Raw genomic sequence first — 72089 nt, 5'->3', positions numbered from 1 at the left:
ACATGCATGTGCACACACACAAAGAAAGCAATGGAAGATGAAGCAGAGAGAGATTTCAAGATGTTGGCCTTAGAGACTGAAGGGATGAGGCCACAAGCCAAAGAATGGAAAAAGCCACTGGAAGCTGGAAAAGGCAAGGAACAGATTCTCCCCCAGAGCCTCCAGAGGGAGGGCCGACCTCTAACACCTTGATTTTGTCCCAGTGATACTGATTTCAGACACTGGCTTCCAGAATTGTGAAATAATAAATTTTTGTTGTTTTAAGCCACCAAATCTGTAGTTATTTTTACAACAACTACAAGAAACTAATACAGATTTCTTAAAATGACTGAGTGGGCTAATCTGATAGTAATGTCTTAAGGAGATGGGGCAGAGAGTGGAAGAATAATAAATCTTCCTCAAGGTAAACTTTACCCATGAAGGCTGGAAGATTTCTATTTCGATTCATGCACATCTTTGTCTTCAACATAAACATCCCATTTAGAAATGACAAGGATGAACACAGGCCTTTCCCCTTTTGCCTGAACTTCCAATCAAGGCCAGACACAGACCCTTCTGCTTTCATCCCCAGCTACCTTCCCACTCTTTGTCTCATGAGCAATTACAATGAGAACTCTGTCCCCCTGGTTCTAGCTAACACGAAGATAAGCATGTCCTATTTAGCTAACTGAATGAGATGTCCTCTGATTGTAAAACAATCACAGCTTTAATCACTGCACCTGCAATTTGTTACCTGTCCCCATGAAAGTTTAAGGCAAACCACCCAACCACCCAACTGAGATACTCCCATCTTGGGTTAGCAATTTCTCCCTATTGCAACAGCCTGAATAAAATCAACTCAATTGCCTGGTGCATTTTGTCTTTAACAGAATTTTTTTAAACAAAATAACATTTGTAATTAGAAGGGCCTATGTCAAAGGGCCCTGTAACTGAATTAATAGTTTTTTAAAATAAAGTGGAGTGGTTTACAGTTATTCTTGGTACCACTTGAGGTTCGATTCTGTGCTTCCTGCTCGTTGCCCTAACCCCACTATTGGTATTAATCACTTTGTTACACATTGCAAAAGAGACCAGTTAGAAATACTATGACCTTGTCCTAGTAAATCTTTAAAACTCAGCATAATTAACTCAAATGCATAATTGGGCAATCAGAAATTCTAGCAGCAAGAACTATCTCTGATAAAAAACAAAACAAGACAAAAAATTCTCCAGATCTCTCTGTTCATTTGAGATGGAAAGGATCAGCAGTTGAAAACAAGCACAATTCATTTCAAAGGGAAAAACTGTAATTAATCCTTCTACTGCTTAGAGTACTTCTGTATATTAAAGCAGTATTTAACAATACCACCTTTTATACATGCATTAGAAACTACTGCTTTGGGCTTCCCTGGTGGCGCAGTGGTTGAGAATCCGCCTGCCGATGCAGGGGATACGGGTTCGTGCCCCGGTCTGGGAAGATCCCACATGCCGCGGAGCAGCTGGGCCCGTGAGTCGTGGCCACTGAGCCTGCACGTCCGGAGCCTGTGCTCCGCAGCAGGAGAGGCCACAACAGAGAGAGGCCCGCATACCGCAAAAAAAAAAAACACCAAAAACAAAAAAATACCCTACTGCTTTAATACTGTATAATTATTAACAAAAGTCAGAAATTGAAAGATAATAGTGAGGAGGAAGGAAGGTTCAAGATGGAGAATAAGATGCTAAATCATAGCAATGACTTTGAATCCAGCTGAGAGACAACTGTGTGTTAGACTTGGGGGTAGCAGTTCATGTGGGTTCTAATAAGGACTATTCACTGACTTTCCAGGTGATTCCAGAAAGGTCACACTCCTCTGAACTTTAATTTCCTCATTCGTAAAGTGAAAGTGCTCAATTTGTTGAAATCTCTGATCTCTCTAGGCTGAAAATGATGCAATTTCATTCAACAAATATTACTGAGTGTCTACAAGGGCAAGGACATTTATTGGTAGGTGTTGAAGTGAATACACAGGTTCCTATAGCTCATGTTTTCAAATTTCTTTAATCTACTTCAAGTAGAGAAACCTTGTATAGGTAGTTGAGCAAATAGACTTATACAAGTACATATAGTAGATGATGACATCAGCTATAATATTTGAATAAACTAAGTACCATTCGTGGCAGAGAGGAAGAAGCCAATGTGTATCTTGGTTGAATGAGTCAAAGAATAATGGATCAGATTAATCTATGAGTTTGTACATTTGCACTTTTCACAATTACCTTAGAATGTTGCCTACATTTCTCTTTGCTTTTATGCCCCCAAATGAATATGAGTACTATTTTTAAGATATCCATAAGATCATAAGAATGTAATCACATCATTGCATTCTCTGAACCATATGTTACAGGAGGGTAGATGTGAAGATTGATACTTGATGGAAAAAAGCAGCCAGTTGGTCCAGAGACCTCAAAACTATCCATCATGTCTGCAATATCTGGAGACAAGGCTTGAAAAATACCATGTAAGTAGAATGCTGTGTAAGAAGCCTGTCTTCCCAGATGGCTTGATGCATTGATGCATTTTAGCCAGAGCGACAGTGGTATGTGGTGTCTGTGATCAATAGAGCAGGAAATGAATGGCTAAGAGATTTTTAAAAAATCAAATATCTGCCAACAATTCATCTAAGCCTGAAAATGCCACACAACAAACATGGAGTAACAGAAGACAGGGATTTCACAAATTATTGCCAAATTCAGTTTTAATTTTAAAAAAAGCTGGCTGAAGTTTCTCTGCTCTGCTCTAGGACTTATTTTCTACACTCCCTCTCCTCCCATTGTTCCTAGATAATGCCATGCTTTTAAATAAACTCCCCGTGGTCAGAAATGTGTCAGCAAGTGTAACATAGGAAACTGTGCATGAGGGCCCAGGGCTAATTAAAAGCCATTGTTGCTTTTCATTTCCTCAGTACATTAAAAAAAAAAAAAAAAGAGAAAAGAGAAATGTTTTTACCTCTAAGAGTTGGAAACATTGCAAAACCCATTTAAATCAAGCATTAAAGCTCAATCCCTAAGTTAAAAAATTACTGCATAATTCTTGCTACACTATTAAATGAGTCACATTCACAAGCTGAAAGAGAACGGGTCAGAGCAGTTACATCCTTTTCTTTCTCTGTGCCACTTCAGTGCTGTCAGTTAAGCAATATTGCTGAGACTATCCATCCATTTTCAAGTAATTTCAACATATCCCAAACTGAAAATCTGACATTCCCTTAAGCCTTTGTTGATCCATTTCAAGTTTTCTCTAACTATTAAAGAGAACCACAGGTAAGACATTTTCTGAATGGCTCTGCTAGGCTTCCAGAAGTTATAGGAACCCATGAATATATCTAAGACTAAGCATGTCTTTAATAGCAACCTAGGAACTTTCACCATGGCTCAGGTATCTTAAATATTAATATTGCTAAGCAAGCTTTTTTGAGATGAAGTTAATAACTAATAACAGCCATAATGGATATTTTTCTTTTTTCTTTTTATTAGAGTAAAATTGCTTGACAATGTTGTTAGTTTCTGCTGTACAATGAAGTGAATCAGCTATATGTATACCTATATCCCCTCCTTCTTGGACCTCCCTCCCCGCCCCGACTCATCTAGGTCATCAAAGAGCACTGAGCTGAGCTCCCTGTGCTATACAATAGGTTCCCACTAGCTATCTATTTTACACATGGTAGTGTATTTATGTCAAACCTAATCTCCCAATTTGCCCCACACTCCCCTTCCCCCCCGGGTCCATATGTCCGTTCTCTATGTCTACGTCTCTATTCCTGCCCTGCAAATAGGTTCATCTGTACCATTTTTCTAGATTCCACATATATGCGTTAATACACAATATTTGTTTTTCTCTTTCTGGCTTACTTCACTCTGTTTGAAAGAAGCCAATACACTTGCCAGTGTTTATCACTAATCAGAGTATTCTGGATAAATTGAGACAAACCAAGAAGAAACAGTTTCCATAACTCCAAACAAGGTTTCCACTTTCTTCTTATGGGCTAGAAGAAGATGACGGAATTAGCTTAATTCTACTGGGAATTCATAGAAGGGAACAGCAGAGTTCTCTGGTTCAAGATTTACTTATACTCTGTGCTGCTTAGCTTGAGACTCTTACGATCCTCAGGCAGAAGGAGAAGATTTGTTAAAGCAGGACTCTGCCTCAAGAAAACAGTCAAGGGCCAGCACACTTCAAGGTACATGCAACTGGAAAGCTGTGTCCTATGTGTACCCCTCCTATACACCTTCCACAGAGCTCTCGGAGTGATTTCTATGAAATACAAATCTTATCATACTGCTCATCTGCTTAAAAGTTTCCAAAGCCCCTTCTCTATCCTACTCAATTGTTCAATATAATTTTTGTATTTAATGTGCAATATAAAAACATAAATAAAATTTGTATATCCAATTCAAAATGTTCTATTGTAAAGTAAACATATTGAGGTAAGATTTCAGACTGTTGTTTAAAATACTGCATAAATAATAGTACAGATAGTACAAAGACTTGGCAAAAATTGTGGTGGTGGGACATACCTTACTAAAATTGAAAACACTGGTCTAGAATAAAAGCCAAACTCCTCACTGGGAATCAAGGTATTCTATGCATTTCCCTAACTTCTGGTCTTATCTTTTTTTTTTTTTTTTTTTTTTTGCTGTACGCGGGCCTCTCACTGTTGTGGCCTCCCCCATTGCGGAGCACAGGCTCCGGACGCACAGGCCCAGCGGCCATGGCTCACAGGCCCAGCCTCTCCGCGGCATGTGGGATCTTCCCAGACCGGGGCACGAACCCGTATCCCCTGCATCGGCAGGCGGACTCTCAACCACTGCGCCACCAGGGAAGCCCCTGGTCTTATCTTTTTAAGGACCTCATTAACTGTGCCCTGCCATCTACAACCTTAACACACCTCGAGGAGTACCCTGGACCTGGCAAACCATTTTATTGATCCCCGATTCTCTGGGTTTTCTGCCCAAGCTGAATCCTCTCCCATGAAATCTATTCCCTTGTTTGGAAGCTTCTCCTTCTTTCTTGCGAGTGCGTTTGCACTAAAGTACATTCTGCATACAATTTCTCCTAATTTATTACTTCTTTTAAGGATTAGTTCCACTTGAATGACTTTCCTAGTCCCTCCCCCAATCCTCCCCATCCCATAATATTGGCCAGTTCTCCTGTGCCCCCACATGTGCTTTGATCTTTCCTGTCTTAACATTACTATTACCTACTTCACTTCATATTACATTAGTCTCCTCTACTACACTGTATCCCCAGAACTCAACACTCTTGATGATACAGCTCCAACCAATTATGTTGAACAAATGAATTGTGTCCACCTCCAATTAGTAACACATGAAATGCTTCTATTACCTAAATAGAACATTGTTAGATTTTTTTTATCATTCTGATGTTATTTTACAAGGAACAATGGGACTTTTTTTTGACAACCCACTCCCAATGCATAAAATGATATTAAGTTATGTTAGCTCTTTCTGTTAATAATTTAATATTTTTGACATACGTCCATACATTCTTTGATATTCTTCTCCTTAAGAGGTGAACCTTTAAATTCCCTCCTCTTGAATGTAGATAAAACTCTCTTCCATTGAATAGAATATGGAAGGAAAGATGTTATGTTCCTCCTAAGATTTGGTTATAAAAAACTGTGAATTTTATCTTGGGTTTGCTCTCTCTTCCTTGCATCTCACACCCCAGGAAAAGCCATTTCATCAGAACCACGTGCCAAGAAAATTAAATCTCCTGCCAACAGCCATGATGTGAGCTGGGAAGTGGATCCTTCAGACCCAGTCAAGCTTAAAATGACGGCAAATTAGTTGACACCTTGATTGCAGCTTTGGGAAAAACTCAGAGCCAGAACCATGCAAATAAGCTGCAGCTGTTCCCAGATTCCTGCCCCCCCCCCACCCAACCTCCACCCACAGAAGCCTAGAAATGATTTTTTAAGCTTCTATTTTTGAAGGAAAGTGTTATGTATGAATAGATAATTAACACCAAACAGATGACCTTGGGCACATTGCTCAATTTCTCTGAGCATGATTTTCCTTGCATCTAAAATTAAAATAATAAAAATTTTAAAGGTTATCATGACATAAAGGGACCTATGTAACTTGAGCAGCAAAATGCCCAGTAATATGCAGACACATGATAAATAAATAAGTCTTCCCCTGCCCCAAATGCCTTGTGACTTTTCTTTCTAAATGTGGTTATTATTAAATTAATGACCATATGACTATAGTGCTATGCTGGGCATTATATAAAACAAGAAGGACAACTGTGACTCCTGTGTTGAAAGTACCATCCTCACTCCAAACTGCATTTTGTTTCTGAAGTCACTAGTCTATTGATCAATGATTCTTATGGTAAAGGTATAAATGAATGGTATACCCTGTCAGCTTTCTGATGAATTTCACAACCACATTACACAACTGGCCATGTATATAGTAGTTATATAATGGATAAAGGTTGGTTACAGGGATAAATCCCACCCACCCATAAACAAAAACCATGACCAAATCTATAATCGTCACCAGAAAACCCACAGTTAAGAAGGAAGAAGGCTTCGCCCTCTTTAAGATGTAAAATATCTTGGTAGAAGAAGTAGAACACTTACTGATGCTTATTCTACTAGAAGAGATTTGTTTATCTATACGTCTCAAATTGTGGTCCACAAACCACCTACCTCTAAATCATTATGGGTGTGTGGGGGGGTGGCAGATAGGGAGTGTTTTTTACTAAACATAAAGGTTCCTGGGATCCACACAGCTCTTACTTTCATTTATTATTTCTTGCCAATGATTAGGAATATTCATGAACAAACAAACAAAAAACCCCACAAAACTCTCCAGGGATTCTTCTGTGCACATATTGATTTATAGTGGCTCTTAATCTTTTTACACATTAAAATCCCCTCAGGAACTTTTTAAAACTCCCCGGGTGACATGACATTGCAGTTAGCAATAAGGACTGCTGATCTAACATTGCAGATCCAATGAACCTGGTTCATTTTGCTCATTTGCATTATATTAATTTTGCACTTGAATATATTTACTTTACAACCTTTCAATTCAAAACACTACCTACACTAAAAAGTATAGCTTCTTGAAAGTAGATGGCACTGGTGTCATAACCCTTCAATTGGAAGGGGTGGTTAGGGAGAGAGCTTCTAATTAGTGCAGGTTACTAAAATGATCTGGGTGGCTTGTGGGAATCGGCGATGGGTGGCAAGTTACCAAAGAGAGGAATGTATGCTGGACAGAATAGAGTGAGAAACTTGAAAATTAAAACAAAACTCCATGATTTTAGCAAGTTCCATTTTGCATAAGAAAAGCAGAGACTTTAAATCATTTAAATAAATCAATAGCAGACCACATAGAGCTTTTCAAATATTTCCTCTCATAGGAAACATATTTGGTGATTTTTTTCCTATTATTTCCAGGAAAATAGGGCATACAGCAAACTTGAACAACTCCCATTGTCTCCCTAAGTATAAACTCCATAGTTCACTATTCAATGCCCTCTACAACTTACTTCCAAACTCTCTTTTTCCCAGGAATTACATGATGCATCTAACACTCTAAGGTATGTCGAATTCTTTTTCCCTAAGTCTTAAATTTCTTGACGCGCCATACTTGCTAACATGGTCATTAATGTATCTTTCAAAAGACAGATCAAATATTAACTCCTGCTTGACTACATGACTTCTATTTCTCTCCCTTAAAAAAATATACATAAAGTCTGTAAAAAATCAATCACTATCTCCTGGATAGTAAGATTTTACATTAAATTTTCTGCTCATCAAAAGGTAAGATCATGTATTTTTCAACTGTTGTAGCCCCAAGAATAAGACATAGTAAGGGTTCACTTAAATTCTTCATACACAGAGAGACTATTTTGTCCCTATCATTGTGATACACACTAAAGTTCACACTCATCCTGGTGCTTCAATATCTTTCCAAGCTGTGATTTACCACCTACAATGATAGTCTATAGAAAATACAAAATGTTATTTAAAAATGCATCTTTTAAGAATTGTTTGTCATCATCATAATCATCATCAAGAAACAATTCTTCAGCTCTGTCTAGATAAGAGTATGTCATCATTGTTGGAAGAACATATCCTTAGTCCCTTGACAGGTCCAGTCCTATGATAATTGTAACTTGGCACAAGCTATTGAAATTATCCAAAACTACTTGCACTAGTTCCATGTTCATGAAGATAAACATTTTAATATAATTTAGTTTCTGGTATAGGCTTTCCTTCAACAAAAGAATGCACTAGTCCCACTGACATTCTGCAAGTACAGTAATATTTCTATGTGTAGTATAATGATATAATATTCACCTTTAATTAATGTTTACATTTTGGTTTTGTTTTTACTTTGAGAGGCCATGGATAACTTTGTATATTGCATGCAATCAGCAGTGGACCAGATGACCAGCAAATATACATACGAGAAAATGCATACATAATTAGAGAAAACTCATGATTTCCCAGAAACCAATCCAATAATCCTAATTTTAAAATAGCCACAAAACAGGACTGCCTTGTTGGTCCAGTGGTTGAGACTTCACCTTCCAATGCAGAGGGTATGGGTTCAATTCCTGGTCAGGGAGCTACGATCCCACATACCTCAACACCAAAAAAACAACACATAAAACAAAAACAATATTGTAACAAATTCAATAAAGATTTTAAAAATGGTACAAGTCAAAAAAAAACTAAAAAAAAGAATAGCCACAAAACATTGGATATATTCCAAAGAAAAATCCCATAATTGTGTCTTTCTGGTATATGCTTTTATTTATTTATTTATCTTTATTTATTGAAAAGTGTATTGCAAATTTCCCAAGACCCTTCTAGCCATTATTAACCTCAAAATTGAAGACTTTAAAAAGTGGGAGGATGAAATAGAGGAGACAGAAAGAGGTCACTTCAGAAGCTTGTGATTCTAGTGGCTCACTTTCTTTATAGAGAGAGAAAGGAAAACTATTGATTCCATCACCGATTCATTTTCATTAAGGCAATGGCTGAGCAGTGAGCAGTCAGAAAGTCCAGCCAAGTTACTAATGTAGCACTGTTAGATTTTCTTCCATGGAACTCCCCCTTTTCTCATTGTCTCACAATGGCTAGGATTGGGAGAATCAGTACAGAGTGGCATGAGGGACAGGAGTAAAACAAATAATCAAATTTCAAATACTTAGACTATTAAAAGGCTTTTCTCCATGAAGCACTTGTTTTTCATGAGAAAGAAAGAAACAGGAGTACATAGCTGGACTCTGTTCAACTAATTGCTACCAAATTTCTTTTTTAGTTTGCACTTTGCTGGAGATTTATTCAGGAACAGCTCATGACAAAGTCCAGCAGGCACTGGTTTGGGGCTCAAAACCCCTGGGTTTTAAGATTGGTACTGTCAATAATCTACTGTGTGTCCTCAGTCAATCCACTAACCCTGCCAATTATCTGGATCTTTATTTATAAAACAGTCTAAGTTTCTCTTAAGCATTACAGAGGTTAAGTAGTCCTATTTTAGGTTTTCCCCTGATCTAAAAGTCTGTGACCACATAATGTACTGATGTGGCTTTTGCCTATAAGATCTCTCCTCCCCTTATGTAGAGTGAAACATCTCAAAGGCAAGTGGCAGTAGGGATGAGAACATGAAATTGAGGGGTCTAGAAAAATATAAATGTAGGTGATTCTTCCTTATTATTGGCACCTACGAAAATCTGGCTGCTGGAAAAGAGGATTTGTTTGTGCACAGTTTCCCTCTGGTGCCCCAGGAAGCTGTAGGGTTGTGGAGGCTGAAGATGGATGTAACACTGATTTAAGATTACAAAGTTGAAATACCAATTATTAACATCTGTAAAGTTTCAAAATATTTCCCCTGATGATCTTGTTTAATCTTAATAGAAAAAAGTGGGGGAGAAACATCCCTTTCATAGCTGAGAATTACAAATCTCATCCATCCTAAGTGTTAAAGGGACCGCACACCTTGCCAAGCCCACCCCGCTCATTCTGAGTGACTTAGAAATCCCAAACAAAATAGAATGCAAAAAGCTTGTGATGACTAAGAGCTCAGGTTTTACAATAGGCTTCTGGTATATGCATCCTGGTTCTGGGACTTATTGGCTTGGTCTCCTCAGGCAACTTTCTTAACCTCTCCCAATTTTCTCCTTCTTAAAGTTAGGATAGTACCTACCTTCTAGGTTAACTGAGAAGACACAACACAGGAATAGTAAAATATGCCAGAATCTGGCATGTATTAGATGCTTAGCCAATCTTAGCTTTTAATATTATTAAAAATGAATTTTAACTGCTATGCAAAAAAGTCATCTGATCTTTTTTTTTTTTTTTTGCACCCAGCAGTAAGTAGGAGAAACATGTCCAAGAATCAGGGGGAGATAATCCGTATTAGGCTGTAAAAACATAAAAATGAAATGGCAAGTGAATAGAAGGGAGCCTGCAATTGATTCTGCAGAAAGGACAGGTATATTACAGTCTAGAATTAAAATACTTTGAAAGAAATATTTTGTTGTCTAGGTTAAGATAAAAAGAGATGACTGTACTGAACATAGGAAGGATTTGACCTTGGGTGAAGATCAACCCTGGAGTTATAAGGAGAAAAAACTTTGCATTGGTGAGAGAAAGAGTTTAGAGCTAATGAGAAAGAATGGCTACTCAGTTTAGTGCTTCTGCTCCTTAAGCACAGCTGGTTTAATTATAACTTCACTCTCATCAGTGAGTAAAGTTACTGAAGCCTAAAGAAAAATCAATTCAGTGAATGCTAATATGTTTGTGTCTAAAATTTTGTTTGGAGTGGACATTAGAGGGTAGAATCAGAATGTGAATCAGGCCCACTGACATGAAAATCTACCCAGGCTTGTTCAACCATGCTACTTTCCATGCAAAACTGACATTTTTTACAAGCAACTACATACTTTAGCAGGGGTACTGGCTATAAAATTGATGTCTGTAATAAAATAAAAAATAAGGTCTCTTAAGAAAATCATTAAAAATGAATTGGTCAAGGGGCTTCTCTGGTGGTGCAGTGGTTGGGAGTCCGCCTGCTGATGCAGGGGACACGGGTTCGTGCCCTGGTCCAGGAGGATCCCACCTGCTGCAGAGCGGCTGGGCCCGTGAGCCATAGCTGCTGGGCCTGCGTGTCCGGAGCCTGTGCTCCACAATGGGAGAGGCCATGACAGTGAGAGGCCCACGTACTGCAAAAAAAAAAAAAAAAAAAAAAAAGAATTGGTCAAAATATTCAGAGACAGAAGAGAAAATAAAGCACCATACTTCACTAATATATTTCTTCAGTTGACATATCCAGGCTGCTTGGTTTAGAGCATGCGCGCAAGTGCACACACACAGGGAAAGCTATGACTCTTTTTCTAAACTTATTAAAGTTTAACTTACATTTTAGAAGGATATACCCTCTCTCATTCATCTTTCTTTTCTTTTCTTCCTTATGTATGACCCATTGGTATCTTTTCTGTGAAACAAACAAAAAAAAAGTAGTTAAACTGGAAATAAAAATTTATATCTTCTAGGGCTTCCCTGGTGGCGCAGTGGTTGAGAGTCCGCCTGCCGATGCAGGGGACATGGGTTCGTGCCCCGGTCTGGGAAGATCCCACATGCCGTGGAGCGGCTGGGCCCGTGAGCCATGGCCGTTGAGCCTGCGCGTCCGGAGCCTGTTCTCTGCAACGGGAGAGGCCACAACAGTGAGAGGCCCACAAACCGCAAAAAAAAAAAAAAAAAAAAAAATTATATCTTCTAATCCTATGAATTATTGTCAACAATTTTGGTGTCCTCCTCTAATTCAAGATAAAAACCAAGCCATGGCTCTGTGCTAGTTGTTGCAGATGGACACAAGAATGAAAAAGGTGCTGTATTTGTGCTCAGAGTGTGCACAGTCTAATCACTATTTAGATTATAGTAAAGCAGGTTAAGTACTATAAAACGTGACACAGCAGAGTTCAATTTGGACTGAAAGAAAGGAGATCACATTTACCTGAAATAGTAACAAAAATTATAAAATGGGTAATTGTTAATGTTTTTTTTTTTAATGATAAGTAGTAATTGGATAAGGGCCAGTATGGGAGGGCATTCCAAGTAAAGGGGGAAAAAAAACAAACACAAACAAAGATACGGAGATAGTGGAGTCAGTTATGGGATCCAGGAATAGGAAGTCAGCTACTTTGATTAGTTTATAGGGTCGGAGAAGGATAGTCATGAAAGATAATGCTACAAAAGTGGGCAGGAGTTTGAGCTATAGAATTTGTACTTTTATAAGTAAGGCATGGGAAGCCTTTCAGAGGTTTTAAAGCAGAGATGTGATTTTATTTGGTCCCTTTCAGAAGGACGTAGCAGTGGTGTGTAAGCAGAATTAGAACAGAAAAAATAGGTTGAGCAAAACAGGCACTGTTAAAAAGACAAGGTAGCTGTTAATAAAGGGCTGAACTAATATGCCTACAGTGGCGATGTCAAAATCTACAGAAACTGGTCACTGATCTTACGTTTGGAGCAAATGTTAGAACCTGTACACTTTGGAGAATTCTACACAAATAGAGTACCCAGGGGAAGGAGAAGATATTGAGTGAGAATGAGGTTTTCAGTTAAAGAGAGTTTAAAACACCTGGGACTCCTACGTAGAGATGTGCTATTGGAGAGTAATAAAAATAATAATTAAAAAAACATATTAGCAAGGGTCAAAAGCAGCCATTTATTCTAACTAAAATCTACTGAGTCACTGACATATTTCTTTCCATAGCCCCTAAAGCACAGTTGCTCCCAGGAAGCGAAGCCAACAAAAATTCATGAAGAATAAATAAAGACTAACACAGAATGATAGTCTCCCCAAGCATTCAGAGCAGAAATCACAGCTATAGTTAGAGAATAGAATTAAATCCCATTATCAGGTAAGGGAGCAATTTTAGAGTATTTTGCTGTTGTTGAATAGTGAGAAAACTGAATAAATAGTCCTAACTTTTCCCTATGTAACCATATTTATTTATTATATAACTATATTATAACAGCCTAAAGGAAACTGAAAAAATAAAACTCATCTATTTTTCTAGCAATAACAGTTTTCATTTCTCTGTGTCTCCAATTTTTTTATACAGTCATATACATTCATATTTTCACAGTCACAATTATATATCACCCATACTACTTTATATTTGGTTGTTAATGTTTCCAGGTTGCCATATAAGCTTCATATTTATACTTAGTGTCTGAATAATACTCCATTGAGTACACTTAAGAAAATATGTAAAATCATTTCTCTGTGATGGGAAATCTGGGCTGTTTTCAGTTTGGGTTTGTTTTAGCTAATGTTGTGATGAGTATCAGTCTTCTTGGCACCAGCGTCTATGATAATGAGTGTCACAGGTCATTGGTCTACATGACTCACTCTCTAGATAAGCCGGTAGGCCCTATGGTGAAGACGTTTTGTCTTTTTTTTGCTTATTTTTACTATTATATGTGCTGAATCTAGTGCATATTTTGAGCTTAATAATTTTTCGATAAATTGCTTTTCTTCTTCAGTCATATTTTAAGATACACTATTATGATAAAGAGGAGAATGGAAACTAGTTGCTTAGGAAAGTGGATTTTTAATGTTTATAATTGTGTTATCAAAATGTGTCAATTTTACTTACTTGGGCACTAGGAGTCAGAAAATATTTATTAAGCCTCCAGTCTGTGACAGCATTATGTTAGGAACCTAGAAACAAAGACAAGAACAAACATGATTACTGAGCTCAAGGAACTCACGAAAACAATAAACAGACATCTCTTCTCATTGTTCCTTCTCCCTTCCAACCAGCAACTAATTTCCTTCTGGAGGGTATCCTCTTCCCCAGGATACTTAAAGTGGAGCATCCCACACAGTTTGGTGCATCACATGCCAAGCCCTACTCAAAAGGTGGACTCAAGATATAGGAGTCTCCCTCCCTATAATTTGAATCTTGAACTGAGGATTAAGTGATTAAAAATGGCTGGGTATGTTCACTAAAGTAGGGTTCTCTGTTACAAAACTACTCTTACCCACAGGCTCCCTGGCCTTGTGGGGTTGCTCTTTCTAGTCCATTCTCAGACCTTTTTTCTCTCACTGTCTCTTTGGTACCATGAACTCCCAAAATTCTGGCAATATGCCACCTGTGTTTAATTGGTCCAAGTCAGTGTTTGTTGTTTCTAACCAGAGAGTCATACCTGAAACCTGAGAAATTAATACAAATGGGTGAATAAAGAGTTATCCCACCTAGTGGGGAGAGAGAAGGGGGGAGGGACAAGACAGGGGTAGAAGATTAAGAGGTACAAACTTCTATGTATAAAACAGGTAAACTACAAGGATACATTGTAGATATATTTATTGTACAGCACAGAATATATAGCCAATATTTTATAATAACTATAAATGGAATATAATCTATAAAAATTTTGAATCTTTATGTTGTACACGTGAAATTAATACAATATTGTAAATCAACTATATCTCAATAAAAAATTAATTAATTTATAAAAGAATTATACAGGAAACCAACAAGAAGGATAACTCACCCAACTGAGAAACTCACCAACATGAATGAATGTTGACCTATATAAAAATATTTGCTAATCATATAGATACCATACACACACACACATGCATACTCATATCTATATATACACACACACATACATTTAAAACTATGTGTATGTTTTAGGTATATGCATGTATGTACATAGACATATGTATATTTAAAAATACACATGTGGGGCTTCCCTGGTGGCGCAGTGGTTGAGAGTCCACCTGCCGATGCAGGGGACACGGGTTCGTGCCCTGGTCCAGGAAGATCCCACATGCCGTGGAGTGGCTGGGGCTGTGAGCCATGGCTGCTGAGCCTGCACGTCTGGAGCCTGTTCTCCACAATGGGAGAGGCCACAACAGTGAGAGGCCCGTGTACTGCAAAAAAAAAAAAAAAAATATATATATATATATATATATATATATATATACACACACACACGTGTATACTTTTAATCAGCATGTTTATGATTACTAGATATTTCTCCATTTATATATTTATTCTATTTTTTCATAAAAACTGCATTTCAGAAATAGCCCCCATTTTCAAAGTAAAGTCAGAGGCAGTGGACACACCCATAATATAAAGAGCTATATTTCAAGAATTTTGTGTGAGGGATGTTGAAATGAGTCCTATCTACTTAGAATCAAGGATAATAGGTGGGCCTTAATTAATTATTTAGGTGCAAAAATTTGGAAAGAAAGAAATGACAAATGTCCCTCCTCCAGGAGCTTGTTGAAAACTTTGCTAGTGCTTATCTGTCAAAAAGCTGGAGCCTCGGGCCTCCCTGGTGGCGTAAGTGGTTAAGAGTCCACCTGCCGATGCAGGGGATGCGGGTTCGTGCCCCGGTCTGGGAGGATCCCATATGCCGCGGAGCGGCTGGGCCCGTGAGCCATGGCCGCTGGGCCTGCGCATCCGGAGCCTGTGCTCCGCAACGGGAGAGGCCACAGCAGTGAGAGGCCCACATACCGCAAAAAGAAAAAAAAAAAAAAAAAAAAAAAAAAAGCTGGAGCCTCTAACTTGCCAGTTTATCTGTTAACTCTCTAGTTATCTCAATTCATTCCATTTTAGGAGAAATATATGAATTAATTCTAACAATAAGAAGGAATTATATATCACTACACTAATGTACTGATCACAGCTTAACACTCTTCCTTAGGGAAAAAAAACAGTGCCATCTGGAACAAAGTGTTTCTGTCCTTTGAGTAGAGTGGTAGAAGGAGAACCATATAAGCCTAGACTGATTAACCATTTTAGACATTTTGCTAACTAGGCAATGGTACAAATAAATAAATCTCATATCTTGACTTATTTTCTCACAGTCTCCCTGGCTATGGCTAACCAATTCTCTCTGAAAAATCTCAAGTCCTAACTAATCAGCACAATGGAATCACATAACCAAGATTTCTATTTACAGGATTTTAGGTTGGAGACTATTGCAGCAGCCATTCATGTGCCACAACATACTGATCAAATGATAGCCCCTCCCTACACACAAAAATTCTTTCATGCATGTAATAACAGATATTAATTAAGAACAACTCTTTTGCAGAAGGGCAGAGGCAACACATGGAAAGGAGGGCTTCTGGAGTGTGGAGTTCCAGAGTCTGGAGCCATGTGGCTGACAGGGTCTTGGTGCTCCAGCCTTCTGTCAGGCCTGTGCCTCTGAGGTGGGAGAGCCGAGTTCAGGACTTTGTTCCACCAGAGACCGCCCAGCTCCACGTAAGAGCAAACAGTGAAAGCTATCCCAGAGAACTCCGCCTCAATGCTAAGACCCAGCTCCACTCAACAACCAGCAAGCTACAGTGCTAGACACCCTATGACAAACAACTAGCAAGATGGGAAAACAACCACACCCATTAGAAGAGAGGCTGCTGAAAATCATAATAAAGTCATAGACACCCCAAAACATACCACCGGACGTGGTCCTATGCAACAGAAAGACAAGATCCAGCCTCATCCACCAGAACACAGGCACCAGTCCCCTCCACCAGGAAGCCTACACAACCCACTGAACCAACCTTAGCCACTGGGGGCAGACACCAAAAAGGACGGGAACTATGAACCTGCAGCCTGCAAAGAGGAGACCCCAAACACAGTAAGTTAAGCAAAATGAGAAGACAGAGAAACACACAGCAGATGAAGGAGAAAGGTAAAACCCCACCAGACCAAACAAATGAAAAGGAAATAGGAAGTCTATCTGAAAAAGAATTCAGAGTAATGATAGTAAAGATGATCCAATATCTTGGAAATAGAATGGAGAAAATACAGAAAACTTTTAACAAGGACCTAGAAGAACTAAAGAGCAAACAAACAATGATGAATAACAAAATAAATGAAATTAAAAATTCTTTAGAAGGGGGCTTCCCTGGTGGTGCAGTGGTTGACAGTCCGCCAGCCGATGCAGGGCACACGGGTTTGTGCCCTGGTCTGGGAAGATCCCACATGCTGCAGAGCAGGCCCGTGAGCCATGGCCACTGAGCCTGCACGTCCGGAGCCTGTGCTCTGCAACGGGAGAGGCCACAGCAGTGAGAGGCCTGCGTACCACAAAAAAAGAAAAAAAAATTCTCTAGAAGGAATCAATAGCAGAATGACTAAGGCAGAAGAATGGATAAGTGACCTGGAAGATAAAATAGTGGAAATAACTACTGCAGAGTAGAATAAAGAAAAAGAATGAAAAGAATTGAGGACAGTCTCAGAGACCACTGGGACAAAATTAAATGCACGAACATTCGAATTATGGGGGTCCCAGAAGAAGAAGAGAAAAAGGAAGGGACTGAGAAAATATTTGAAGAGATTATAGTTGAAAACTTCCCTAATATGGGAAAGGAAATAGTCAATCTAGCCCAGGAAGCACAGAGAGTCCCATACAGGATAAATCAAAGGAGAAACATGCCAAGACACATATACTTCAAATGACCAAAAATTAAATACCAAGAAAAAATATTAAAAGGAGAAAGGGAAAAACAACAAATAACATACAAGGGAATCCCCATAAGGTTAACAGCTAATCTTTCAGCAGAAACTCTGCAAGCCAGAAGGGAGGGGCAGGATAATTTAAAGTGATGAAAGGGAAAAACCTACAACCAAGATTACTCTACCCAGCAAGGATCTCATTGAGATTCGATGGAGAAATTAAACCTTTACAGACAAGCAAAAGCTAAGAGAATTCAGCACCACCAAACCATCTTTACAACAAATGTTAAAGGACTTCTCTAGGCAGGAAACACAAGAGAAGGAAAAGATCTACAATAACAAACCCAAAACAATTAAGAAAATGGGAATAGGAACATACATATTGATAACTAACTTAAATGTAAATGGATTAAATTCTCCAACCAAAAGACACAGACTAGCTGATTGGATACAAAAACAAGACCTGTATATACGCTGTCTACAAAAGTCCCATTTCAGACCTAGGGACACATACACACTGAAAGTTAGGGGATGGAAAAAGATATTGCATGCAAATAGAAATCAAAAGAAAGCTGGAGTAGCAATTCTCATATCAGACAAAATAGACTTTAAAACAAAGACTATTACAAGAGACAAAGAAGAACACTACATAATGATCAAGGGATCGATCCAAGAAGAACATATAACAATTGTAAATATTTATGCACCTAACATGGGAGCACGGCAATACATAAGGCAAATGCTAACAGCCATAAAAGGGGAAATCAACAGTAACACAATCATAGTAGGGGACTTTTAACACCACACTTTCACCAATGGACAGATCTTCCAAAATGAAAATAAATAAGGAAACACAAGCTTTAAATGACACATTAAACAAGATGGACTTAATTGATATTTATAGGACATTCCACCCAAAACAACAGAATACACTTTCTTCTCAAGTGCTCAAGGAATATTCTCCAGGATACATCATATCTTGGGTCACAAATCAAGCCTTGGTAAATTTATGAAAATTGAAATCGTATCAAGTGTCTTTTCCAGCCACAACTCTATGAGACTAGATATCAATTACAGGAAAATATCTGTAAAAAATACAGACACATGGAGGCTAAACAATACATTACTAAATAACCAAGAGATCACTGAAGAAATAAAAGTGGCAATCAAAAAATACCTAGAAACAAATGACAATTAAAACACAACAACCCAAAATCTATGGGATACATCAAAAACAGTTCTAAGAGGGAATTTTATAGCAATACAATCCTACCTCAAGAAACAAGAAACATCTCAAGCAACTTAACCATACACCTAAAGCAATTAGAGAAAGAAGAACAAAAAAACCCCAAAGTTAGCAGAAGGAAAGAAATCATAAAAAATGAAAAAGAAATGAAGGAGACAATAGCTAAGATCAATAAAACTAAAAGGTGGTTCTTTGAGAAGATAAAAAAAATTAATAAACCTTTAGCCAGACTCATCAAGAAAAAATGGGAGAAGACTTAAGTCAACAAATTAGAAATGAAAAAGGAGAAGTAACAACTGACACTGCAGAAATACAAAGGATCTTGAGAGATTACTACAAGGAACTATATGCCAATAAAATGGAGAAGCTAGGACAAATTCTTAGAAAAGCACAACCTTCTAAGACTGAACCAGGAAGAAATAGAAAATATAAACAGACCAATCACAAGCACTGAAATTGAGACTATGATTAAAAATCTTCCAACAAACAAAAGCCCAGGACCATATGGCTTCACAGGTGAATTCTATCAAACATTTAGAGAAGAGCCAACACCTATCTTTCTGAAACTTGTCCAAAATATAGCAGAGAGAGGAACACTCCCAAACTCGTTCTACAAGGCCACCATTACCCTGATACCAAAACCAGACAAAGATGTCACAAAGAAAGAATATCTATGGTGAACATAGATGCAAAAATCCTCAACAAAATACTAGAGAACAGAATCTAACAGCACATTAACAGGATCATACACCATGATTAAGTGGGGTTTATCCCAGGAATTCAAGGATTCTTAAATGTATGCAAATCAATCAATGTGATAAACCATATTAACAAATTGAAGGATAGAAACCATATGATCATCTCAACAGATGCAGAAAAGCCTTTGACAAAATTCAACACCCATTTATGATAAAAACCCTCCAGAATGTAGGCATAGAGGGAACTTACCTCAACATCATAAAGGTCATATATGACAAACCCACAGCCAATATCATTCTCAAGGGTGAAAAACTGAAACCATTTTCTCTAAGATCAGGAAGACAAGGTTTTCCACTCTCACCACTATTATTCAACATAGTTTTAGAAGTTTTAGCCACAGCAATTAGAGAAGAAAAAGAAATAAAAGGAATCTGAATTGGAAAAGAAGTAAAGCCATCACTGTTTGCAGATGACACGATACTATACATAGAGGATCCTAAAGGTGCTACCAGAAAACTACTAGAGCTAATCAATGAATTTGGTAAAGTAGCAGGATACAAAATTAATGCACAGAAATCTCTTGCATTCCTATACACTAATAATGAAACATCTGAAAAAGAAATTAAGGAAATGCTCCCATTTACCATTACAACAAAAAGAAAAAAAATACCTAGGAATAAACCTACCTAAAGAGACAAAAGACCTTTATGCAGAAAACTGTAAGACACTGATGAAAGAAATTAAAGATGATGCAAGCAGATGGAGAGATATACCATGTTCTTGGATTGGAGGAGTCAACATTGTGGAAATGACTCTACTACCCAAAGCAATCTACAGATTCAATGCAATCCCTATCAAACTACAAAGGGCATTTTTTCACAGAACTAGAAGAAAAAAATTTCACAATTTGTATGGAAACACCAAAGACCCCGAATAGCCAAGGCAATGTTGAGAAAGAAAAACAGAGCTGGAGGAATCAGGTTCCAAGATTTCAGTCTATACTACAAAGCAACAGTAATCAAGACAGTATGGTACTGGCACATAAACAGAAATATAGATCAGTGGAACAGGATAGAAAGCCCAGAGATAAACCCACACACATATGGTCACCTTATATTTGATAAAGAAAGCAAGAATATACAATGGAGAAAGACAGCCTCTTCAGTAAGTGGTGCTGGAAAAACTGGACAGCTACACATAAAGGAATGAAATTAGAACACTCCCTAACACCATACACAAAAATAAACTCAAAATGGACTAAAGACCTAAATGTAAGGCCAGACACTATAAAACTCTTAGAGGAAAACATGGGCAGAACACTGTATGACATAAATCACAGAAAGATCCTTTTTGACCCAGCTCCTAGAGAAACCAAAAATAAACAAATGGGACGGAATGAAGCTTAAAATCTTTTGCACAGCAAAGGAAATCATAAAGAAGATGGTTTAGTTTATAGAATGTGGTTGTGGCATGAGGACTCAGTAGTTGTGGCACACGGGTTTAGTTGCTCCACAGCATGTAGGATCTTCCCAGACCAGGGCTCAAACTCGTGTCCCCTTCATTGGCAGGCAGATTGTAAACCATTGCACCATCAGGTAAGTCCCAGAAGATAGCTTTCTGAAGCAAGCTTGTGAATCAGTCACTTACACAGCAATTACAAGGGATCTATTTACATTTTTTTAAAAAAGATAAATACATAGCAAATAACTAAACATGCAGACTAACAATATAAAAATGCTTTTGTAAAAGGCATTAAATGTCAAGTCTTTAAGTGTTGGTTGCAAACATTAAAAAATAAATACAGACTCTATAATCTAAAATTTAAGGACACTCTTCCTCAACCAAGATGGGAGAGTAACACTTCCTAAACAACTCAACTTGGTGGTTAAAGAAAACATTTTCTACCTAAACAGAATTTTAACTAGCTGCTTCAGAAACAATTTCTTCTGGAAAAATAATTCACTGTTTATTGGACATTTGAAACTGAGAGAACAAAATGAATTTAGAACATTAGGCCTGTAAGTCATAAATTAAGAGGAGTATGAATGGGGTACAAAGTAAATGGACTGAACATAAGATATTAAAGTTTATTTTAGGAGGGTTGTTTGGGACCAAATTATAAAGGACTTGGTACTACAGTTACTGAGGAGTTAGCCATAGGTTCCAAGTTGAGAGATTACAGTGTAGTTAGTACATAAATTATATCAGAGGTCAGTAAACTAATGACCTGTGGATAAATCTGGTCTGCTCTTACTTCTATAAATAAAGTTTTATTGGAACATAGTCATATCTATTTGTTTAAGATACTGTATATGGCTGCTTTCAACAGCAGAGTGGAATAGTTGTATGAGAGATATTATCACCTGCAAAGCCTAAAATATTTACTATTTGGCTCTTTACAAGAAGTTTGCGGATAGCTGAATTACATGGTGTGATGTTAATTTTATATGTCAACTTGACTGGGCCACGGAGTGTCCAGATATTTGACCTAACATTATTCTAGGTGTTGCTGCAAGGGTATTTTGGGATGAGCTTAACATTTAAATCAGTAGGCTGAGAGAAGTACATTGCTTGCTATAAAATGGGTAGGCCTCATTCAATCTCTTAAAGGCCTCAACAGAACAAAAGAACCCTCTCCTGAGTAAGAGAAAATTCTCCTGCCTAATGGCCTTTGAACCACCACATCAGTTCTTCCTGGTTCTACAGCAGCCTGCTGTCCTTTGGATCTGACATGATACATCAGCTCTGCAGAGTTTGAACTTGCCAGACTCCATAATTGTGTGAGTCAATTCCTTATAATAAATCTCTTTATATGAAATTGTATTTTTATTTTATATATTGCATATGTAATATATATGATATATAATCATATATATAGAGAGAGATTATAAGGAATCGTTATAAGAAAATAAATGTGCTTATTTTCTACATTATGTATGCAACATATAATCATACATATATCCTATCGATTCTATTTCTCTGGAAAACCCCGAGTAATACACATGGTTACTTTTAAAAGGACACAAACAGTATGGCAGTGAGATGGAAGTAAGACAAGCAATCAGAAGCAAAGGGGATGGGTGGGAGTCAGGAAAATAAACCATGTGATTGATGATCTGAACCAGAACAGAGCTGAAGTGATTATAATGGAAGGCAAGAATAAACACAAAAAACCTTGCATCATGTCCTTGGATTATAAAGGCATTTTTATTTTAATGTAAGAAGAAAGCTTCTTAAATCTGTTCATGACAGTGGGAAATTGACAATGTTCTCATTCCTGGATTATGGGTGCTCATTATTTTTAATCTCAGGGTAGTTTTAATCTTTCAGGAAATTATGAATTCAGTAGGAAAAAAAGTGAAATTCTTAGAATTCTTTAATAATGAATTCTAGAGCTTCAAAATGAGAGTGCTTTGGAAGTTGCTTTTAATCAAAGCTGAGAAGACATTTTTCTAAAGTATGGCTGGATGGACATAAATTTAAATATGTTTATTGTTTATTTCTCCCTCTCTCCCTATTCTAAAAACTGTCCTGGTAGCCGAGGCTGATAGAGAAATCCCCTTCCCTGGGCTTAAGTATTGTGGAAGAGACCTCACTTTGGAATGGAAAACTCAGCTGACGAGCTGGTGACTTTGGGTTTGAGGATCGTTTTCCCCAGGAAAACAGAAAAAAAAATATTTTTGGAGATACTGTCTCTTTAACCCAGAGCTTCCTTCTTTATCGTGTGAATAAATAATGATAAATAACTAGCAGGAGTCAGTTTCTCATCACACTTTGCACAATTTGTCACCTAGGAGGAATTTGACATTGCATTTCTAAAAGTTTACAGAGATGTTGCTTCTGGTTTTTGAACAGGAAAGACCAGCTCTTCTTTTACCTGCTTTCGCTGCACTGCCTACATCTACCTGTGTCTTCCTGTGTCTACCGTGGAGTTAGTGGGCAACACATCACTGCCTTCTCAAAAGCCTAATTGAAGGTTTATAGATAAAGGAGGGAGAGATGGGTAAAAAGAATTGTAAGGAAAGAGGCATTCTCCATTTTCCCAATACTCTTGAGTATTATTAATTGTACCAAAGAAGGTACATCCAGAATTATTTTTAAACATCTTTTGGGAAATAAACTGTATTTTCCAAATCAGGCTAGGAATGGTAAAAATATATTGTCTAGAAATAACCTGGGGAATACAATGGCAGTAACTAAAAGCATAATGAAATCTCATTTTCCTTAGAAGAAGAATGAATATTAAAAATGTTACAGCTGGGGGCCTCCCTGGTGGCGCAGTGGTTAAGAGTCCGCCTGCCGATGCAGGGGATACGGGTTCGTGCCCCGGTCTGGGAGGATCCCATATGCCGCGGAGCGGCTGGGCCCGTGAGCCATGGCCGCTGGGCCTGCGCATCCGGAGCCTGTGCTCCGCAACGGGAGAGGCCACAACAGTGAGAGGCCCGCATACCGCAAAAAAAAAGAAAAAAAAAAAATGTTACAGCTGGATATTTTTATATTGAATCTTTTCCAGAATGGTCGATATAAAGAACTGAAATAAAAAGATAAAAGGATGCTAAAGAAACATTATTCACACCTCTCTACTTCTATTGAGGACTGCATGGCAACCATTTAAGCCAAATACTGCTATACACATTTCTAAAACTGGGAGGCAGAAAAGGAAAAAATGAAGACTAAGAATTATAGCCCACAAGACTCACTGATGACTTATAATAGGCTGAGAAGGTTTAGTCTGTGATGCATCTAAGCCTGTTTAGGAAGAGCAACCCTGTAGGACACAGGAGGATTAGTGGGCAATGACAAAAAGAATCCTAAAAGGATTTAAACAGAGATATCTCTCTAGTCAGACTTTTCCTTACCCCTCCCTCTAGAGAGTCACCACTTTTTCACATGGATACAAATACTCTATCTGCAAATGTTTCTTTTTTTGTTTTAAATCACACTATATATAAAACATTTTCTGCTGGATTTGACTGTAATTAGGCAAGGAATCACACCTGTACATTTCACAGGAACTGACGTCTAGCAGGTACAAAATAAAGTTTGTTGGAGATAAGCTATGATATGGGTTTTATCTATTCAGAATGAGGAAGTATTGGGCACAAAGGAAAGATGACATATTATTTGTTGTTAAATTCTTTCCTAAGGATGCTTATGTAATGGGGCTCTATGACATGTTGAGGAAGTAAGAATATACACTCTCTTCAATATTATATTTCCTTACTTATTTACCTTTCTCATCAAAATACTTGACTCTCTGTTTAACCTGGACCATTATTTCTGCAACTTAAGCCCATTTCCTTCTATTTTATTCTTCTGGAACATAAAAGATTTAATACCAAGCATGAATAGAAGGAGGAGGAGGTGGAGGAGAAGTGGGGGTCGGGAGAATAAAAATAGAAGGAGGAAGAGGAGGAGGAGGAAGACACTGGGGTATGGAGAAAAGAACTTGCATTTTGTAGACATAGACAACCAAGTTCAAATCTCAATTGTGCCATTTACTATTTGTATAATTTCTGTCAAGAAAGGTAATATCTCAGACTCTTTATTGATACAATGTAAAATTTAGCCCCTAAGATTGTTTGAAAAATTAAATGAAATATTTGTTTGAAACCTAGTTGGCACTCATAAATATTAAGATAAATTTCAAATGTGAGTTATAAAAAGCTGTCCAAAGCAAGGGAAGATTAGCCCAAATAGGCATAATTATGCAAAAAATTTACTGAAAGTATAATTTATAAAAACACATTTTTGCTTTAGGAAAAAGAAATTGACACAAAATGTAGAAATTTCAAGAGTAGTCTTCAGATAAATTGATCTAGTTAGACACCTCAATGCTAGAAGCAATGACATAGTTTAAATCAAATATAGTGAATGTGTATCCAGAAAAAGAAGTGCACAGTAACAGAAAAAGTTTCAGGTACTATAAATGACAAGATACAGAGGCATTCCTCAGATTCCCTTATAATTTATCCCTTCAACTAATATTTATTAAGTGCCTTCTGTGTGTCCAATGGATCTTGTTCCAGATGTTTGGAAATCATCAATGAAATGAAGGAGATAAAGATCCTGACCTTGTGGAATTTCAGTTTGGTTATAAGTAAATTAATACAGTTAATCACAATATGATTTCTGACATCATGTTTAAACTTCAAGAAAACATGTTGAGATAGTCAATCATGACTTTTAAAAACATACTAAGGTAAATATTTCAGAATTAATAAACAAAAAAATATTTCTTTCTGGGCACTGGGCAGGATCGATGGCATTAGCAGTAAGCTTAAGTAAGTCAAGTCTATCCGTGAATTAGCTATATGCTAGCTATAATGTGGATAGGTGAAACAAAGGCAAACACTCCAAGACTCCTGCCCTTGATATGCTCCCAGTTCAATCAAAAAGGTCATACACATAAGGAAGAATTACAGTGTGCACTATAGGCAGTCCCAGAATGAACTTGTTCATTAGGGGCAGAATAAATTCTTAATTGTATTAGAGACTCAAAAATGTAGCCAAAGAAAAGGTGAAATATGTAGCGAATCATAAAGCTTGACTAGAAATTCATTAATTATATGGAAACAGAAGTCAAAATATTGTAGCTACTTGGAAAAGTCTAGAATCATGAAAGGATTAGAGGGACTCTTGCTGGCCCCCATTTAGCTTCTTTTCCCTTATTATTTGCCTTCTTAAACTTGAGCTCTAAAGTTGTCTCATAAATCACTAAGCCTCTCAATTCTATCTACTAAATACAATAGGGATCTATCCCTTGCTCTCCATTCCCACAGCTGTCATTCTCTTTCGAGCTCTAATATCCCTCCTCTGCGTCATTCCATCATGTTCCCAAGTGGTGCCTACCTCTGGTCTTACCCTCACCTTCCAATCCAACATTGACAAGACTGCCAGTTTGGTCTCTCTCTACAACACATTTCTTACATATTTTATATGCCACAGTAAGTCTCCACAGTAAACCTAAAACAATAATTCTTAACTCACTGAGGACATAGTTTTTCCAGTTTTAAATGATCCCTTCATCATATTTCTATTCTACTGTAACAAATTTCTACAAAGGTAGTGGCTTAAAATAATACAAATTTATTATTTTCAAGTTCTGGAGATTAGAAGTCCAAAACTAGTCACACTGAGCTAAAGTACTGACAAGGCTGATTCCTTGTGGAGGCTCTGATGGGAGAATCCATCCCAGTGCCTTTTCCAGTTTCTTGGAGTCACCTGCATTCTTTGGCTCATGGTCCCTTCCTCACATCACTCCAACTTCACATTCGTATTGTTAAATCTCCTAATAGTGGCTGATCCTCCTGCCTCCCTATTATAAGGACCCCTGTGATTTCACTGGGCAAACCCAGATAATCTAAAATAATATTCCAATTTTAAGACCCTTAACAATTAAACTTGCAAAGTCCCTTTTGCCATGTAAGATAACATAGTCACAAGTTCTGTGTTTAGTACTTGAATATTTTGGGAAGGCCATTATTCAGCTTAACACAGCTATTGTGAAATAAATTTAATATAAAATAAAATTTATTTTTGCTCATAATTTTTAAATATATAAAATTTCCTAACTGCAGTATATAAGAGAGATAAAAGGAACATGAGTTATGATAAAATAACACGCATTTGAGTACACAGATGTTTGGGCACAATTGCACGAAAAACGTAACGATGCAGTCAGATATCTTTACTGAAATGTATACGTACCATGAATTTCACAGAAATAATACTGTAACATAGTAACGTGTTGATATTGTCACATTGATATTGACATATTGTACTAGCAATTCAAAACAAGATTTTCTAAAATGAAGGACAACTCTTAGTAAAGTTACAAACAAATATAATAACTTCTGCTGACTTACATGACAGTCTCATTCCTAAAAAATTTAGTGTATATTAAAATGTGCAAAGTGTTTTGTGTTCACATGTAAAAGAGTCTTGGCTCAGATAATTAAACATTGTTTTTTCACCTACCTGTATATCCAGTAGAGCACCAGAAACACTAAAACTTGCTGTCAGTGATATTAAATGGTGCAACCACTTTGGAAAATATCTTGGCAATTTCTTAAGAAAATTAAATGTATACCTAACAAATGACTCGCCACTCCACACCTAAATATTTACTCAAAATAAATGAAAGCAATGTTTACATAAATACTTGTACATGAATATCTATAGCTTAAATTGCAACATCAACAGCTGAACAGATACACACAAATTTGTGGTATATCCATATAATGGAACACTATTCAGCAATACAAATAAGTGAACTATTGATACCAGTATGAACTTGAGTATAATACTGTGTAAGAAAAGAGAGAACAACAAAAAAAAAGAGAGAGGGAGAATGCATTGCTCTATCATTCCACTTATACACAATTCTAGCAAATTATAAACTAATCCTTAGTGATAAAAAGAGATCAGCTCTGTGGGAAGCAATAGGGTTGGAGGGAACATAGAGAAAATTATGGAGATGGTAAATATGTTCTTTACCTTCTTATGTGAAAATTTCATGTATACACATGTTAAAAGTCTAAAATTATACTATATGTGTATTATATGCAGTTTATGCTGAAGCTGAAAAATAAACTTGAAGTTGTTTTGCCTGGAATAGTTGTAATATTCTATACAAACACTTGATCAGAAAAAAAAATCTGTGTATGTTTCCCTATTCCATCTTTAAGCTTCCCTCTAGAATTGAAAAGAAGATCTGTATCTCTGATCAAGCCATACCCCTCTCCACTTTAAATTAATAATACATTCAAGGGAATAACAAGTCAGCCCTTTCATTCCTAAAATATTTAGATCATCTTCTATGTAGATTCTTTGATCCTATATGTATGTTTGTGCAGGAACTCCCAAAATCCCTCTTTGAAAAAGTCTCTTGAGTAGGTAAATTGGGGCATCCCAATTACTACCCAGATTCCATGTCTTGAGAAGGTCATATTTGCAACGTGAGTCAAGTTTACTACAGACTTACTTTTTAGGGGCCCATAGGAAATGGGTTTTCAGGTAAAATATAGGGTGCCTAGTTAAATCTGAATATCAGATAAAGAATAATATTTTAGTTTAAGTATGACCCCAAATTATTTATTGTTCATCTGAAATTCAAACTTAACTGGGTTTTCTGTACTTCTATTTGCTAAATCAGGCAACTATCCCTGAGGTTACTACAATTGATTTTCATAGAAAAAAACAGAGAAACACTAGACATATGAATAAGCTGTGGGTGGTTGGCATGTCAGAGAGCCCTTAAAATTTATATATATTACCAGAGATTCTTGATGAATTAAGATATAGAAATATAATTAAATTTATATATTAGACTTGTTTTCAGTACAATTATACACGATGTAGAAGTTTTAGGGCATATTAGCCCTAAATGTTTAATATTTGCAAGACGGAAGTTTTATGAGAGAAAGAATGTTTGGCTACAAGATTTTGACTAATTGGTTCATCTTTTATTTCCCTTAGTTTGAATAAGTGTAAATTGAAACTAGTTAAGGATGTCTAAGAAAGTGAATTAGGACATAAAGTGATGATATGGACAAAGTTGAAAATGTAAGATCATGTAAGGCAAGCAACTCATTTTCTCAATATAAAAGATCTCACTTTCTCAGTGTATGGTATGGTAAGCCAAACCATTCATTTGTGTTTTCATCTCAACTTCAGTGTGTAAGGGGATAGGAGGTGGCTGTAATTTTAGAATGTGTTTATAATTTGGATTTTGAATCTTGAAAGAGATCTTATTCCTCCTGATGTAGAGATAAACCAACCTTCCAAGCGAGAATGAACTAGAAGTAAATAAATTTATTCTCAACCTCAGCCACAAAGTGACAGTGTAACCATGGGCAATTGCATTGACCCATAGACACCTTATAGGTCAAGTGAAGGTATAGGACTAGATAATTCATAAAATGTTTCTTTAGCCTTATGGTTTTGGAAGGACTCTAGCAGAGCTCCATATAATCTATTAAATATGTGAGGGAGGGAGGGAGGGAGGGAGGGAAGGAAGGAAGGAAGGAAGGAAGGAAGGAAAGCAAGCAGGAAGGAATTATCCTCAAAATTCTAAGCACTAAGACAACCATTTAGAAATTAACCACTGAAATGTTATTTACTGCATTTTAAATGTCACCATTTCTGTCATGCAAATGCATGTATTTTCTAACCTGGATGATCAACTATGAGAAAAAAAAAATTGTTGCCTGAAGGTGGAGGAGTAACAGAGTCTCTGCACACTAGATTTTCCAGTTGATCTTGTGATGGGGTTTGGTTCCTTGAGACTTCACGTGTTCTATTTCTGCATTTACTTTTATTATTTTTATTTAATGTTCATAATAACACCATGAAAACATGACTAAGAAAACTGAAGAACAGAGAGATTAAGGATGTGACTTTGTCACAGACCTCAGTCAATTAAGCACACTATATCACTGTTATAATTATCCAACTCTGAGGACTTCCCAGCTAGAACTTCTTATTTAAAGCAGTTACCTTTTTGTGTGTAAAGAAAAATTAATCTGTCTGGTGGCTCTATACTCATTCATTTATACTATTCAGGTTATTTCTAATATTATGTGTGAGATGACTACATAGAGATTAAGGCCAAAATTTATAAATATTTTTGCTAGTATTGAAAGAGTTAAAAATAAGCACACAACATAAATCCAAGCAAGTTTTTGATGCAAATATATAAAGAGAATTTTCTAGAACATATTAACTAACATTTATTGGACTTTTATCTGAAACAATTGTATTTTTCTGATATCATTTTTGAGAAATGAGTAATCCGATAAGCAAACCCATCTGAACACTTCCTACAATTTTCTGTGATATGTCAAGTGAAATAATAAACACTAATTTTCATTTCAACAAATGGTATACTTATAGTAAATCACTCAAGCCTAGAAATCAGAAAATTCCCACACATTCAGGTTCGTTAAAATTATATATATATATGTTAATGTAATGATAGACTTCAGCAAATAAATTTTGAGTTGGAGACAAATGTAACATACCCATAAGATTATAAAGCTGTAACAGGAAAGAGCCAATTTTGACTCCATGTTGGATCTGTTTCTTTGACTTTAACCTTTGCTTCTCATTGTTTTTGTTATTATAATCATATAAAGTGGCCTGCCTCAGGGAACCCTGCCCCTGTGCCTGAATGCTAAACTAAAGTGCCCTTGTTCAGCTCACAGGGAGATAGTCTGACCCTACCCACCTGTGAATGGCTGCAGAAAAGAAGAAATTAACACATTCCCTCCCCAGTGAAGGCCATGCCAGGAGACGTTTAACAAGATAAATGGTCTTTTTACTTCAGTTCCTCACTGCCTCTCACTCTCCGATTCTATAAAAGAAACGGACATCCAGACCCAGATGAGATGGTTTTTTGGGGACTCTAGTCCGTCATCTTCTCAGTCTGCCAGATTTCCAAATAAAGTCATATTCCTTGCCTCAATACCTCGTCTCCTGATTTATTGGCCTGTCGTGTGGCGAGCAGAGCAAGCTTGGACTCAGTACCAAAGCTGCTTCACTCAAAATTATCAGATCAAATTAAGTCAAAACTTTGTTCCTCCTTTTAAGTCAACTAACTACTTGGAGTCAGGATGTACCTCCTCTCCATCTGTGAGGAGTTGGGTAGGTGGCTTTGATCATAGCACCAAACCATTATTTTTACAAACTGAAAATGAGGTTATTATGCCACACTTCTGTTTGAGTTTCATTAAGCCAAAACACTCCAGATTTAGTGTTTTACAGAGAAGAGGCAGGTTTTTTTTTAAAAAAGAAAATATGGAGAAATATTAAAAATAGAGGTACTTTCTCTTTTCCCATTTTTCTGCCATTTCCAATGGTAGAATTACAATGATATTCAACGCTTGGAGTATATTTCTTACATTACATTATAAAGTCTTTCCACAGCTAATATTGAGACAGGAAAGAGGGGGGCAAGGCACAACCATTAAAAGAATGACACAACCATTAAGAATAGGATACAACAAAAACTGGTTAGAACCAACTAGGCCCAAGAAGGAGGAAGATTCGACTTCCCGTGGCCCTTGAGCATCATTGCACATTCACTGTAATACGTCAGCACGTTATATGACACACCACAGGCACCATGACAGTTCTGAGGATGACCAAAAAGGCCAAAAAGTGGGTGGTGCCCCAATTCCTAGAAATCCCCGACCCTTCTTGAAGATAATTATAATATTCCTTCCACTCATTAGCCTATGAAATTACCCAGCCTATAAAACTAACCACCCTATATTTTGGCACTGCCTCTCACCTTCTGAGATGGCCCACATTCAATATATGGAGTGTGTATCTCTCTTAACAAACCTGCTTGCACTTTACTATGGCTCAGTATATGGAGTGTGTATCTCTCTAAACAAACCTATTTGCACTTTACTATGGCTCACTCTGAATTCTTTCCTGCATGAAGCCAAGGACCCTTACTTGATGGCCAGTCCCAGGGACTCATTTGAGACCTGCGACATGACTGTCTTCCTGCACCCATTTTTCTGGCAACAGTATTATCTCCATTACTATTTGTATTACATGTTAGTGCATGGCACGAACCCTGTAAATGGATGGTGAGTCTCCACAAGATGCTGGTGGTGAGACTGGTCGTGTGTGAAGTTGGAATTCATGCACACCAGCAAGTGGACTTCCTGTAGCCTTTGCAGGATGGTCAAGGGTATACTTGCCCTCCATAAGCTTGATGGCTGCTTTTTGTGATTTTAAGTGAGCATTTTACATGATTCCATTTTCTATCTTTTCATATCAGTTAAAACTTTTTTTCTTTTTTACTTTTTTTAAATGGTTGCCATAGAGTTTGCACATTTACAGTTGACCCAAGTGCACTTTCAAATAACACTATACTGCTTCATAGGTAGTGTGAACACCTTAAAATAACAAAATAATCCTAACTCCCATTCCTTGTACCATTGCTATCATTCATTTCATTTATATATAAGCATATATGAAATTGAATACATTGTTAGTATTATTATTTTAGACAAAGTGCTATCTATTAGATCAACCATGGATAAGAAAAATAAGATGTTTTCATTTTACCTTTGCTTATTCTTTCTTTGATGCTCTTCTTTACGTAGATCAGACTTTCTGAGCTATGATATTTTCCTCCCTCTAAAGAACTTCTGTTAACATTTTTGTGAGGCAGGTCTACTGGCAACAAATTCCTCAAATTTTGTTTTTCTGAGAATGTCTATTTTTCCTTCAATTTTGAAGGATCAATTTCATGGTACAGGATTTTAGGTTAATTTTTTTTTTCTCTCAACACTTTAAATATGTCACTACACTCTCTTCCTGCTTGCATGGCTTCTGAGAAGTTGGATGTAATTCTTATTTCTGTTCTTCACAGGTAAGGTGTTTTTTTCCCCTCTGGATTCTTTCAAGATTTTTCCCTTACTTTTAATTTTCTGTAGTTTGAAAATAATATGCCTTGGTGTAGCTTTTGGCATGCATCATGCTTCGTGTTCTCTGAGCTTCCTAGATCTGTGGTTTTGTGTCTGACATTAATTTGGGAAAATTCTCAGTTGTTTTTGTTTCAAATACTTAGTGTTCCTTTCTTTCTTCTTTATCTGGTATTCCCATTACATGTATGTTGTGCCCTTGTAGCTGAACCACAGTCCTTTGATGTTCCTTTTTTTTTTTCCAGACTTTGTTCTCTTTTCTTTTTAGTTTCAAGGATTCTATTAACATACCCTCTAGCTTGGAGATTCTTTCCTCAGCCATGTTCAGTCTATTCATAAGCCCAACAAAGGCATTCTTAATTTTGGTTACAGTGATTTTCATGTCTAACATCTCTTTTTGGTTATTTCTTAGAATTTCTATCTCTCTGCTGACACTGCCTATCTATCCTTGAGTGCTTCTACTTATCCATTAAAGTCCTTAACATGTTAATTGTTTTAAGTTCACAGTCTGATAATTCCAACATCATTGCCATGTGGTTCTGGTGCTTGCTCTATTCCTTTTTTTGCGTGTGTGTGTGTCTTTTAGTGTGCCTAGCATGTTTTTCTTCATAACCAGGCATGATGTAACAGGTTAAAGGAACTGCTGTAAATAGGCCTTTAGTAACCTGGTGGCAAGGTGTTGGGGGAGGGGAAGTGTTTTGTTGTCCTATGATTAACTCTCAGTCTTTTAGTGAGCTTATGCCTCTGGACTCTGAACTTTCCAAGTGTTTCTCAGAGTTGTTTTTTTTTTTTTTTCCTTAGGTGGAACAGGATTGTTAGAGAGAGCTGGAGTTGAATATTCCCCTTCTCCCAGTCAGTCTCTGGTAATACTCCAGCAGTTTAGGCTCCAGTTAACTCCTGGATGCGGGCCTTGTTAAGAAGAGTAGAGTGCTATGGCATGTTTCAAAATTGTTCATTTCCCTTTCTCCTTGCTAGAAGCATGAGGGAATTTTTCTCTGACATTTATTGTGAAAACCTGGTCAAGCTCCTGCAGGTAAAACTCACAAAAGTGTGGTGTACCCCTATGATTAAGTCCTCTGGGGTTTTTAACTCTCAGACTTGTCCACACTGAGCTTCCAGCAATTAATTTCATTTCAGGTTTTTCCACCCTGGTACTGGTTCCCACAGTGTTTTCACTTGTGAGTCTGCTCTAGTATGCTGTGATTCCCTGTGTTCACCTGTCTCTCCAATTTTGGGGGCAATGGTTTGACCTGTATCTTCCCCTCTTATGCATCCAAGAAGAGTTGATTTTTTTCAGTCTGTTCAGCTTTGTACTTGTCATTTAGACAGAACAGCAATTTCCAAACTTCTCGATGGGAATCAGAAACCTGAAGTCAGAAATACATTTTTTTAAATAATTCTTCATTTTTTTTCCTGTTTATAAAGCTTTCCAGTAAATGATCAGAATTTTGAGGGTAAGGACTATAACTAGGTCCTTCAGAGTACCTTGTAGTATGCTTTCTGCTCATGTGTGACAGAGCTAATACTTATCATTAAGACAAAATTATATATTGCTATAATGGCTGTTTAAGCAATCTCACATTTTGTGATATTTATAAGAAGTAAAAACATCTGTAATGGAAACAGCTACTATGGTCTCTAGGGATGTTAGAAATAAGACAAACTTGCAATTTCTTTGCATTGACCTCATCTTGTCAAGTTGTCTAACACGGGATAAAAATCTAAAAGAACTAGGATAAAGGGGTGGTGGAATATGGGGAGAAGGGTACTGAATACATAAAACATAGGAAATATGTACACACACACAATTTTTTTTTCATATTTGTCACTCTGAATTTGCTTGCCAGGGTCCTTGTTTCCCTCACCTTCATCACCCCATTATTCCCTATCATCACCACGTTGATAGTTTTCTTCATATAATCTATTAGTGATTTTAATTTTAATATATTCATATATCAATGCATACTTTATACACAGTGCTTAGCATAGTTACCAACACAGAGATGACATTCAAGTGATAATTTTTAATATATGAACTTAACTAATACAATAGGAAAACTTTCCTAGGATGACAGTGAAAAAAGTTATAAGTAATTTGATTTTAAAACAAGACTATAGACAAAATGGCTCTTTCTATGGGTTATTTGCAATCATCTTGGCTGACTCTTTACTTCTCTGTCACTATAGAATAGGAAGTCATGGCATTGAATGTTGTGTCAGGAGTGGAATCAGCCAGTTGGCATTGAAAAATTTAAGCATGATCCTCTTTTGTATATGACAGTGTGACAATGAGAAGAGAGCCAATGTGACAGGGTTTGGAGTGTCTTGGCCCAGAAGCAAAGCCTATCTCACTTTGAAACACAGACCTGAAATGCTCAGATTGGGCAGGAAGCAAGGATGGTTATTATCTCTTGAGCCAAAGACCACATCTCTGTATTCATATGCTGGCTCCTCTTACTATAATGCATATCAAAACAAAACATTGTGTCTATAGAAATTAAAGGTACATCCTGACTTGACTGCCCTAACCTAATAAAGCACATTTCTTAAAAATAGATCTTAGATGCTAAAAAATGGATCTCTGCACTTATATTAATGGTTTTAAGCTTTTTGTTTAGCAGATGCTACATAGACAAGGCAAAATTTCTAATTTTTAATGGTCTGAACATTGACAGAACTGTCTGATCCCACAAGGCAGCAGATATTGCCAATTTACCCAAAGCCATGAAGTCAGCAAGACACTGTGTCCTCTCACCTTTCATGACCACTTTCATTCCTCTATTTCAACCTGCTCTTAGTCTTTGGCTCTGAGTTAGTTGCCCATTTCACCACAGACCTGAGCTTTAGCACCTCTGTTTTTGACTTTGGCTCCATTCCTGGATTACACTGTAGATCTCCAAGCTCCTCATTCCCACACACTCCCTACCAATCCTCCACTCTCCCTCCCATCCTCCATCTCAAGCAGCCTCAGGTTATCATTATTATACTTTGTCCTGGCCCAGCCAGCTCTCCTCCCAATTAAACCCATACCATGTCCCTGTAATTTAATAGAAACAGTTATGAACACTATTTAGTCTTGGCTTTACCTCAGTCCTATGAACAGGCCCTCCTTGAACAATCTTTACACAATACAACACAGTTGTGTTTCCATTTTTACAGCTTGATACATTCTATTTTGAACCAACTGAACACCATCCACTCTGAAGTTCACTGGACCAGATTTCAGCTAAAATTTTTATGTAAATCCTACAAGTATTGATTTTCTCTGGATCTTACAATAAAAAAAGATAGATAAGCAGGTAAGTAAATAAATTTACTCATTCATTCACACACATGTTCTTTAATCCCTCTATTCAATAAATATTTATTATGTTCCTACTATAGGGTAGTCACAGGGCTGGATATTTCACTGTGGCAGAAATAGATCTAATTATTTAATTTTATACCCCTTAGAGTCTGTGTGTATCACCTCAGTTCTTTATATCTTCAACACTTCATTTTTGAAATGGATGTAATAACCCACACCTTTTCTGACAAATGTTGAGGTTGAGGTATGATGCGATTTTTTTAATGTAAAAAGTTCCAAACAAATATAATGGATAATTATTCCTTTGGTGATCTCTGGGTTAATTGAAGTTTTTATGGCATATGTTTTTATGTTGCTACAGTGACAATTAACTGTAATTTATAAGATGTCACCTACTTAATAATTGATTGTGCTGTAAACTCAAGGTTGTTTCTTAGATTTTGTAATTGTTTTTATTAGAACTGTTAACTGAAGCTTTCTGCATAACGTACATGTAAAGAAACAAGCTGGTAAATGAAGATGCAGCTTTTGTATTATTTATGAGGTATTTAAGAATATTTGAGCCTGGACATATCATTCTTAGATGACAAATAACCTAAGAGAGTAAAAACCTCATATAAGGAAGATGGAAAAACATGAATAGTTATTGCATTGAACTATAGTTCCCATCCATTTTGAAGTGAGCCCAGCATTTCACCCTAAATTTAAGGCTGAAGTTTACGGGCATCAGATTTATCATATTGAGCTCTGTTGGAATTAGCCAGTGGCTAAATGAAATGCTTTTACATTTCACGGTACCAAACGGAGCAACAAGCTCCAAATGTAAAGGAGGGAATTGCTATCACATACAGGCAGCCTCTGTGATCTTTTTCTCTAATAACTACTAAGTATGCTGAGTGTTTTCCGTGTTTCAGGCACTGTTCTAAGTGCTTTTCATTTATTAAGTCATCTAACTCTTCAATGAACTCTTTGAAGTAGGTTCTATTATTATCTACAGTTATAGTGAATCATGAAGAGGTTATGGGATTTGCATAACAGCATTCATGAGAGAGCTGTGATTTCAAAGCAGGCACTATGGCTCTGGGGTCTTTTATCTTAGCCACTGTCCTACACGGCCTCTCATCTAACACACAGGAAAAACAGAAATTTGGGAGAAGAAATGAATAGATATGACCAAGGAAAGTAGAACAACTCTACATTAACCTGGCATTTTGTGACCCAGACTTTTATTCTTCTTTCATGAAATGGTCATTCCCTTGCAACACTAAATATAACTAACTCTTTAAGGACCAGACCAAATTCTACTTCTTTGATGAAGTAGAACCATGTATCAAGTATACAAAGAATAAGGTGAGATATCTGATCTTGAGCATCTCACTTCAAATATGAAAAAGATAGTATTGATCTCACATATAAAATTCATATATAATGTTGTGGTTAACATAAAAAAAATCAGAATTATAATCAGTTATAATTAAGCCACTTTTATTTGCATAGCTTCTTAAGCAGCAAGACGTAGGTCTCTGAAAATTCTCAAAGAAATGGATTAATGAAGAATTTTTGAAGAAATGGGTTGTGGAAATGTTAGTTTACTAAAATAAACATAATAAAACTAGTACACTGAAACACTGAATAAAGAGAATGTTAGTGACTTTTTATACATCTACTCAACTTCAGTAAGTACAAATTATACAATGGATTGTATTTACCCTACTTGGTCTCTAAAAATTTGACATAAACTCCTGCATATATATATATATATATATATATATATATATATATATATAGAGAGAGAGAGAGAGAGAGAGAGAGAGATTATATGTCAATTAAACATGCTATATTCTTTCAAAATCCATTCATTGAATGCCTACTATAAGTTAGGGACTATAATAGGCACTTAACATTTGTAGGTAAATTAAATACAATTCCTACCACCTTAGACTTTATAGTCTGATGAGGAGTGGATACATAGACATTAAACAATACACACATGCACATACAATTACACATCAAGCTAATGCCAATAAACAAACAATGCACTGTAAAGAAGTCATTCTCTCTGATCATTTTCTCTCTCTATGCTAGTTTAGGCTGCCTTTTTCAAATGGCTATGTCAGTGGTGTGCTGGTAAGCCAGTTCTGGGAAGGGAGGAAGCCTTTGTAGTTTTTGCCAATTTTCTTGGTGTAAACATTCCCACCATGGCTGATTTCAAGCTCCCAATATGATTCTACTGAATGCATAATTGATAAAAGAGGTGGATAATCTACTCTTACTAGCAGTATGAAACCAGCTCCAGCTAACTCAGGCTGTGTCCCAGCTGATCAATGATCTTGGATAAGGGCTCCATCTATTTGAGTCACAATTCCCTTAGCTGTTAATAAAAAGTTACAATGATTTGAACCATAAAATAATGTAATTCATATCCCCTTCACAAGGTGGTAGGAAAACACTTTGTACAAGACCTGTACAGTAATGGAGTTATCATTGCCATTAATAATAATAGCAAAAACACATTTATTGGATCAAACAGTCTTGCATTTGTCTTGGCTCTACTATATATTGATGATATAATCTTGAAAAAATAATGTACATTTTTTTCTAAGTATAAGTTTGCAAGTTAAGTGAGAAAAATAAGAGCATATAACATATAGCATTATGGTACCTAAAGGGCTTTTTGTATTACCTGACATTTATGTCCTTAATAAATGTTAGCTATTGTTATTATTTCCCTTATACAAAAATCATGAAATTACATCCTGAGTCTAGTTTCTTGATTAGAAAGAATCAGGTAACAACTCACAGGGGGGAATTATGGAGATAAAACACAAATACTCTAATAACTGGAAAGCACAAATACTAAGTTGGGGAGCAATGGAGATAATTAGAATATATTGAGCACATATTACTAAAAATCCAAAGTAAATCATTACATACTTACTGAGATATGTTTTATCCACAGAACACTTTTGACAACAAATGTGTGAGGTTTTTCCTCACACTGACAATTTTTAAACTCTCCAGACACCAGCTAGATGTTCCAGCTTAACTTAATTCATCTGGATTTAGCATCAGATTCCCACAAGTTGAAGACCCAGTCCCACAAGACTGTCCTCACTTCAGATGCCAGATCACAAGTCCTGGGCTTCCCGTAATTCTGACTGATGGGCTATAAATTAGGGGTTGCCATTCTCCCCTGCTTTGGTTTGACAGTTTGCTAGAAACAGTCACAGAACTCAGGGAAACAGGTTACTTCCTATCACTGGTTTATTATTGAAGATACAATTCAGGAATAGACAAATGCAAGAGATGCATACATAGGTCAAGGCACAGGAGAAGCACAGAACTTCCATGCCTTCCCTAGATGTGTTACTCTCTCAGAACCTTCTCTCAGAAGTTATCCAAATCCTATCATTTAAGGTTTTTCATGGAGGGTTCATTACATAGGCATGATTCATTAAGTCATTGGACATTGGTGATGAACTTAACCTCCAGCCCCTCTCCTCTTCTCAAATGTTGGATGGGGGTGGGGCTGAAAGTTCCAACTCTCTCATCTTGCCTCGGTTTTCCTGGGGACCAGCATCAGTCCTGAAACTATCTAGAGGACCCCAGTCACCAATCATCTCATTATCATACATACGATACTATTATCATTCTGGAGATTCCAAGAGTCTTAGAAGCTCTTTTGTCAGAACCTAGAGACTAACACCACATATTATTATAAAAATGCTTCTAGCACTCCTATCACACAGGAAATTACAAGGGTTCTAGGAACTCTGCACCAGGAACCAGGGACAAAGACAAATATACATTTCTTAGTATATGATAATATCACAAAGCCATTTAGCCTCATGACAACTCTCAAAATACACCCACTTTATAGATGAGAGAATTGAGAAACTGAAAGTTGGAACAAACTGCCAAAGTAACAAGAGTTTGTCGGTGGCAAATCTGGAATCCAAAATTTGATGCCTCTCTCTTCAAGGCTTGAATCCATTTATTGTGGATTAAGCTGCTGTATGTTTCTAGCTGGATAAATTTTCCAGTATGAGTTTTTCCTCATATGTCCTTTAAAGGATGAAGAGCAGTTGTTACCCTGATACTTTTTATTCATAACCCTGATGATTATCTCTTTTGTCCTCATTCCAGATGTCATCCGTTATTGATGGACTTCTTTTAACACCTGTCTCAATGTTCAGACAATCCATGAATACAAGTTAAAGGGGTACACTGTGGGAGCTTCCCTGGTGACGCAGTGGTTGGGAGTCCGCCTGCCGATGCGGGGGACACGGGTTCGTGGCCCGGTCCTGGAAGATCCCACATGCCGCGGAGCGGCTGGGCCCGTGGGCCATGGCCGCTGGGCCTGCGCGTCCAGAGCATGTGCTCCGCCAACGGGAGAGGCCACACAGTGAGAGGCCCACGTACCGCAAAAAAAAAAAAAGGGGGGGGTACACTGTGTCCCATTTATTCAGAGGCTTTAAACAAGATCCCAATGCATCCTGAGTAATCACTGCTTGGGCAAGCAAGCCTAGAATGTTGTCAGTTTGTGCTGTTGAACATAAATCTTTAAAAAATATTACTTAATACATAATCATCTGGCAATTTATATGTTGTATGCTTGCTGAGTATACACACACACATTAAAAAGATTAAAATTTGGTGCAAAGCTACCAGGAATCCCTATTATACTTCAGGAAAGGTAGGAGTCAAGGTGGAGAAGGGTAGGAAACAGATATAATACAGGTAGAAGGAAGGGTAACTTAAAACACTCAGGAATTTAAATTCTGCCCACCATCCTTGAAAATATTAAATGCTTTTAAAGACATTCTCTTTTCCTTCTTCTTCTTCTTCCGCCCCCCACCCTTCCTCCTCCTCCTCCTTTTTCTAACAATCTCAAACATATAGTAGTACAAAGAAAATGTTTTGCTTTATCCTGGACTATTTGAGTATATGGTGTTCTGCCTTATCACCCCAAAGTAATAAGTAAAGTAAGACTTTACTCTGGATTTCCTATGAGTAAGGACATTCACCTTACAGAGGGGGTTTGATTTCTTTTTGCTTTGAATATTTATAGATATTAAAGTTAAATCTCCTCCAGGGCAGAGACATCCTTATTTTACTCATTCATTTACTTATTTGTTCAACAAATATTTATTAAGCATACCTGTGAGTATAGTATTTGGAGTGCTTGTAATGTATTACTTGATATGGGTCCCGGTTGCATGGTTGTGCTCAGTTGATGAACAATACTCAAGCTGGATACTTACATGTGCACTTTTCTATATGTACTTAAACATTCTTTTAAAATTTCTGAAAATGTGATACAATTAAACTTAAATCTCATGTGTTGGTTGCACAACCATGTGAATGCATTTAATGTCACTGAACACTGCACTTAAAAATGGTTGCAAGTTTTAAGTTATTCATGTTTTACAATGATAAAAAAATAAACACATCGATGGACCTAGAGATTATTATACTAAGTGAAGTAAGTCAAAAAGAGAAAGACAGATATCATATTATATCACTTATATGTGGAATTAAAATATGACACAAATGAACTTATTTATGAAACAGAAACAGACTCACCGACATAGAAAACAAACTTATAGTTACCAAGGGGGAAAGGAGGTGGGGGAAGGATAAATTAGGAGTTTGGGATTAGCAGATACAAACTGCTATATATAAAATAGATAAACAACAAGGTCGTACTGTATAGCACAAGGAACTATATTCAATATCCTGTAATAAACCATAATGGAAAAGAATATATATATATATATATATATATAAAACTGAGTTACTTTGCTGTACACCTGAAACTAACACAACATTGTACATCAACTATACTTCAATTTAAATAAATGAATAAATAAATAAACAAACCTCATGAGTGTTATACAAAAGAGAAAAACAGAGAGAGCATGATTTCTGGTTCTTCCTATGGGGTTTTTGAAAGGATGTATAATAAACTACAAGAAATAAGAAATTCAGTTTCTCCTTTAATTCTGTAGAATGAAATGATCTCTTTGTTTATAGGCTTACCTGCTATTCCTGTTTAATCTTAATGATAAGTCATTTGGTTACACGGAAAACATCTGGAATAATTAAGATCTTACATAGTATATGTCAGTAACATTTCTTTGGTAAAGATATGTGTTATTCCTCTCATACATTTCTTCTTTTTTCCATCTTGTTTAGTGATTTTTTTTTTCAAGCAGGTATCTGAGGGATATTCCAAAGTTTCGTCTGCAGTTAAGAGGCCATTTATTTTCATCTATGATGCCTAAAAATACACTGTTCACATGAATTTCCTGCCCATTTAGGTCCAACCTCTCTGTACAATGACTAAAGTTAAATAATTTTTTTCTTTTATTGGAGCTCAAACTCTGTTCCAGAGATTGTGCTACACTGGGACAACAGAGGTGAGTAGGATATTGTATTTTTATCAAGGAGTTTTTATTTGTCCAGATGATAGATAACAAATAACTTCAATATACCACAGTAGTTATAAATGTCAGTCTTTAGTTTCTTCATTCATTCATTAGAGAAACAGTAGAGCATAACAGTTAGCAGGTCTTGAAACATACCTTTCGGGCCTGATTTCCAGTTCTGCTTTTTTGTAGTAGCCATGGGATTCGGGGCATATTACTAAACCCCAGTTTCTTCATCCCTATAAAGGGTAAAAAATATTACCTAACTCCTAGGATTATTGTAAAGATTACAACATGCAATAGGTGCAAATATCTTATATGTGGCATATAATGCACATTATACAAATATTAATTATTCATTCATTTATGCATGCATCTGTAAACATTTCATTTTGCAGAGATTCATTTCAATTCCATTGCAGTGTCCAGCTGTCCTGGGTGTGAGTTTGTCACAGCAATTGTCTCAAGGGGTGAATGCTTTATTTCCAGCTTTGCTCCTTGTGTAGGGCAGGGAGACATTTAAAAAATAACCTGTTTCCCATTATCTGTTAATACTTATATGTACATATGAATCAAGCATTTTGACCTGCTGACTTTTTAACTTAAATTCCTTTTCTTGGTAGAAAGACGCCTAAGTTTCTTGTGCTATTTCTGTGATTTCTTCTTCCCAATCTGGAGTTTTCCATTTGCTTCTGTTGGGAAGAAAAAGCTTTTCCTATATCCTGTTGGATTCACACTTGGGAACTGAGAATTAAACTGACGAAAACCGGACTTCCTTGGTGGTGCAGTGGTTAAGAATCCATGTGCCAATGCAGGGCACATGGGTTCGAGCCCTGGTCTGAGAAGATACCACATGCTGCGGAGCAACTAAGACAGTGTGCCACAACTACTGAGCCTGCGCTCTAGAGCCCATGAGCCACAACTACTGAGCCTGCGTGCCACAACTACTGAAGCCCATGCGCCTAGAGCCCATTGCCCACAACAAGAGAAGCTGCCGCAATGAGAAGCATGCACACTGCAACAAAGAGTAGTCCCCGCTTGCTGCAACTAGAGAAAGCCCGCACAGCAACAAAGACCCAACACAGCCCAAAATAAATAAATACATAAATAAATAAATTTATATTTAAAAAATGACAAAAAACAGATTTTCAAGAGAAAAGACAAATTTAATCATTTACACATGAGAGTTCACAGAAAAAATGTGACTCAAAGATGTGGGTAGAATTTGAGGAGGACAAGAAGGGCACTAAAGGGCAAACAAATGATGTTTTGGAAAGATACGGCCCTTTAGCAGAATATATAGGAGAATGGCTGTTTAGTGGGGTGTGGAGGCTTCTTATCTCCAGTGATAAGAGTCAACCATCTTCTCTGGTTGCTCCTGGGGAAGGCATCTGTGGCAATGGAGGTTTTTGTGTTCTTTTGGGAGGCTCTGCTTTTAGGCAGATGAGAGACTTCAGGAACTCAAATGCCTTCTGCTCAAAATAAATTTTTTGCCACGCATATTCTGGACCCCTTCACTTGTTCCTCAGGATTGACTGTCACACCATCACCCTTCATCTGGTGATCAACCTCCCACTCCTTTACTTCTACTAAAGCTTTGCTAAGCATTCTCTCTACCCAGCACCTTTCTCAATTCGAATTTCCTTTTCAGGTTGCCATTCCTTCATTACCTCTTATTTGTTTGCCCTCTGGAGCAGACCTCTCAAGCATATCTGTCTCCCTCTTCTCTTCTTTTCACAGGGAATGCAAGAGTTAGTAATGGAACTTTTCTTTCTCAGCAGTCAGCTTTTCTCTGAAGAAATTAATGGGGATTTATCATGTCAGGTGCTCTCCTTAAAAAGGCACAGAAGGGCACATTGATTTTCTTGATCTTCCCCTTTGATGTGAAGTTGAAAGCCAGAGCCACTCACTGTCCTCTTACCTACAGTGATCTTAAGCGTTCCATTTCACTCTCACTGTTGACTTTGTATTAATCTGAACTTTTTTTTTTAAATGAACACATTAAACTAACAATAAGGAAAGATCAAATTGACTTTTCTCTCTGGCCCTCTTGACCCTTATTCCCACGTATGGGTTTTCCAGCATCACTTGAAGGTCTCTGGGTAGCCGCCTTCCCTCTACATCTGGCTTATGGAAAATAAATGCTAGACTGACACTGAGACATCATAATTTTGAATTTTGCTCTGTTGTTCATCTGGGTTATGACACACCACTCAGAGGCTGATAAAAATTCACCAATTTACTCAACAAGATAGGCAATAATAAGGGACACATTTTTCTGCTACAGGGATGATAACTGAAAAGCACCTGCTGAGCAGGGGATAAAAAACGGGGATACCAAGAATTATTTTTGCTCAGATATTATTTAGGTGTTTTATCATGAGCATTTTTTGCACTCCAAAAACTTGTACATGAGAATTTTTATCATTTCAATAAAACAGTAAAAATAGTGGATGTATACGAAAGCAATTTAAAAAATAATCTTAAGCTACCTGCAACAGGATCTAAGTGCATAAAGTGTTTAACAATGAAAAGCACATCGATAATTCCAATAGTTTGTATTCACCATCACCCAAATGCTGCCATCATTATGGGAGATATGGGGCACATGTGACCTCCAACGAGAGCAGAAAAGGGAAGAGCCTTGCTGTGGACTCAGGCTTTGGAATCCAGCTAAATTCTAAGAGATACATCATACTAGGAAATTTCCTATGGCCTGGAGAATGGCCACCATAACCCAGAGGTATTCCTTCACAGTTGCCCCTAACATTAATGGGTTAGCCACCATGTCTGAGTTTCTAATGACAGTCACCAAGAATTTTTCACAGACCAGAACTCTTAAATTTTAATTAATATAGATAAGGACCACTGGAATACTTGTTATAAATGCGGAGTCCCAGACCCCATCCTAAAAAATTGTTGATTGTGAAACAGAGTCCATGCTATTACCCACAAGAACTTGCACAATTGAGTCCCTGCCCATCCCTTCCACCTCAACTTGCACCAGGTTCCCCTTTTGTCTTTCGGCTCCAGCCCTTCCTTTTTGTCTGCAATGCTTCCTCCTGACAAAAGTCCTTGTCATATACTATTCTTTGCACCTGAAACACCTTTTCCTTCTTGCTTCACTGAGTAAATTCCTAGTTCTATTTTAGATGTTAGTTAAAACTCTCCCTTCTACAGGGAGGTATTCTCTGACTTTCTAGGCTCAATCAGATACCTTAATTATAAGTTCCCTCTCACACTGTATAGCTTCCTCTCAGTAGTAATTTTATGTGTGTTTATGTAATTACTTAACTGATGTCTGACTCCTCTTTCGGGATATAAGCTCCATGTGAGCAAGAAGTTTACCTTTTCCACGTTATCACTAGGGTCCATGACAGAGCTTAGCACACAGTAGCTGTTCAGTATATGTTCAGCACATGTTTTTTATCAAGGTTTTTTTGATGATTCTGTGAAAGTGGCCTATAAATAAGACCTTGAGAAATAATGAATTAAGAAAGCACTAACCTACCTTGCTCCTCTAAGAACAACTTATTTTATTTTTATTTTTTTATTTTATTTTTTTTTTGCGGTATGCGGGCCTCTCACTGTTGTGGCCTCTCCCGTTGCGGAGCACAGGCTCCGGACGCACAGGCTCAGCGGCCATGGCTCAGGGGCCATGGCTCAGGGGCCTAGCCACTCCGCGGCATGTGGGATCTTCCCGCACCGGGGCACGAACCCGTGTCCCCTGCATCGGCAGGCGGACTCTCAACCACTGAGCCACCAGGGAAGCCCTAAGAACAACTTATAAGGAAAAACTCAAGCCTCTTTTTCAGGAAATAATTCTATTTCCTGAGCAAATTAGGAGTCACAGAAAATTAACAACACAAGTCCAAGGTGTCTGACTGATAAGCCACACCACATAAATTTGGAAATCAGTCATCCATCATTCCATATCATTTGTGGGCTCAAGTTCATCAAGACTATATACCCTTTTATGTAATGTGTATATATATATATATATATATATATATATATATATATATATATATATATATATATATATATATTTTTTTTTTTAGAGAAGCACTTTCTTTATTTCTTTTTGGCTGTGTTGGGTCTTTGTTGCTGCGTGCGGTCTTCCTCTGGTTGCAGCAAGTGGGGGTTGTGGTGCGTGGGCTTCTCATCGTGGTGGCTTCTCTTGTTGCAGAGCACAGGCTCTAAATGCGTGGGCTTCAGTAGTTGTGGCACACAGGCTCAGTAGTTGTGGCTTGTCAGTTCTAGAGTGCAGGCTCAGTAGTTGTGGCTCACGGGGTTAGTTGCTCCATGGTATGTGGGATCTTCCTGGACCAGGGCTCAAACCCATGTCCCCTGCATTGGCAGGTGGATCCTTAACCACTGCACCACCAGGGAAGTCCCCTATGCAATACATTTCATGTTGGATATTTTCTCAGTCTTCTTGTTTTATTTTAAAATCAAAGAGATTATAGTTTTTAATAGGAGGTCCCACATGCTTTGACACCTTCATGCCAGCATGACTTTAATGATACTGTGGGACATCTTCTGGGCTCCTCATACAAGCATCATAGGTGTGCCAGAATGAGACAATATGTCAGCTCTCTTAAGCAGCATTTTATTCTGCCCTAAGCAATATTTAGTTCCTCTATTTTAATTAACTATTAAACAGGGTCACTTGCTCAGAAAGTATATTCTTTAACTCTCTTAGGATACATTTTAGCATTCAAGAATTTCACAGGTAGGACATTTTTATTAGGATACAGAGAATGGGCAATATCTACAGCAAAATCTTGGACTCCTCCAAGGCTGGATACATAATTTTCAGGACCCAGTACAAAAAGAAAATGTAGAACCCCTTATTTAAAAACTAGGAGTGGGAAAATGCCATTAGTGGACCATTTTCCTTTCTTCAGGGTCTTCAGTGTTTCGTGTGTTTTTATTACTATTTAATGTTCCAAGTAAAGAAAAGTTAAATTTTTAATTTTAATTTAATTTACTAGCATTTTTTTCTTACTATTCATCTTTTATGCAAGGCCAGTTTTGAATGAATGCACCATTTAAATTGCATGTGGAATCACTGAAATTAACAGAATTCCTAAGTTTATGGCTTGACCAGGGAGGGTGCCTAAAACTGGCCAGAGCAATAAATACAAATCATACTCAGGAAGATTGGAAAGAGAAAGAAAGCATCCCCCCACTCACAGAGCTTGTCAAGAGAGTTCTCCTAGGCAAGTGACACTCATGGGACACGTGCATACTCACAGAAACCAGTAGCCCCATTTTACCACAAGCCTGAGGGTTATAGGTTAACCCTTCCACCAGCTGCCAGACTGATGTGCCATATCTTCAACTGAAGCAAACTTTAAGATCATCTAAATAAATCCACACATATTTGACATGATGAAAGTGAAGTACAATGAGTTAAATAACTCATTCCTTGGATCACTGTTCATTAGTGACACAGCAACAGTCACAACCTTCAGTTTCTAAATTTCACCCCAGAGATTTTTCTCTAACAAAACATGTTTTCCAAATAATAACATCTCCAAATATTTTCCAACATCATAAATGGAAATATCCAGTTGTTTCAATTTTTTTTTTTTTGCAGGAAGGCACCTAAACTTTACTGAAGAACTGCTATGTACATATTGTTTTTGTTTAAATTAAACTTTTTAGCACATAATTGTAAATGCATATGCAGTTACAAGAATAATATAGAAAGATCTCGTATACTTTTGAACCATTTTACCCGAAGGTAACATCTTGCAAAACTACAGTGCAATATCATAGCCAGGACATCAGATTTGATACACTCAAGACTGAGAATCCTTCCGTCACCACATGATCCTCCCTATTGCCTTCACATAGGCACATCCACTACCCTCTCCTACCACGTTCCTGACCCCTGGCAATCACTAACATGTTCTCCATTGCTACCATTTTTGTCAATTCAAAGTTGTTATATATATAGAATCATACAGTATGTAAACTTTTGGAGTTGGCTTTTTAAACTCAGCATAATTCCCTGGAGTTTCATCCAGGTTTTTGCAGGTTTATTATTTATTGCTGAGTAGTATTTCATAGCTTGGATGTACTACAGTTTGTTTAATCATTTGCCCATTGAAGGGCATATGTGCTGTTTCTATTTTGATACTATTACAAATAAATTTGCTATGAGAATTTGTGTGTATGTTTTTGTGTAAACATAACTAAGTTTTTGTATTTCATGTGTATTATATAGTCTCCATAGTATAGATAGCATATAGTATACAGTATGGTGGATATCACATGTATATATACTAATATACTTATTATGTATAATATATATTGTAACACATGGTGTCTACATATAATGTAACTTTTATATTGTATTAATTTTCTGTTTACCACAATCTTAGTGACTTAAACAACACAAATTTACTATCCTATATTTCTAGAGATCAGAGGTCCTAAAATGAAGGTGCCAGCAGGATGGCTCCTTCTGGAAGCTCTAGGGAGAATCTGTTTCCTTTCCTATCCATCTTTGAAAGGCCATTCTCACTTTTCACCTTTCCCTTTTCTTCCATCATCACTTCACCTTCTCTCTTACATTGCCTCTATTACTTCCTTCTTATAAGGACTCTTGTGATTACATTGGGTCCATCTAGATAACCCAGGGTAATTCCCCCACCTCAATATCCTTAGCTAGATTATATCTGCAAAGTCCCTTTTGCCATGGAAGGTAACATATACACAAACTCTGTGGTTTAGGGGATGTATGTGCAGACACTTTGTGAGGACACTATTCTGTGTACCATATGTAGGGTAATATACTATATAGCATATATTATATGCAATATATTTATATCAATGTATAGATAGATTGCACATACATAATACATAAACATTCATACACAGACTTACAGGATAGTGTCTGTCTTCTTCACTGCTTTATTGCCAGATCTATTGAGAATAGTGCTTCACACTGAACCTCACTCAATAGAATACTTGATAAATAAATAAGACCCTGTATCTTCTTCAACTTATGGAGAATATTTACTAACAAGCTTCCCTTACTTAAAGAAAAAGATAACAAGGATTTTGTAATATGTATACTAAAGCTTGTTTGGAGGCAAACAATAATTATGATTGTTGTAACATAAAAAATCATTAAATCTACTGCAAAGATCTTCCAGCTAAATGTAGGAATTTGAAAATGTCTTGATTTTGCTTAAAGCTTTGTTTCTGCAAAATAAAGAGAAGTAAGATGGAGGAATACTGCCCTAGATCTAATTGCAATCAATAAGGAATAATGGCTGGTAAGATAGACAGCTGAGACCCCTGACAGTGGCCCTTGGTTCATTGAGGGTGGTCATTATTGAAGTCAAGACAACATGGTTGGATCAGACATATCTCTTGGGTCCTAAGTTCCTAAAAGACAACACAAATCACAAAGAATGGGAAAGGATGAAAGGGATGTTCTGACAGTACTATTAAGAGCTAATACTCTAATGTGAGGTGATGGATGTGTTAATTAACTCAGTAGTGGGAATCCTTTTACAACACAGATGTACATCAACTCATCACTTTCTGCACTTTAAATATATCACAATTCTATTTGTCAATTATACTCAGTAAAGTTGATAAACAAACAAACAAACAAACACTCTTGAATCAACTGGATGTCACACTGAAAGAAAGGAAATAGGGATTGAGCAACCTACCAATGGACATGCAAACTATTAACCTCTAAATGTATATTCTACTTTTACTACTAATATTAACTCATAAACATTTTATCCTGTCATTAGAATCTTTACATACACAATGGCTTATATATAATACCATCGTTTCCTGTATTTGCCTTGTTGTAAAAAAAGGTTTGGAAACATTGATCTCTCTTACATCTCCTTACATCCTACCTATAGTTCTCATCATCTTCTTAACCATTCACCTTTATTGTACCTTCAAGTAACCTCAAAATGTGTGCTCTCTTCTTACTAGAATGTCTTTTGCAAACTGAAATGTTTGATGCAAACAATGCAAGGAAGAAACTACAGGAAAATTAGAAGATTTTTTTTAACTTTATTTTTTTAAGAAAGCCAGTTACAGGTTCATGGGAGCAAACAGCTAGTAACCAACTAAACAAGGGCAAGTCTATAACACAAATCCTGTTTAATAGGACTAGCAAGGTTTGGGGTCATGAAAGGTACAAGAACAGTTTCACTATGAAACTAATGACTGTTTATGTTTATAGAGTAGCAGAGTCATCTCAAGAAAATAGGGTCACAATTCCAAACAAGCTACTGCTCTGACCTCATTGGCCTGCTTACAAATGCCTTATTATTCATTTCACCTATGTTAGCTTTTTACAAGTTCTCAGAGCAACTTTATAAAGCAGATATCATTGTTCCAACTTTACAGAATGGGAAACATAAACTGATAGTTTATTTGACTGGATCCTCACCATTTGGTTTTTTAGCTCAGAAAGCATCTGCTTAAAAATGTCTTTCTTCATCACCTTATCCATCACTACCAACCCTTTCTTTAATCTGCATCATATAACTCTCTTATTTTTATGTTACAAGTCTCATTTTATATTACATTTAAATTTATTTATTTATTTTTTGGTCTGTCATTACCACACAAATATGTAAACTGTTTGAGGGTACTGTATGCATTTGTCTTGGTTTCTTCTGTTTTCCCAGAGCCAATAATTATAACTGGCCCATAATCAGCACTCAGCATTTATTTTGAAGAGATCAAACACTGAGGTTTTGTGGACTGCAGAGATGTGACTACATGTAACAGGAAAATTCAGAAACATACATAAGTTTAGAGGAGAGCATATTAAAAATGGAAAAAAAAATGTTTGTTTCAGTCCTCAAATCTTTACTTAGTACCGGCCAGATGCTATGTTCTATGTTAGACAATGTCTATCAGGTCTTTCTGTGAGTTATTTCTACTTTCCCTTCAGGCCTCAGCTGAGGAATCTTGTCCACAGAGAAGCCTTCCAAGAGTGGAACTTGTATTGTTTCATTCCCTTGTCATATATCCCTATATCCACCTTTATGAATCAATTATGAATATTATCATTGTTAATTTACAATGTGTGCCTTTTCCAACTCTCTGTAAGGTTCCAGAGATTAGAAACTGTGTCTGTTTTGTTTATTAACCCTTCTCCAGTACCTGTTGCTGATTGCCATAAAACAGTTGCTCAATTGTTTATGTATCTTGCATAAATGCAAATAACGAAAAATAAAATAATAATACATAAAATATAGATCTGCTAACAAATACAGTAGGGGCCTATGACTTATATAAACCCTGGTACCTGTAAAAGTCAGGAAAATTTTCATAGGAAGAAGACAATATAATTTACTTTGCAAAGAAGGTAATCAGGGCCAAGCAGATATAAGGGCAGTAGAAAGGAAAAAAGGGTGTAAGCCCAGAATGTATGGAAATCTACAAACTGGAGCATAGACTGTGAGGTACAGAAGTGCCAGGAAATGAATCCAGGGAAGCAATGTTTTCTAGTGGTCAAGAAGCAGTGACAGTGGCAGCTGCCACATCACTCCCACATTTCCATATACTGTGTCAGTAAAGAAGCAGTGGACCAAATGGATTTCAACAGTTTAATATTCACTCTGCAGCAGGCAGCAGGAGCTTTGTGTTTCTTTTCCCCTGTCCCCAAGTCCCATGGGGAAGATAGGAAACAGGCCCAGGTGAACAATGCACAGTTGATCTATAATACAACTGAGGAACCCAAGCTTTGTAACCCCATACCCCCATTTTTATAAAGAGAAACCTGAACAACCTTTGCCTGGCAGGGAGGCATTATCTTTATTATCCTAGTTCAGAAATATATCTGCCTTCAGACCAAGAGGGAGAAACTACCTCTAGTTTCCACAGCTGTCTGCTATGCAAACCTCCTTGGGAACAAACTCCGTCACAAGGTAATGTAGAAATGTCTTGGAGAGAACTGCTTCTCAACAGTGGTGAGAATACATTTTTCAAAAGCCTTCTTTATTCATTAAGACATTTTAATTTATATTTTTCTGTTGATGGGGAGATAATGACTAACCGTATGTGAGTGAAAAGTGGTACCATATTTCTAGATGAGAGAGTTAAAAAATGTTCTTATCAAGGATGATAGGTGAGTAGTAGTTGCCTCATATCTCAAATACCCAAACACTGAATGCCTAGAATGTCCAACCAATTTAGTCACTGGACCTATCTTTTGAGACATATGCATAGAAACTCTTAGTGGAAGATAAATTTATAGTGATGACTAGGGTTCAAAACTTTTCCGGGTTTCTTTAGAATTTTGTCTGTGTCAATTCACAACTTTGAATTACTCTTCACATTTTATAGCACATAAAACCTTTATGGCATATAATGTGATTCTTTTGTTAATCTGATTCATATCACCTTCCCAAAAGCCAGATTTTTTTCGTCTTCCAAATTTCAATGAGATGTTTTTTTTCTCCTTGCAATGACTTATTTAAGAACCGTAACTTTTTATGAACAACTATGTCTATTACAAAGTTAAGTTTCAGAGTTGCTTTACACTTAGATCTTCTTCCAGTAAAAATGTTCCCACAGTGAAGATTTTCTCTTTGAAACGTTAATAAAGCTGAGGAGATGAAGTTAGGTGTAGAAAATGAGAGCTATATTCTTTGCTTTCTAGACAAGTATTAAATTAAAATTAATCATACATTTAATTCACCAGAGATGGTGGACGTTTGAAGGAAAACGAGAATGAAAATGGGTCTAATTCACTCATTTGACATTTATTTCGTGTTTTATATAGTCTAGGCCTTCTCATGTTTTCGTGGAATCACAAGAAAAGAATAATTCTTGGTGTATACCCTCAAGGAGCTTTCAGCATAGTGAGATAAACAAAAGGAAGAAACCCTTTTTAAAAAGCATGGAAACCTTGAATACATTAAGACACACAGTAGCATAAGAAGTTTCTCCCGATGGAGTTTTATACAAAGTTGTTTAGCAGAGAACCAGAATGAGATATTGGTTTTGAGGTATGAATAGAGATTAATAAAGTAGAGTCTGAAAGGAATGATAGAAAGAATTATATGTCACATTAAAGGAAATATGTGAAAATGTGTGTCATTTTAAGGAAATCCTAGAATGTGTGTGAGGGGCAGGGCTGGGATTACAAGCTAAAGGAGTCACAGGAAAGGGACAGGATATGAGACTACAAAGTTAGGTTGGAGCAGGTCACAAATGTCCTTGGATGCCTTGCTGAACAAGTGCTTTGATTTTATTTTTTTAGAGGTGATATAAATCAACTTTTGACCCCTGTTCTAAAAAGGGTAATTCAAAAATATTGTGGGAGTGTTTTGAGAGGAGACAAACCTGGATGCAAGGTAGGACTCCAGTTGAAATTAGAACATTAGAAGTGAGAACTGTGAAAAAATAAGGAATTAGAATATATTTCCAAAATTGATAATATTTGGTAACTGGTTGTTTGGGGTATGGGTATGAAAACAGAAGTAAGAAAGATCATGAGATCTGGAGTTCAAACTAGAAATAAATTAGTATTTTGGGGAGACTGAAAATGAATTCGAAAGTAAGAGGGGCCTCCCTGGTGGCGCAGTGGTTGGGAGTCCGCCTGCCGATGCAGGGGATGCGGGTTCGTGCCCCGGTCTGGGGGGATCCCATATGCCGCGGAGCGGCTGGGCCCGTGAGCCATGGCCGCTGGGCCTGCGCGTCCGGAGCCTGTGCTCCACAGCGGGAGAGGCCACAACAGTGAGAGGCCCGCATACTGCAAAAAAAAAAAAAAAAAAAAAAAAGAAAGTAAGATAACGTGAAAAAGAGCTTAGAGTTCATCCAAGTTGTCATCCAGATGCCTTAATGCATTCTATGAAGCAGAAAACTTTATTTAATGTGACTGTGTATTAGTAACTTCACTGGAAGGTCTGAACCTAGAAAACAGATATGAACAATCTGATTCATGTCCCTCTTTGCACTTAATCAATGAAATTGCAAATCAACAAAATGGAGTGTAAATAACTTGGTAGTTTTTCTAATAGTGTTATGAGACTAATCAATAAAATCAATGTATTGTATACCAGAAATATCCTATTGAAACTTTGCAAAATCAAAACAAACAAATCATGTGTTTATTTTCTTCCCTTGTGAAGGAGGAAATGATTGGTCAATGTAATATCACAATATCATTATGTGAAGTATAGAAATAACAACTGTACACCTTTCTCAGTGCTGGAGCACTGCCTAAGAAATAGTGTGTCCTTAATAAGTATTTGCATGAAAGAAAAATTCAGCTCTCCAGATGTTATCTGCAGACTCTAGTATGTCAGTAGAATTTAAAATTTTACACACGACCTTTAATAATTCAAGTTATTCTTGTGTTAACTATTTTAACATCTGATATTAAGCTTATAATTGCATAAAAGTCTTTATAGGTGCTCAGTAACTTTTTGTTTGAGGTCATATTTCCCAATAGCTGAACTCAGGCCCAGCCCAGGAGAATTCAAGGATCACAGCGGTTTAGTGTGTCAGTGAAGAGATGGGTGCCCCTCTGTGAGTCTGGCACTGTCTAATCTGGGTTAGAAACCAACATAGCTCAAAGAATACATGCCTTCCCTGCTCAGACTCAGATCTACTCAGAGAATGTGCCTCTACCTTAAACATGAAAACTCCTAGTAATTCCTCACCCCTACAAGGCTGGGTTTGTTCAAAACTGGTATGACAATCTGGCATTTGGAGAGTGTGAATTAGGATAAGGGAAAGTCAGTAACCTTGAGTTATGAGGTCATGATTTACAGAATACCGATAAGAGGTCTTGGCTCCAGAGGAACTGTATTTCTTTGAATCCTGGTACTGCCAGTTACTTATTGTAAGTATCTAGTATTCAACAGACTTGTCTGATCATTCCAAAATAATAGTTGGTGTTAATTATATGCCAATTATCATCCTTGGCTCAAGGAATACAGAAGAAAACAAGACAAATGCATTCTGTACCCTCAGAGAGTTTACATTCTTATGGTAGAGATAACCAAAAAAAAAAGTTAAATGAAATATAAAATTAATATTGTAGTAAAGAAATTAAAATAATATTACATGATGGGGCAATACAGGAAAGGGAACATACTGAAACAAAGGCCAATTCAAGTCTCTACTGGAAACCTCTATGGGATTTACTAGGAGCAGGGCATTCAAGGGAAATACCAGGGTACTGTACATCATAGACAATCAGAGTGGGGAGGCATCTGCTAGTCCAGGGCTGCTCTAATAATAACTTACGGAAGACCAAAGATAAAATAATCAGAATGGGGTAAACTGATGAGATACCAAGTTTAATTTTTATGGCATGCTTTTTTTCTTCAGTTGTGCACATATAACATTCCTGACTTGCTCACAGAACACACCCTGGTTTTAGACAGGACCCACTTCTTTACACTAAAAATTATATTTCATCATTATTACACAGATATGGGGTGATAAGGCAAATACACCAGTATAAATTCAACACCACTCCAGAATACAGAACTCAACATGCCCACCATCCTGTTTGCAGGACACAGATATCCTTCTCCTATGTAGCACACAAGGAACACATTTATTACAACACTTAGGTATGCAAAATTTACATACAGTTTCTCTATATATATCCTGTGATACTCTTTGATATTCAATCTGGGACAGAAACTGAAGTATTACTCCCCCCCTTTATATTTTGCTAATATATTTTGATAGTGCACATTGAGATTAATTATATAAGATATATATTGCTGGTTATGAAGAGTGGTGGTTAAAGCATCTGGAGACTGAAAATAACCCCATATGTCCTTGACTTAAGAGGGTTTTTTAAAGCTGATAAAAACTGATCAAAAAAAAAAAAAGGCAAGTATCTCCTTGAAGCCATTAAAGAAGAGGTTCTTTACACACACCACATATGCATGTACTACTTTCTGGGCAGTGTATATTATTGAGACAAACGATAATAAAATGATTTGTCAAACTTATGCATGAAGGACAAATAACAAAATACTAAGAAATCCAATTTAATTTTCTTTCAAATGCCTAAAGCTGAATTCCTGATTAAACTGGTTATTATCTGTGATGATTTTAAAAATTTCTCTCAACATGGACAAAACACAGTAGAGAAAATACTTCCAGCAAAAATAAGTGACATTGGTTATGAGAACTAAAAACTGATGTTTTTTTCATATTCCTTTTATTTAAATTCATGGCACTGAATTTGTGATAAAATTATAAAATTAATAGAGATTCATTAATGTCACCATTTTAACAAGGACATTTGGTTTTAATATAATAATGGATATATGAACACATTTCCATTCTAAATTATGCAAATACAGTTGACCCTTGAACAACTTGGGGGTTAGGGGCATGAATCCCCTACATAGTCAAAAATCCAAGGATAACTTTTGACTCCCCCAAAACTTAACTACTAATAGCCTACCATTGACTGGAAGCCACATAACATAAACAGTCAATTAACACATATTTTGTATGTTATATGTGTTATATATGAATTCTTACAGCAAAGTAAGCTAGAGAAAATAAAATGTTGTTAAGGAAATCATAAGAAAGACAAAATACATTTATAGTACTATACTGTATTTATCTATACCGTAAGTTTACTTTGCCTGTTTACAAGATGAATTGTCTGTCGGTACCTACATCAATATTGTCTTATATGATACAAAACACTGTAAATGTTATACATATTACTAACACTAGACATAAAAAAGGGAAAAGATGTGAAAAAGATCATATTTATTTACAGATATAATGATTCATGCATTGATAATGAACAAGTAGCAATATGATTGCATTATAGTAGCCTAATGCCAACTGCCAAATGACTACATGACAAAGGTCTAAGTTGAAGATTCTTTGTAGTTTAGAGAGTTTACACAGTTTATACTGAAGATTTCATTATCTATTACAAAATGGTCTTAAAATGAAATCAGAATTGAAGAGGTTTTTTTTTTTTTTCCCCAAGATAACTAGTTTATTCTTATCCCTTTGGGACCTTTCTTTCTCACCTGTGGGGCTCAATAAACAAGAATATCAAGGAAACATTCAATATCAATGGAATAACCAAACATATGGACAGAAATGTTCACAGTGAAATTTCATTTCTATCTCACCCTGTACTGCATTAAAATATTAAAAATGGATTTCACTGTATCAAATCAACATGCTGTACACCTTAAACTTACACAATGTTATATGTCAATTACATCTCAATAAAGCTGGAAAAAAAGAAAAGTGTTTCTGATTAAAAAAAATACTGCAGGGCCTCCCTGGTGGCGCAAGTGGTTGAGAGTCCGCCTGCCGATGCAGGGGATACGGGTTCGTGCCCCGGTCTGGGAGGATCCCATATGCCGCGGAGCGGCTGGGCCCGTGAGCCATGGCCGCTGAGCCTGCGCGTCCGGAGCCTGCGCGTCCGGAGCCTGTGCTCCGCAGCGGGGGAGGCCACAACAGTGAGAGGCCCGCATACCGCAAAAAAAAAAAAAAAAAAAAAAAAAAAAAAAAAAAAAAAAAAAAAATACTGCAGGAGGTGATTGTGGCACTTTGCAGGGTCTTGGCTTTATTCTGAGGGACAGGGTTACTGAGTTTATGGAGTAATCATGGGCAAGATTATGGAGTAATCATGGAGTAATTAGTGTCTGCTCATGTTTGCCTAATAAATGCAACAGCCACAGGAACCGCAATTCTTAAGAACTTGGTAATCTCTGTACTGATTCATTTATAATTATTGATGGATATGAGATAAGCAGAGATGTTGAAAACATTTTTTTCTTACAAAGAAGCAATATCAGCAAGAACCAAGATCAAGTTGTCATGGAATTCTTATAACAATTAAATGACAATGGGTCTGAAAATTTGTGGAAGTGAGTTTAGAAAATCTTCTGAACAATGACCTTTCTTTTTCCTGTAGCTTTACTACTATGGTTGCAGCTAGGCTCCCCGAAAGTACATTATTACCTTTGGCTGATGTCCTCTGGAGTTCTTAAATGGCTCTTTTAATCTGTAGAGGATATACGGCTAGTCGGCTATAGGAGGATCATTATAAAAGAACAGCCAGATAATGGAATTTTACCCAGATGATGCACTGGAAGATCTACAACAGGATAAACCATTTCCTGAGCTGAGAGAACATTTTCAGTCTTATGATTTGGATCATATGGGGAGAAAATGTCCATAGCCACACTCCACAGATTATAATAATCGCTAAATATTTAGCACAGTGGAACAGTGAAACAAACGGATGAACACCTAAAATGTATAAAGAAAAAGAGGACTTTAGATATGTGATTAGATAAGGGGTTCTAAAGAATGAAATCGGGGCTCCAGAAGTGAATTTTGAAGAAGCTATTAAAAATATAAACATAGCAATAAATATAACTCAGACTCCAATCAATATTGAAGATATATTTAATGATGATTGCTGCTTGAATATCAGCAAATAGACACCATCCTTTGGATTTCAGCTTATGCCTTAAATGACTGTGTAGCCAAGGAGGACCAAAGATGCCTGTTTGAGGCATAACTTCCTAAATGATTGCAGATTTTGGTGTGCATATATAAAACTGCAAAATGTTTACAGTGTTAAAGCAAAGAAAGATGCTTCTTCTGTGAATGATTATGTTGACAAAGTACTGCAGTCCATAGGCCAAGCAATGGAAGCTGTTTCAGAGAAAGAATTAAATTTTTTCTACAGTAATTCTTCATTTCTTGGAGTTGGTAGATGTTGATCTTTAACTAAAAAATGTGGTTTGGACACAATTAATAAAGATGTAATCATTTCCAGTATGAACATTCCAGATAACGATATAGTACTGTACTTAATGTTATGGGCTGTTGATGGATTTCATAAAGGACATAGTAGACATCCAGGGGTATCTATTAGGTTGAAGAAAACATATGAAAGTCTTGTCTCACTGGTTTCCTTTAGGAATATAGGTTATCTGTAATGGTGAAAGATGTTATGTCCACACATTGTGCTGTTATGGAACTGCTGAGGCACACATGATTACTGCTGCCCAACGGGTTACAACAGTTATCACCGAACATTGCCATTTTTAATAACCTACTTATTATATCTGCATGTCATAAACTTCAGGAACTTCCTCATTATAAAATAAGCACCCAGTGCAGTGTGTTAATTATCAAAATTATAATTGTCTTCAGATTGTGCTCAAGTCTATAAAATTCAAAGGGAAAACTTCTAATTTGTTTTTTTCTTAATAATCCTTTTTCTCACTTGTAAAAAGAAAAAAATGTATTTCAAGTTATTCTGCCATCTAATGACACACAAAGGACTGATACTATCCTATACTCTTTATCATAATAAAGAGTAAACAATTTGGATGAAAACCTGAAGCCCACATTCCTAATGAGGGAATTTGATAATGGTGGGGGCAAAGGAGAAATGATCACTTTTCTTCCTTGAATCACTCTGTCTTTGCTTGACTTTTTGCATCCCATCCTCACTTGATTTTCTTCTTACACTCTTACTGTTCTTTCTCAGTGTCCTTGGAAAGTTCTTCCTCACATTCCTGACATCAAAAAATTGCAATGCTCTGGGGCTTCATTCATGGACACTGTTCTGTCTTCTGCCTACATGTATACCTTAGGTGATATAATCCAATTGCTTTACTTTGAGTACCGCCTTCAAATGAATAAATCCAGATGCACACTTTAATTAAATCCATCCTGCCTCCCTGCGTTCTGGGTATACTATGTAACTGACAAGACACGGTGGTTTCATCGTGGGTCAACCTGGCTAATCTGGGATAATATTTCCCATAATTCCCTATTCTGTATATTTCCAAGTTAGGGTAGACCACAGAAGAAAATGAGATTTGAAAGCAAAGCCATGGACATTAAGTACTGAATGTGCCTGGTGCTGCCGCAGCTCACACACATTTCACTAGTCTGCTGGCTCACCTTGTTAATGAGGAAGGCCACACTATCCAATCCTTTCTGGCTGCCATTGCATTTTCTCTTGTCAACTTCTCTGGTTTAGGCCAAGCATGTCATGCATCTCTGTAACAAAGTGATCCAGCTTCTTCTGCAAGGCAACCCTCATCATCGAGGTTAGAGGGAGTGAGAGAGAGACACATGTTCTGATTTGTTCTCACAGGTTTTATTCTGTCATCGTTAGGTTGTTCCATGCTGTTTCAGGGCTCATTTTGTACTGCTTACTTTCTCTTGCCGTCTGTTTTCTCCCCAGCTGCCAACGTTGCTGCGGAATAGTGATTTTAGGACCACCACCAGATGCAAAGATTACAGCTTTCCAAAAAATCCTTCATCAGTTCCAACAATTTTGGAAGTCTAATCTCTAGAATGATCCCCTTCTTCCCTACCATTCTTACTGGTTCTGCCTCCCTAATTAAATCTTAACTGATGTGCTACTTGACACTCAATACCTACTTGGCCTCTCAAATGCCATATATCCAAAACTGAAATTCTGACATTCCTCTACCACAAAATTTCTCTTTCTAATTTTCTCCAACATATATATAGCAACTTGATCTTTCTTTCTATTAAAGCCAAACGTCTTGGTGTCACTCCCGATACCTCCCAGTACCACTCACACTCATATTCTGCATTTCAGAAAATATTTTCAGTCTACGTTTAAAATGCATCTAGAGTCCAACCTCTTTCTGTCCTCTTCATGGCACCCCATTCTATCCCAAGTAAATCATGTCTCACTGGGATGATTATATCAGCCTCCTAATTTGTCTTCCAGCATCTATTGCTGCTCCTAAGTCTATTACCAACTCACTAGACAGAGTAAGGCTGTTAGAAAACAAATAAGATAATGTTACTTCTTTGTTCAGAACCTCCTAAGGCTTCCCATCTCAGAGTAAAAGAAAAAGTTCGTACTCTGATTCAAAAGGCTTTACTTCATCTGGTGCCATCATTATTCTCCTCATCTTCTTATTCATTATTCTTCCCTCTGGCTTACCTTACCTACCCATATGGACCCTCTCCTCACACCAGGCATTCTCCTGTCTCAGGATGTGCATGCTTGCTTTCCCCTCTGCCTGCAATGCTTTTTACAGACAGCAACACAACTTGTCCTTCAATTCCTTCCAGACTTTTTCTTGAAACCTTCCAGAACAACAACTTTAAAATTACAACCCCTATCCCCTCATAAAATATCTTCCTTCCCTGCTACATATTTTTGTTCTTAGCACTTAATACTGATTAAAATAATGTATATATATTTTACTTATTTATTTTATGTGTCATCTATTATATTACAAATTTGATGTGGGTAAAGATATCGGTTGTTCTGTCCGATACCAAGTCTGCCAAACAGTAGGCCCTCAATAAATATTGTTGGATGGATAAATAAATAGTAGTGTTACAATTAATACAGTGGCATAAGTCCATTAGGTCCTGAAAAAAAAAGAGGCTACTGTCATGGTATGGCATAGCTCCATGAAGAGACCTGTGTCATTTTGTCTATCATGTTGAACCATATGAATTTCTAAGTCTTTTTGATTTATATGAATAGAATTTCATGTGGTTCAACCAATATGTAAAATGAGATCCTAAAAAATATATGGCAGGCTAGGTAAACTGCCTATGAATAATATTAGTCAGTTGTTGTGCTTTGTTTTTTCTCAATGCTGATTGCTTTTCACTGCTGATAGTTTATAAATATAGTTCCCAAGTTCTAAAATCTACATACTAAGTGGATATCAGTAACTCTAATGATTAGATAGGTTGCCAAATATTCAGAACCCAATCACTTGTAATTCAGCTGCACCTCTGCAATTGCATACAGGGTAAGTGCTGCCATTGATATTTTAATGGTACAAAGCTTAACTCTGGCATCCATGGCTTTTTCAGCATCACGAACAGTGATCATTAAATGTCTTTTTCTTGTATTGTAGAAATATAAAAAGAAAAAAATCAATATATCTACTAAAGATTTTTAACATTGAGTCTAGTTCTCATTTCCCCTTTATAATTCCCTTTTAAGTACTTGTCCATTGAACAGATCAGATATTTAATATTGAACAAAACTCTATAGTTTGTCTCTTTCATAGGGGTAAAAAAGAAAATAAGAAAGATTTAGCTCGTTTACTCTCCAGTGGACAATAATTATGAGTTTGATACTCATTAAAAATATCTTTAAAATAATAGGCTAATAGTCACACATCTTCTCCATCACTTATTTTCAATCTACCTTAATAATAATATGTGGCCATTATATCCAATCTATTTTTACAAGAGCAGAAAAAAATCTACAAGTAAGATAAAAATAAGAAAAAATGAAACATCAGTGCGGAGTTCCTTGAGTCAATAAGGCATGAGAAAGGAAGAAGAGTGTCCTTGTAATTTGGGGAGGCAGTTCTAGATGGGATGCTGAATTGGTAATGGAAAAGAAATGATAAATGGGTGAGCAGCCAAAAAAAAGAAAAAAACGAAACATACTGATCTCTTGTGATGTGGTCAGCTAAGTGTTAGTTTTTTTCCCTAGCAACTCTATTAGGTAAGTTTTTCTATCCCTGAATAAACTAAAGGTAAGAAACTTGTCTGAGCTATCATGTATATTATACATACAATACACATATTTTATATATTTATACCTTGTCACAAAAATGATTTGAAATAATTTTAAGAAATTGCAGCTAGTGAGCAATAGGAGTTAATTTAGAAGATATCTCTGTTTGATACCAAATATTTTGCTCTGGTAAGTAAATTATGTCATAATTCTTTAGGCAAATGAAAGTGTGTCAATGACCAGATAAATATTTATTGCCTTTATTGCTTGCTAGAAAACATACCCCTTATTGGCTTTATCCTTTCTTTTTCTCACTTCTTCACTCCTTTATTGCTATTTCCTCCACTCTCAAATGCACTATTTGCACTCAAAGCCTTCTTAGGGTATATTTCTAGAGGAAGCCAAACTAAGACACATATTTGGCTAGATGGTCTCAATGGCCAACTCCAGCTCTATTTTTAAATGTCCTCAATACTTCAAAAGAATATGTCTAATGGCCTGACTTAAATGAATCATCTAGTAAATGTTTTCTGAATAAATTAATTGCTCTGGATAGCTAATATAGACATCTGAAAAAAAATAAAGAAGCCAGTTAGTACCTTCTGTATTCTTCATATTTTGAGGGAAACATGGCAGAAACTTAGACTTTAACTGAGTGTCCTGGTTGTTTGTCTGCTGCCTTCTCAGTTGACTAATACTAATGCTGCCTTCTCAGTTGACTAATACTTACGCTGCCTCTTTGTCTCCTACATTGCACTTGCCTCCAGTAATTCAATCTCTCAATGCCATTCTCTATTCTCTTGCTCATTTAGTTTGAACAATACCTAAAAAATATTCATTCCTTGAAGTCCTTGAAATTAAACCTTCAGTGCTGGGAATAAAAAGCTCTCTTTAAATTTAATAACACTGCCAGCTTTGAAAGCCTGCTCTAGGCACTGTAGCAAATATTTTTTCATTTTACATTAATAAAAAATTGGGGTAGTATAAGATTTATTTTGCAGAACAGTAACAGGCTTAGACAATTTAATAATTTTCCCCTATATGACCCAACTATTAAGTGACAGAGTCAGCTTTCAAACTTAAGCATGTATAACCCAGAGTATTTTCATTATATTATTTTCCAGAAAAATAAATATACTTATGCATACGCACACGAAGAACAATTTGTCAACACTTAGCAGTAGGTATTCAGTATCTGTGCCCTTGTAAATGTTGATGAGTAAATACCCAATTAAGGGATCTCCCAGTTTTCCCAGTCACAGATCCATTTTTCATTAGCTGTGTTACATCAAGAGACTTATATAATTTCTTCAGGTCTCAAAAACAAAACAAAAGTGGAGAGCAAATACAGTACCCACTTAATGGTACTGGTGTTTGATTTGAATGAAACAGCAAATCTGGAGAGCTTGACATGATCCCTGGAGCATAATACATCACCCCAAACTGGGAACCATTATTGTTAATGATCTGAATAAAAAGTGGTTTAATGGTACATCAAGAAGTCTTTAAAAAGACAGAGGGCATGAGCTATAAAGGTAAGAAGTTCTATTTCTAGAATAGGGAAATAATGTCCCCCTATTATGCTTGCTTAATAAAATTTAGACTCTGTTGGAGATATTTCTAGAAATTCTATCACTGATAGCTTTGATGTGATGGGTAGTATGCTGACCCAGCAGAAGGAACATTTCCTTTGGAGACAATAACCCACAGAGAATATTGTATTATAAACAAAGGTCCTTTTCACAAATGTAAATGTTGAAGGCAAGCAAATTTAAAAAATAGAAAGAAAATAAGATTTCATGATGTCGCATGAAACAAAGAAGTGTTATTAAGGTTAGATCTACTCTGCACTTTAGCTACAAATCATTTTCATTCTGGTGGCAAATGCAGATACAATTCATAATAGTCTTTCCATGATACATTAGACACTAACACTATAACCATAAAGTACGTGCAAATAAAGCAAAAAATCCATTGTCATTCCAGGGGAGAATTTGGGCAGGCATTTTAAACAAAGTTGACTTCAAATAGAAAATTGTTTTGAGAAGTTAGTACATTTTGGGCTACCCTGGTGGTGCAGTGGTTGAGAGTCTGCCTGCCGATGCAGGGGACACGGGTTCGTGCCCTGGTCCAGGAAGATCCCACATGCCGTGGAGCGGCTAGGCCCGTGAGCCATGGCTGTTGGGCCTGCGCGTCCAGAGCCTGTGCTCCACAACGGGAGAGGCCACAACAATGAGAGGCCTCCGTACCGGAAAAAAAAAAAAAAAAGAAGTTAGTGCATTTTTTATTTCTCTTATGCTTTGGAAACATTCCAATTGGGCCCTTAGTAAAATTTACATGCATTGAACATCTGTCTAAAATCACAGAGAACAGTCCTGTCAGGTGCTACTCATTCTCCCAGCATGAACAATGAATTGGAGATGACTGTGTATATATACATGTAGAGTCACTGCTGGGTTGAATGTGAACGTAACATGGGTAGGCTGGACGTGCAAGCACTTTATCTCTGACTATTCAGTACCCCCTGCCTGAATTGTTGTCCTACATCTCATCTGTTTAGCAGACTCGGATGGTAATATAATGTCCTGGACTGGGTTGATTTTGTTAACTCAACTGAATCTGAAGTTAGTGTGTGGCAAACATCATCACGGTACAATACAGTGTGACACAAGGTCGAAAATGCTAACTCTGTTTGTTGTGTAAGACAGGAGGCTGCCTCAAAGCTCCTTCAAAAGGATTTCCAAACAAACACTTTCCAGGAAAGCTTTCAGTTTTACCACCTTCAGAGTTTCAGGTATGCATCTGGAGAGGACTGGAGAAGAGTTGAATGGTTTTCTCATTCTCTAGACCACACGTAAATACAGAACTCTGACCTATAACCTGTGGCAACCAGCCCACCCAACCTTTGTAATAATCCACCCAAAATGGACAAAACTTAGTTGATAACTGTCAGCTTCCCTAATTTTTGTCCCCGCTTCCACTTAGCCCTTACTCAGGAGCAAATATGCTCCCCTACACAGTCACATCGGATGCCTCATGTCTAGTTAGCCAGCCTTCAGCTTCACCAGGCTAACGACCTCCAATCAGTGCACACCTGAAACCTTCCCTTTTTGTTCCCCGACTATAAAGCTTCCCAACTCCTCTGCCTTTTAGTCTCTGCCAAGTGATGGTGGCTGACCCCTTTGTTAAGCAAACTCTGAATAAATATTTTTTGCTTGGTCTCATTTGGGCAGTATCCATTTATTTTTACAACAGCTTTATTGAAAAGTCTCTATTGTAGCAATCAATCAACAGGATTTTACCAGGGCCTAAGCTAGATTGTAAGAGAGCATTATATTTCATTAATTCTTTCCGAAACACACAAAAACAAAGTTTAATAAAATTTTATTTTGGGATACTAAGTCTCACTGCCAGATATTTTATTTAATATTCATGACATCTCTTGAAGATAAATATTATTTACTCCATTTATGAAGCTTAGAAGGCTCCATACAGCTTAGAAGGCTACGTAACTATAATTGGTTTCAAAAAAAAAAAAAAGCTGGGATTTGGCAGACCTAATATCTGAACACACTTCAAACTGAATCTAGAGTCAAGATTTAAATTACTCCAAGAAGGCAATACAGTGCAGTGATTAAGAGATGAACCCTGATATCAGATGGCCTGGAGTGAGTTTAGTAGCTGTAGACACTAGCATAAGCTGCTTCTGCTTTTTGTTTTTTAGTTTTCTCATCTGTAAAAGGATAAAATAATTTCTATCAAAAAGGAATGCTCTGATAATTGAGTAACTTCATAGAAAGCACTTAAAATAGTGTCTGAAAGTAGAAAGTACTCAATTTGTGTTAATCATGAAGAAAGAAGGAATCTGAGGAGAGGAAGAAGATACAATGTTCTGCTTTCGTCCTCTTCTCTTCGGTAAACCTTCCACTTCTCGGTGCTAGTTGTATCCTAGATAAAGAATGGGTTGCTTTAAAAAAATTTCTTAGAAAGTGTTATATTATGCTGAAAAGGCTAGCCTTGGCCAAAATGAACCTAACTATTGATTTGATTTACATTTCATACACTGGTCATAATGCTTCCACCACCCATGATGGCTAACTGCAGTGCTGTTTCCACGGGAAATGTATCCTGAGGTCCACTTCAAAAGTTGGAAATGCAGCTTCTTCTCTGCCTCTCTCCCACTTCCCTAGATCTAGAGCATCTCTTCACTTCTAGGGGAGTTAGAATGATGTTTCTGCATCTCCTAGCATAGGTACAACAGTTCTTTATATACTTGAACAACTTGTTAAAAAGGGTAGCGGGAAGGCTGTGTTTCTTTATCCTAACCCTCTAAATTGATTCTCCCTTATGTGTTCTCCTTGTATTGCCCCAGGGTTACGAGAATTTAGAGGCATCCACTCTAGCGCACCCTTCTGGTTCTGACTCTTTGCAAGTCTCTCAACTTAAAATAAGCTTTGAGCTTCAAAGAAAGAAGCTAGCAAAATACTTTGATTTTTCAAGTTGTGTTGTATTTTGAAACCCCTCTGTGTTTCAGAGAGCATCAGTGTTAAGAAATGACTTAATAATACTCTGTGTATTGTTATAGCTTATCAAATTTGGAAATTTTATTCTTTTTTATCTCCTTTACTTTGTGTCTGTCTTACTACTATTTCAGAGACCATCCTTGAGATTTCTCTTCACAAATAATGAAGGCTTCAAAATATCTTTAAAGAAACAAAGGGGAAAAATGTATAATTCAGTAGCACATTTAAAAATTTAATCCAAAACCCTCCTTAATATCTTCCCAGCAGATGTTTTAAGAGGCCTCAATAAATAGAGCTCATGATCAATACCACTGGTTTTGTAGATTTTCTGCAATAAATACTGAGAATAATTGTTAGCTTGGCAATCTGAAATTAAGACCCTAGTGAAAAACTGTTTTTCTCCCATGTGATAAAAAATTGTCTATGAATAGACAGGGAGCATCTTCTCTGACTAATTGGGAAAAGAAAAGACCTTGAGGATTGAATTTTGGTTATGCTGCTTCTTTGCTTTGTGACCTAGAAGAAAATATTAAAACTTCCGCATTTTAAATGGAGGGAATTAATAATTAACTTGAAATACCGTTTCTAGAATTATATGATATAATGTACCTACCACACTCATAGAGCATACGCCAAATCTAAGTTTCAAGAGAGTGACTGGCTACTCCCGAATGACCAAGTATGTGATTAGAGGGCTGGAAATTTCAGCCTCACCCCATCCTTCACCTCCACCGGAGGAGACAGGAGCTGGAGACTGAGCTCAATCACATGGCCTGTGACATAATCATACCCCAATAAAACTTTGAACAACCAGAGCTCAAAAATCTTCTTGGATGCTGAATATATTAATGTGCGAGGAGGGTGACACACCCTGGCATGGTACCTCAGCATCTAGACTCCTCTCAGAGTTTGCACCGTGTATCTCTTCCACTTGGCTCTTCTTGAATTGTATCCTTTATAGTAAAACTGGAATTCTAAGCATAGTGTTTTCCTGATTTTTGTAAGTCATTTGATGATGTTATTGAGACTGATGGGATCACAGAAACCCCAAAATTCATAGCTGGATGGTTAGAAGTACAGGTGGCCCTGAGCTTTGCAGCTGATGAGTGAAGTGAGGTAGTGTCCTGGAGGATTTGACCTTTTAAACCTCTGGAGTTTGGCACCAACTCCAGGTAGTTAGTGCCTGAATTGAAATGAATTGCAGAACACCAGCTGGTGTCAGAGAATTGGGTTAGTAATAAAATAATAATATGATACTCAATGACCTCCCTACCAAGTGAAGAGTTTGAGAATCAGAGAACATAGCCAAAGGGGAACATATGAATCGGGTCGCTCAAACAGACAAATCAATGTGATTTTGGAAGAATGTACCTTGCTTCACATATATAGTTTGTCTAAGATTTTGCAACACTAAAATGCTATTACCCCTAAGAAATGTGCCTACTTAAGTCACCAGCCTCATTCACTAGACTTGACTCCAAATCAGTTGCAATTGCTTTCAAAAACAGACCAGTCCTGTAAACACAAAATTGTGCCATATTTGAGAAAATTCAAAATAATTTGCTTAAGGAAAAGCTGTAGTTTGTGGAGGGAAATGCACCTCCTAAGCTTCTCTAAGCAGCAGAAAATGGGGATAATTAACCTCTCACAGATAATGAGAACATGGCCACAGTCACTGCATGCTATGCTCTCTGGAACTTCTGGGGTTGTGCTGGCATGTACAGAACATACAGAGAGGCTGTACATCTTGATGGAGATAATGCAGGTAGGTGTTGACAATTAGTTCCTTTAATGTCAATACAGTCTACATCACTGTATTAGTTCATGTCTCCCTAATCTCAAAGTCCTAAATCTAAATTAAACAATCAACTGTACAAGTAGAGGATGGAAATGACATCTTGATCATATACTGACAGAGTAGCACCCTGTATTCCTAGAAAATACTCAGGCTTCAGAGTCACAAGATGTGATTTCAAGTTACTGTCACTTAGTAGTGAGATTTGTGCTAAGTCACTTAAATTCTATGTCTCAAATTTTTAATTGATAAAATAGGGGTTAATAAATTATACCTCACATGGTTTAGAGGACTTAAATGAAATAAGCTCATGGAAGTGATCTGTGAGATGCAAAGCTCTCTACACAATTTTGACATTTATTATTTTTATTTTCCTCTTAGTCACATAATTTACATGCTTTTTATGCTGTAAATATCAGATACTGTTAGAGATTAATTAATAAACTTCCAGGCATAAAAATAAACATTATATTACTAACTTTTTACCAATTTTCAGCAAAATGAAGTCAGAATAAAACAAAAAGCAGTAACAAAGAGGAGAAAGAATATTCCCAACATATGTGAAGATCTGAGGTTACTTTTATGTGATAAGATATAATATTAATAGTAAAAATAGTAAAACAAAAAGGTTAAAAATACTAAAAATATTAATAGTATATGGAAGCAACCTAAGTGTCCATCAACAGAGAAATGGATAAAACAGATATTGTAAACATATACAATGGAATGAATATTACTCAGCCATAAAAAAGAATGAATTTCTGCCATTTGAACAACATGTATGGACCTAGAGGGTATTATGCTTAGTGAAATAAATCAGACAGAGAAAGAAAAATACCATATGTTATTACTTATATGTGGGATCTAAAAAATAAACTAGTGAATATAACAAAACAGAAACAGATTCACAGATATAGAAAACAAACTAGTAGGTTACTAGTGGGGAGAGGGAAAGGAGGAGGGGCAAGATAGGTATAGGGAATTTAGAGGTACAAACTACTATGTCAAGATAGGTGTAAGGAATTTAGAGGTACAAACTACTATATATAAAATAAATAAGCTACAGGATATATTATATAGCACAGAAAAATATAGTCATTAACTTATAATAACTTTAAATGGAGTATAACCTATAAAAATATTGAATCATTATAAGTACATATGAAACTAATATAATATTATAAATTAACTATACTTCAATAAAAAATTAAAAATTAAAAAATTAAATGTAAGAATAAAAGATAAAAATATTAATAGTAAAAAAGTTAAAAAACTAATGTCATCCTATTTCCTAAAGTTTTATCATTAAAAATTATGCATACTACCCATGTATCATCATATTTGTACCAGATTTGTGGTTCAGAATCAAAATTTAGAAGCTATCATTTATAAAAAAGAGCACTGTGGAAAGTGCATTATGTTAGAAATTAAAATAAATTTAGCACTACTTTTGGGGTTAGCATTGAAAATGTTTAATTTTTCTCTGCCAATTACTCAAAAACATGACATGATTATTCAGGTCAAATGATCCCAAATGTATTAAACCTTTAAGCCTCTATGATATTTAGAATTTGCTTCTAGAATTTAGATAATCACAAGGTTAGTATAATAGGCATATTTATTCTTCCATTCTGTTAACAACATAACATTTTTATTACTTTAATCAACATGTGCTTTCACATCCATACTTTATTTGACCCTTAAAATAAAGCCAGTGAGAAAAGTGGGACAGAGAATACTATTCTCACCTTTTAAATGAGAAAGTTAGGTATAAACTAACACAAACAGATTAAATACTTTATCTGTGCAAATCACAGCATTCCAAATTGTTTTGACTCCATAATAGTTTACAGAGCTCTATGTCCTTCTCCATTCCAAAATGGTATCTATCAAAATGTAAGTGAATATTCAGTTCAAGTGAGTAAACAAAATCTCCAGGAGTCCAAGGTTGGGGTTTTTGATTTTCACTAAGTCTGATCATTTCTTTTGGTTTCTCTGTCATGGATCCCAATCCCAGTTATTCTGAATATAGAAACCATTGGGCAGCATCAAGATCATGTGAATTTCTGAAGATGAATAAGTGTACCCTCATCACTCACTACTGGAAACTAAACTCAAAAAGCACAACTCAGCTGATTAGAAGATTAATATGTACACACATGGAACACAAGCATCTAGTCTTGTCACTTTGACTTCTGCTGAGTCTGAGTTTAATGGGCTTTCTTCTCAAGCTCTTGGTTTGACAGCTAAAGGGAATCCCTACAATACTAACAGGGTTAGGCTCTTGAATTAGACTCTTAACCTTCTGCTTAAGATCCGATGGATATCTTGACATTTTAAAAGCATCCCTTTCAGCTCAGGTTATTTGAAATGAGAAATCTAAGGCCAGGGTTAATGAAAATAGATTACACTTTTCTCTCAAACTCAGTGTTAGGACAACTGTATGTTTCTCTCCTTTCTAACAATACATGATTAATGATCATCTGAACACAAAAAAGAAAGGAGAAATGTTAGCAAATGTAACACACTGTGACAATGTTTGAAACAGCTGTAACATCAAGGCAGCTAGTAAAAGCATGTTAGAACAGCTGTTGCTAGTTTTTTTTTTTTTTTTCATCAAGTTAGCATCAG

The 72089-nt window shown here is 36.7% G+C and overlaps 1 pseudogene; it reads left to right on the top strand.

Annotated features, from left to right (window-relative positions):
• The first annotated feature begins 58286 nt into the window (after nucleotides 1–58286).
• Nucleotides 58287–59701, top strand: LOC132494147 (NEDD8-activating enzyme E1 regulatory subunit-like; annotated as a pseudogene).
• Nucleotides 59702–72089: the final 12388 nt, after the last annotated feature.

The sequence above is a fragment of the Mesoplodon densirostris genome, chromosome 7 (genome assembly GCF_025265405.1).
Source record: "Mesoplodon densirostris isolate mMesDen1 chromosome 7, mMesDen1 primary haplotype, whole genome shotgun sequence".
Lineage (NCBI taxonomy): Eukaryota > Metazoa > Chordata > Mammalia > Artiodactyla > Ziphiidae > Mesoplodon > Mesoplodon densirostris.
Note: the sequence above shows the minus strand (reverse complement) of the source record. Positions and strands in the feature narration are given on the sequence as shown.